Source organism: Podarcis muralis, chromosome Z, assembly GCF_964188315.1.
Source record: "Podarcis muralis chromosome Z, rPodMur119.hap1.1, whole genome shotgun sequence".
NCBI classification, from domain to species: Eukaryota; Metazoa; Chordata; class Lepidosauria; order Squamata; family Lacertidae; genus Podarcis; species Podarcis muralis.
In genome coordinates, this window is record NC_135673.1 from 28091664 (window position 1) to 28163752 (window position 72089).

At 41.8% G+C, this 72089-nt stretch overlaps 1 protein-coding gene across 3 annotated transcripts; it reads right to left on the minus strand.

Moving 5' to 3' along the window:
- Positions 1 to 243: 243 nt before the first annotated feature.
- On the minus strand, positions 244 to 54081 carry FNDC3A (fibronectin type III domain containing 3A). 3 transcript variants are annotated; one of them, XM_028714700.2, is made up of 27 exons: positions 53846 to 54081; positions 45883 to 45948; positions 38265 to 38389; positions 35041 to 35116; positions 33332 to 33408; positions 30396 to 30630; positions 29002 to 29280; positions 26736 to 26791; positions 23860 to 24011; positions 23302 to 23361; positions 21737 to 21875; positions 18834 to 18887; positions 17318 to 17439; positions 17054 to 17228; positions 16264 to 16350; positions 15207 to 15345; positions 14563 to 14631; positions 14010 to 14128; positions 13274 to 13379; positions 12222 to 12397; positions 10247 to 10360; positions 8882 to 9031; positions 7415 to 7695; positions 5876 to 6088; positions 4881 to 5047; positions 4195 to 4316; positions 244 to 3076 (listed from the first exon to the last, which is right to left on the minus strand). In XM_028714700.2, the coding sequence occupies exons 3-27, from the start codon at positions 38355 to 38357 to the stop codon at positions 2756 to 2758; spliced, it is 3582 nt and encodes a 1193-aa protein (XP_028570533.2). In that variant the 5' UTR covers positions 38358 to 38389; positions 45883 to 45948; positions 53846 to 54081; the 3' UTR covers positions 244 to 2755. The 3 variants fall into 3 exon arrangements, with proteins under 3 accessions (XP_028570533.2, XP_028570532.2, XP_028570534.2); XM_028714699.2 differs by having other exon boundaries at positions 38265 to 38405; XM_028714701.2 differs by lacking the exon at positions 45883 to 45948 and having other exon boundaries at positions 38265 to 38405.
- Positions 54082 to 72089: the final 18008 nt, after the last annotated feature.

Genomic DNA, 72089 nt, shown 5'->3' on the forward strand with positions numbered 1-72089 from the left:
ATGATACAAAACATCTCTTTGAAATTGGCCATAACATGAAAATAAAGTTAGAACCAAGAATGAGAAAGTCTGGCCAAAGTGTGCGTGGACATGGAATTTTACCTGTAGTGGTTAGTGCCTCAACAGTTCTTTTTATATGCTCCTTGAGGTCTGACTCTTGCAACTATATATAAACAAGGGTCTGTGGCCCCTCCCTTCTTCATGCATCACCATACACGACACATAATAATTCCACAAACCCAATGGGAAAAAAATTGTATCTTTATTGGCCATATTAAATATATTATCTATTTGATAGTTACAATTTAGTAATACGATGCCTGGCAGGTTTAACATAAGTATGAAATACAGCAAAAATAAAAATAAAAAAAAATACAAGAGAAAAGGGGATCTAATACATTAATGCCACTAGAGTACATCAGCCTGGAATGTATAGTCGTAAATATAAAATTCTACCATTATGTTCTCCAGTAAATCATCTGGACATATAAACATTTGGTGGCAAATACAAATACAAATTAAACTTTTAACTTTCCAGGAAGTCATAATTTTGGTTAGTATTTATTCAAAAAAACCTAATTTTTTTTTTTAAAAAATTGTATCTGACATACTATTGCCAATTAAATAAGACTCTGTATTCCCTCCCAATCATTTTTGTCAGAGAGTTCAGCAAAAACACACCCTTTGGCAACAGAAATCTGCTGACAATCTATTGTTTTATATAAAAAGTGAAGTATGAAAAAAAAATCAGGTTGTAAACGTTCCTGTGAACTAAAAGACACTAACGTTTGTATAAAACTCTTTCGAACATTGAAGAGAGGCTTCCATTACAATATATGATAAACTTAAAAGTTCTTCTACAAGTAGAACAATACATTCAAACATAGTTTCCAGAATTTTTTAAAAAAAATCAAAATAAATAGATCACAAAAAGGAGAGTACATTTTTTTTTGAAAAAGATTAATTTCAGATTGCACCATATATCTACTTTTAAGATAGTTAAGTGATATGTGTGTCTGTGTGTATGTGTCTGTGTGTGTGTGTGTGTGTTTCCACCCAGGTGTGAAATGCATACACAATGCCACAAATCTTAATTTACCATTATGAACTAACAGCCAGTTGAGAAACACTTTTATGATGTTCTGTTGTCTGAAGCAGAGGCATCTCAAGCTAAACTGACTTACACATTACATCCACTGTCCCACGTACAAGTGCAAATGCTCTGATGTTTCATAAAGTATAACTGTTAGGTTTCTCTTATTAGTTAAACGGAACAAACTTATTAGTTTGAACTTGGATTTATTTGTCCAAAATGAAATAGGCTGATTCCAGCTTTCGAAGGAGCGTGAACGTAAAGACAACATTTAATTACTTATACTTCACAGGTACCTGCTGCAGAGGCTTGACAAAGAACAGTCTTATGTAGTGCATGATATTCACCCCCCTGTCCCCCCAAAACAAAACAAAACAACAACACTATTCCACCCAAAGCCAGACCTGCCACTGAAGATTTCATCACATAACTGAAAAGACTTTGGAACCACAAAAACAATGGAATATGAAACTGCTACCAAGGAGACAGCAATTCCCTTTAAAAAATTTAAAACTTTTTTAAAAGCAAGGTTCATTTTCACATGTGACTTGATCAGTTGGATTACACTGGAGAGAATCCCAAGAACTTAAAAAAAGTGAAAAGAACCGACCACAGTTTGAATCTTTTTTTAAAAAATTTATGTTAAGAATAGTACAAAAAGCATTTGCTCAGTTTGAGCCAAATAGTGGAACATTTATCATAAATGCACTTTTTGTTCTCATTAAAGACAAAAAAAATTCTGTGCTTTTCCTCTGAAAAAACACACACGCCGCAGTGGTGTTCAATCAGAAAGCACAGGGCGTTACTGTTCTCTCAGAGAGTGAACTCTGATTGGGCCTACAAGTTGCTTACCAACGAGAGAGAAAGCATTTCATTCAGAAATGTTACAGTATAGAAGGGGGAGTATTTTGCCACGTTACATACCAATGCAAATCCTTCTGTACTTAGGTGAATCTTGGTGCCTTGAGGTGCTTTTGATAAAAAAAAAACCTCCTAAGAATGCAGACACCTTCTATGACCCTTGGCTCTTGAAGTGATAAATCTAACTACTAGAATCCCAAAGATAAAATGATCAGAAAAGTAGAAGTTGCTAAGATTTTGGTTTCGTTTCGGTCTACAGTATATATCTGTTGTGGTATGCTCTAGCAATGTTCTTTAATACAGTACTGTTCTAAGCCGAACCATCTTTGCTGCTGTATATCTCCCATGTGCAGAGCTTGGGCTGAAGAGGCTGAGCTCCCCCCCCCACACCAATCCTTTCTTGGCTTTGAATAAAAATCTTGCTATGAGGATTTTCCAGCTCTCTGAGAATCACAAGTGCATATTAAGGCAGCTTGCTTGCTTTATTTATTTATTTTGCTGTTTTCAACAGCTAACCCTGATTAGAAGATGCATAACTATGTGGTAATAGGGATTTTCTTCTGCTCTTCTTCTTACCCCTCCACCCCTGGGAAGGAAGAGTTTGCGGTGGAGGGGGTGGGAGGGGGAGAAGTTCTACCTACCCAGCCTCGCTGTTAAAAAAAGTCCAGCAGCAAAAATGGAAACGTGGGTCTTATACAATCATTCCCAGTTAGCATTTTAGTTGGAATTTACATAAATACCCAAGGCATAAAACTTCTGTATGAAAAATAACAAGCCGAGTATTGAAGTCGACCCGCAAGCTCACTCGCTTACGATCACAAAGTACTGAATGAGAACAGCAAATGAAATGGCAACTATTGCAAAGATGACGAGAAGCAGGAAGGCAAACTGTTCGTCGCTGAGCGCCTTCTTGCGTTTCGTGAGGTCGGGGCCGGCATCTGTGTTTGGTGCTGCTGACGCCTGTTTCTGAGATGAGAACACTGCGTAAGGACTATATGGTCCAAAGAGTTCCTGGGATCCAGTGCCGTCATTATGCTGGCGTCCAGCACACACCCTGAATCGGTATTCACAGTTATTCTGAATGTTGGTAACACGGAATGAAGTCTCTGGTCCCTTGTATACCTAAGGAAGGAACAAATACATACGTATCAAATTTTAATCACATTCAAGTACGTTCTAAGTGCTACTGAATAGGAACGTATGAGGCTGTCAAATATAGACTGTCATATCGCAAGCCCATCTAGGTCAGCAAGGATGGCCAGCAGCTCTCCAGTGTTTCAGACAGTGGTCTTTCTCAGTCCTACCTGGCTGTGCTGGAGATTAACATGGGACAAAGAGAAGGTTGTAGATCACTTGGCACTTCAGCCTAGAATAGCTGGGTCTGCCTGCTCCAACCTATTGCCTTTTATATGTTTTGGACTACAACTCCCATAAAAAAACCATCTGGAAGGCAACAGGTTGGGGCAGGCAGGCCCAGTTCATTTCTCAACTGTACTCATCCACAAAGTACAGTGTTTTGGAGTTTAAAATAATCACAATGAGCGGGGCTTGTTTGATAGGAACATGACAAATGTAGAATTTACAGTCACATTACTAGAGACATAAGTCTTTAGAAACAGGGGTGTCAACCTGTTTATCATCTCAGTGAGAACTAGGCCAGTGAATTGTGTCCAATAACGGACCTGGGTTAGTCATGTCCATTCAGTCTGGTGGGTGTACGCTGAGTAGAATTGAGCACTGGCTACAATCTAGAGTCTTGAAACAGTGGTATGGAACCTGTGGCCTTTCAAATATTGTTGGGACTCCTATCAGCCCTTGCCAATGTGGTCAAGTATCAGGTGTGACAGAGTTGCAGTCCTCAATAACTAGAGGGTCATTGGTCCCCTCTCCCCTGCTTGGCAGTTTCATTAATTCTGCTACCACAAATAACCACAATAATGTTATTTTCTTCATGAGTTGGATTCCCTGCTCAAGAGAATTGAGGACACGCATGAGAGTAATGGTCAGGACCACCACCTTCTGTTCTAATTCTTAAAATGAGACAACAAATGACAACAATATTTTTCAAAGGGAACATGCTTCTTCCCTGCTTCAGGAAATACCCTACACAACACCAGTCTTCTGAACACAGGGTATTTTGATCTAGCAGTTCAAACAAATACATATAATAAAAATGACCTTTTGCCACAAGTTTAAAAAATTACCTAAGAATCAAACAGAAGAGAGATAACTGAGATTACCTGATCAACTTCCCTCCCACAGGCAAGTTGTAAAATGTAAACAATGGCATCACGTTTCATTGGCTGTAAAGTCTCCCATGTGACCTCACAGACGTTATCTCCCACTTGTTGCACTTTGGGTGCTGAAAAGAGGAAATTCATAACTCAGATCTTAGAAATCCATTTAAAATGTTGTGCATGTTCTCAGCTTGCAATGTAAGACAGCATATGCATACCTGTGGTCATTTCCATTTAATTAAAGTTTTGCCCCAGGAAGAAGAAGGAGGAGGAGGAGGAGGTGGTGCAGGAGGCCCAAGGGTGGCTTCTTGGTTCTGAATTTTAAAACCCTTGCAATGCCGGCAACCCAAAGTAGAACAAAACTGGTGTGTGCAAATAACTTGTCCACATTTCCAAAGTGTAAGCAAAACACAGTAAATGTGACACTTTAAGGCAGCCTAAGCTAAGGTCCATCTCACCAAGATGTTTCTCCCAGCGATAAGCAAGGTACATGTAGAAGATTCTGGTTTCATCCCCAGTGACTACAAATCATAGGTACACTACCTTTCTACATGGAGGCTTATTACATTCTGTGCCAGCACTGTGTTACCACTCTTTGAACAGAGGTATTGCCCTGCATTGCCTCTAACATTGGAACCCCTACTTCCGAGTTTCCCTTGCTTAAATAACACATGATAAAATGTCCTCACCTTTCAGAGCAGGTGGTGTAGATTTGGTTGTGGTGAACGCGTAAACTTTAGAAAATTCTCCATTACCAGCATCGTTGCATGCTTGAATTCTAAAGTAATATTTAGTGGATTCGCTAAGCCGCTGCACTTTGAACGTGTGACAAGGTCCACTGTAGATAGTAACGAATCTGCAGGGTTGGGGAAAAGATATGTATGTTATAGACTCCGAAGCACAACTAATCATGCCTGTTTGCTTCTTTTCAAGATACACATTCTTTTCAAGATGCACATTCTGATAAGTTGGTCTCTTCCGCTCTTTATTTCCTTGATTCCTGTAGCTATGTTAATCTCCAGAAGAGGAGAAACACTGTCAAGTGGCAACTACTGAGTAACATTTGAGGGCATTTTTTAAAAAAGGCTTATCTATGCTTCTACATGATCCAAGTGGCATGATGTTTTGGAGTGCTCCATCTACCAACAACTACTGGTCCAATAAAATTAAAAGTCAGGAAGGAGGCTTCTTTTTCATTCAGATCAGTTCTCTTTATGTGGTAGACAGACTATGTCTTCCATCCTCATCCACTCAGTACATATGCTCTTCTGCAGACGCTACTGGATAGCTATGTGCAACTGTAATGATCTATTACTGTTAATTTATATGCCAATACAGGCTTCGGGGCAGTTTACAAGTATAAAAAGCAATCTAAAAGCTGTACTGCCCAGCTTGTGAGATGGATTCTTAGGTTCTACCTAGAATAGTGTTGGCATGATGCGAGACCTACACACAAATGTTTTTGAATGTTAAGCCTATGAATACCCCCCCCCCCCAGTGGCAGACACCACCAAGAGGGGTGGGGAGGTGATCTCTCATTCTCCACTATGGGTAAGTAGGAGAGTGATCTGGGTATGCATGTCGTCCAATCTGGCATCTTCTGAAACCTTGAAGAGCTCCTGAATATTAAAAACAAAACAAAAACTCACTTGATCATGAGAACCAAGACACAGGCAGCTCTCACCTGCCAGCTTTAACTTCCATCTCGAGGTTGAAATGTGTTGTACTGGTGGCTACAGCTCTGCCAGGGCCGTCACCCCATTTTAGCTTAAGGCTCTGGTAACTAAAGACTGCACATTCCATTTGTGGGGGCTGCGGAGGTAAAGGCTTTGTTTTTGCTTTAATGTGGTGGCTGAAGGGACCAGTTCCGAGACTGTTAAAGGCTTGGATTCGGATTCTAAGAGAGAATGAAGGGAAGAAAACTTGTCATTAAGATAAAATTATTGCTTAGTTGTTTTTTTTAACCACAACTCATTGCAGAAGTGGGTTTTTAAAAACATTTTCAAAGCCACAGGACTACAATGATAAACAGAAAATGGTTTCCTGCCAACATCCACTTTGTAGCATCCATCTACTAGGGATGCTAGAAAGACAGAAGGACAGAAGAAAAAAAGAGAGAAGTTTTAACAGGTACATTTACCCCAATCACAACTGTGCACTGTGGAGTCATCTCTTCTACACGTCACGCTCAGTGATGTGCTTCAGATGTCACATTAAATCATAGTTAAAAATAACTGGTTTAATGCATGGGTGGGAAACCTCTACCCTCTGGAGCTAACTAGGCCCACCAGGCCTCCCCATTTGGTTTGGGAGAAGCCAAGGTGGCAAAGCCAGGCTCTGCTGCCCTACACTGGACATCACACACAATGGGGGTAGGTAAGAATCTGGCTCAGCCCTATATTGTGCAAGGCAGTGTTTTGAAAAGGGCTTCTGAAGACCACTGTGGGCAAAAAGGGTCACCGGATGTCATTGTGACATCAGGTGACTGACCCACCTGTCAAATGCATCCCCATGAGGGATGGGGGAAGAAGATAATCTGGTTCACCACTCTTCTAGTGTCGGTCAGTAAAGTAAAGTATATTATGCACAGCGCGATGTTATGCTTTGCATTTTGATTACTTCGTGTTACAAGGGAGGGGGCGCTCAAACATGGAGCTGCCCCTTTCAGCACCTGCCAGTCATCTTGCTTAATTTCTACCTGAAAGTGAAACTGAGGCAAGCGAAACAGCCACAGGGTGCCTCCTGTATTTCAGCCCCTGTAACTGCACCTGATAAATGCATATTAGATTTTCAGCATTAAGGGAGCTTGAAACCTCCTTTTAAGGAGAAAGGTTAGGCCCAAGTGAAACAGGACATAGAAATCTGGATATCTGTGAGCAATGAAAAACTTGACAGGTAGCTACAGGGACTTCAAATATAATCTAAGGAAGCCCTTTTGTCCTCTCGGGTTGCTTTCCCAACCAAAATATTGCTCCCTTCCACCTCAGCAGCTTTCCCAGCCGCAGGAGAGCAAGGAAGTGGACAGAAAAGCAACCAGGAATTCTTATTGGGAAGATGGGCTGTTGAAAAAGTATTAAGCGGCACCACTGCATTGTTTAAACCCACAGCCCCTGCGTCATAACGAGGCTGTCTGTGTGCTCCCTGAATCTAATTTAGCTTGACTGTTGCATTAAGTGTGCGCCTGATGAAGCTATGTTAATCTGAAACTGAACTGTCTAATCACCTGTATAAAGTGTCAGGTTGCAGGTTCTCCAGAACATGGCTTGTAACTTTGTTGACAGTTGAGACTTGTCTTTCCCCATACTCTATATTGTAGCCAAGGATCTCTGCCCCATGGCAATTGGGCTCCTCCCACTGAAGAGCAAGGCACTTTGAGAGAGGAAGGCGGGCTTCCATCTGGTCTTCTTTGAGCAAGTGCAATACTGTCACTGCAGCTGGCACGGAAGCCGGGGTTGTGACCATGCTAGTCTCCCCAAACAATCCAGCACCAGCTATATTCGCGGCCTGAAGGAAGATGAAGGAAAGGTTGTTAAAATAAGAGCAATAGCTAATTCAACAATTCAGTAGTTGACACAGAATTCTGCTCTGAAGTTGGAAATGTTATTATACAAAAGAAGAAGAAGAAATGACCACTTGTGTTGGAGAGAGCTTCCTTATTTAGAAGAACTCTAGATCTTGCAAACAAGGGCTTGGTTACAAAGGTTGAAGCTTTTTTTAGCTTGGGAAAAAAGGTATGTGTTGGGAACATGGCAGAGACCGGGGAGGGGGGGGGGATTGAATGGTGCAGACAAAGTGGACTATTTTACTTCCCCTATTACTGGGGCCGCCAACCTTTCTGGACCAGATGGCACTTTTTGAATTTTGAGAGTGTGCTCTGGGTGCCAATCACAAAACAGCTGCTAGGGGAGGAGGAGGGGCATAAGAAAAATGGGAGCATGGCCTAACACAAAATTAGAGAGGCAGTCGCTTCTGAAAACCTCATGCTTTATTGAAAGTTCAAAAAGTACATAATCATATGTGCACTAAACATGATGTGACATAAATAAAAGAGAGAAAAAGAAAAAGAGAATCAGCACCCATGTAGAAGGGAAAATAAAGGGGGGAGGGGAAAACCCCTCAAAACTGTATACTTTACTAAGTTGTTATTGTACTTCACCAGATCTTAACCTATTACTATTGTGAGAATGGATTCCAAATATAATTGAATTTGTCCATGGCAAGTCTGTGTTTATATGCAAGTTGTTCATTTGTTGCGAGTTGGATAGAACTCACAGTTTATTTTTAAGTTTGATTTATACATCCTCTCATTCTGTAATTTTAGCTTCTTCTTCTTCTTTTGTAAATACTCTCAACCATTTTTACCTGACCTTTATATTGTTTCCAATTTTCCAAATGCAGTTGTATTTTTGCTGCATTTTTTGCATCCGGACTAGTGGAAGAATCGAATTGTGCCTCATGATGCAATATGACAGAATCACCTACTTCTAGCAGAGAGGGGTGGATAAAGTGATAGCCATGGGCCACTGAGGATGCTCTGGGGTCAGAAGAGACTTGAATAGTTTTTTTTGTTTTTTTTTTAATCTTTCATGCAACACAGCTCTGGAATTACTGAGCTAACTTCCTGTTTAAGATCTCATTAGAACAAATAGCTCTTGAGCAATAAAAGGTGGATGCACCCAGATTTACTTACCTGAACTCTGCAATAATATGTAGTTGCAGGTGAAAGCCCTCTCACTTCATAGGTCAGAAGAGGGCCACTGTATATTATCTGCATGAATCCTTCTACTTGGCCCCATTCTAATTTGTATTCAGTAACATCTGCACCATTGCCTGCTGGAATCTGAAGGAAATAAAACCAAAAAGTGAAAATTCAAAATTTCTCATAGTTTGCAAACATATTCCACATATATTCCTGTAGCACAGGAGAAACTTATTGAAAATAAGACTGCTGGTTTCTAACCTAATCCTTCCATTAGGACACTCCGTTATTTAAATATGTATACGCCACCTTTCTGCCTGATGACTGGACGATAGGGAAGGAACAGCTGACGACAGGGAAGGAACATTAAAACACAACACTGTTTTTTTATAAAGGCATCAGCTGATGAACACATTGACTACATAATGATGGCTTCCATCTAGTTCTTGGTGCTGCTCTTAATCTCTGCCTTTTAATCAAAATCATGGCCTACATGCAGTTGCATGGAGCCTCCCCTCAGCTTTTGGAGCTGCATTTAGAATGAGAAGCAATCAAAGGTGCAAAAGAATCCCCAGGGTTCTCTGTGCTATGCTCAGCCCCTGCTACAACAGTAGGAAGCCAAAGCTGATTGAGTTAGTTCAACCAACCAGTGGTAATGCAATTCTGCAAAGTCCCTTTGAAGGTGGCTACACCTGCTTTTCTCTAGACTAGAGTTCATGGACTGCTACAAAGAAAAGCACTCACAAGCAACTCACAAGTGCATCAGGCAGTCCAGATACGATACAGGAATGGGTTTGGCTAGTGCCAAATTAGAGGGGGGGAAATCAGCTATAGTGCTCTATGGATGGTATTCAATGAAGTTTTACACAGAGCACACCTGCTGAAATTAATGGACCTAACTTAGACATGTTTATTTCAATGAGTCTCCTCTAAGGAAAAAATAGTTTACAAATCTATTTGGTTTACAAAAATGGCAAAGCAATATATAGTGGAACGCCAACTAGATAAAGAATTAACAAAAGAAACAATTCCTACACATTTCTTCTCTCTACCATCTTCTGCCTTCCGAGATGAAAATGCAAGCATGTAAACAAGTAAGGGCTGTTTTAGTTAGTAAAAGAGAGTTGGCTACTGAACAGAATTATTCACAAAATCATGCATTTATGTGAAATGCGCAAGAATCTGAAGTGCCATACTGAAACAGTTAGTGTGCCCTATTGGATTCATTGATTATGCACACAAAGGCTTTTTATTATTAACAATTGTAAATTGAGAGTTTTGCAATTCACATTTATTTCAATGGGGCTTGAATAACAACCATGGAGTAGATGAATTATATGTAAATAAACAACATACCTCCCATGTGGCTACTACGCAAGTAGCTGTCTTACAAGTTAGCACAGGGGCGTGGCATGGTTCTGGGGGCCCTGGAGCTGTAGAAAGCTCTGCCTTTTCTGAGGAAGGACCAAGCTGTAGGGAGAGAGGACCCCAAGATTAAAAAAGAGCAAAGAGATAGACCAATTCAATATTCTTACAGACTGCCAATGTTGTACAACTGACAAACTGGGAATGTTCTTTCTCTGGCTACTGAACTGTTGAGTCTATTTCAGTAGCATTCCTTACAAAACTGGTCTTCTGACTATTAGCCCTCCAAACTTTGGATCTGAAGCAGAACCCTTAGTAGTTTACTTTTGACATGCTGGCTTTTATGTGATTTTATTTATTCTAACTTAAGACATTTCTAGACCACTTAATTGTAGAGTTGGAATTGGAATGGACCCTGAGGACCATCTAGTTCAACTTCCTGCAAAGCAGGAATATACAGCTGTCCCACACAGGGATCGAACCTGCAGCCTTAGGTATTATTAGCACTACAGTCTAACCAGCTGAGCTATCCTGTTCTATTCTCATTTATAAGAGGTGGTTGACATATTAGCAATGTAGCACGGCTGCATCTTATGCTGATCTTCTAAGTTTGCATGAAGGTACATGTACATCTTCTAGTACGATTCCATCAGGCATATAATCTGAATACAGTCGTACCTTGGTTGTCGAATGCCTTGGTACTCATCACGTTCTTTGGAACGTGAACGTCAAACACGACTTCCGATTGGTTACAGGAGCTTCCAACTGGAAGCCGCGCCTTGGTTTCTGAACATTTTGGAAGTCAAACGGACTTCTGGAAGGGATTCCATTCGACTTCTGAAGAGGCAGCCATTATAGAGCAGCGACACCTGAAAACCTACTGGTTTTTTTATGTTCTGCCCTTCAGGTTTACTCAGGGAAAGGGATTCAGGATTCCTGCAGTAGTTACTGCCTGAGAGACTATAGCTCCCCTTAGGCCAATTTGGCTCTTGGGAACCTCTAATCTGCTAGGGCAGGGGGGTGGGGTGGGGGGAAGCCTGAAAGGCGAGTGAAAGACTGGAGAGGCAAGCCTCTAGAATCTTCCCTTCTCACAAGCTACTTTCCATCTAGTTCTCCATTTATTTCTCCTTCACCTTAAAAGGGAAAACCAAGAGAGTTCTCAGGTGCATTCAAGAATGGGAAAAGAGGCTTTAATATATTCAGGCCGAAATTATTTTAAAATCAGAGAATAAATAAAAGTTTAGTAACTGACACAGACTGTTCTTCTAGATTGAAATAATTCTCTGCAGAAAACAAACAAACAAACAAACAAACAAAAAAACAAACAAACAAACAAACAAACAAACAGAAAAGGGCACCAGTCCTTCAACCAGTGGCAACTGTTTCTGCTTTGAGATCAGAATGGTATATAGTCATTTGCCTGGATTAAAAATCACCACCAGAAGACCAGGCAGGTAAGAACATTTACAAACTTCATTCCCCAGGCATATTTTAGGCAGATGCAGATGTGTGGGGGCAACAAGACAAGCAAGGCTTGCCAAGGCTGTTTGGGATCTCTCAGATTCCATTTCAAATTCAAAATGACCCAACTAGTGGCGGCAGCTGAAGTAAATTGGAAATGGAGGTCAGAACAAATAGAGGCATTGCCAGGGTGCATCAGATAAAAGGGCAAGCTAAGCTCTTTATTAAGCCTGAAATATGGTGTGGGAGGATGACAGTAACATGTGCTGCCTAAATAGTTGTGGCCAGGTCATCATGCTTGCATGGGGAAAATATTTAAACACTGGCCAAAATTCAACCTTTCCAGACAAGTTTTCAAAACTATATGAAATTTAGATTTAAAGGCATGCAAAAATGATAACAATGCATACCCTGATCTGGATTTCCTGCTTCTACAACCTACCCACCCACAGATAAATTCTATAAGCAATTTGTTGTTATGAAAAAAAAGAATTGGATGAGATACCCCAGCTTTGTTGGCTGCTTGTGTCCAGAAACAGTATGTCCTCCCAGGAATGAGACCATTCACTGTGCATTCTGGCATCTCGCCCCGGTATATTTGCCTCCGTTGATCTCTGTCACCTTCTGCTATTTCCAGAATGTACTCTGTTATCTCTGAACCCCCATCCATGGCAGGGGGATCTGTAAAATAGGAATACATGTCACGTTTTGGGAGAAAATGTAACCTCAACTATGAGTGGTTGTTAGTTACTTTTATTGCCTTATGATTGCCGCTGTCACTACCTTTAACAATGCTTGTCAGGGAAAGTTGGTGAGGCTGCTGGAAAGAAGTCTTTTCCTAGGGCGAAGGTCCAGAGACCCCAGCACCACCCAGGCTGAGCTCAGCCCAGCCCACTTTGTATGGTTCTGTGCACAATATATTTATGGTGTGATGCTGATTTTTTAAAAATAAAAATATACATTTGATGGTTAGAATGCAATTTTTATTTTATTGGCTCCTTCCAGCCTTGTGAGCCCCTTGGGCAGGGCCAGTGCCAACTTCAGGGGGCCCTTGGCATGGTGCTGTTACCCCCCCCCCCCAAAATCCAAATTATGGCTGTAAAATATACTTTTCCTCTGTTATGACTGTGACAGCAACACTGCTCACTGCCCTCTCTGCAGGACCCCGAGGCAGCATTTTAGTGATGAGCAGGCAATGGTGGTGCAACTTTTAAATGGGAGCCTTCATCTACCCAAAGTACAATGCCTTGACCTATGATTTTAAATCTATTGAGTTTGTAGAGCTATAGGCTGGGTTATTGGATTTGGGGCATCAGGCTGGTGATGGGCTTCTGGCCATGTTTGAGCTGTTTGGCCTTTGGCCCTGCATTCTAAACAATTAATATTTAGAAAAACTAGTATATATCTCTCTGAGCCCCTGGGGTAGAGGAAGGTATCTAATAATAATAATAATAATAATAATAATAATAATAATAATAATAATAATAATATCTACGCCTTTTTTGCTGATCCAACTTGCAAGTGAATGCCCCCCCCCCATTTCCTGCCAGATCTTACCCCAAATAAGACTGAGTTCCTTGGCCTTGGGTCTTGCAGCCAGATATGGAGAATTACATGGCCCAGGAGGAACAGCTGGTGTCTGAACAATGAGTATATCAGAGGCCTAGAAATGAAGACACATATTGGCTTACAGGTGTCGAAATACAAAACATTCATTTCACACGCACTTCCAACATGTTCTTTCAAGCAGTGCTCTGTGTGTGTGTATGTGTGTTAACTCTGCCTTCAGAACATGACAAGTCTGCGCCAAGCTAAACCCAAGTTCTGTACCTTCACTAAACCTCCATTTTTGTTGTTATCGTGATGTATTCTGCATGTGGAAGGACAGTGAAATAGGGCGGGTCCTATACTCCAGTAGGTAGCAATCCTTCTTAACTGTGACGATTTCAACCATGGACCCAGAGGCACAGTCTTGAAGGCAGATGATGCAACAAAGCTGCTGACACCCAGCAGGTCTGACCCACGTGAACGTCACCTTGAGTTCCTTTGTGTGCAATAAGTAAGATAAGACACTGCTCATCTACTTTTAGAGTCCATATTTTGCAGCCCTGCGAGGCCATAAACCTGCTTTTTTATATTTAATTAAGATGACTAGATGAAAATGGATATTCTAAGGATATTGAATTCTATGGATAATAACCAATTTTGCAGCTTTCGGTGCACATGCTGTGTATAGTGAAATACACACATCCCCCTCCCCTCATGTGTTTTTTAAAGGGACTTTCTTGCTCACCTGGCTTTGGCCACCTCTACCAATGCAGAAGACCCTCAGTCTGTATGACGTTCCAGGGCTGAGCTGAGTGCATACATGTTCTCTCATGGAACCACTACATGCTACTTCCCATTTACTCCCTAAGAGAAAAATGAAATATCAATCGATAGTCAGGGGGTGGGGAGAAAGAGGGAAATGGACTTTTGCAACATTACAAATAGCAGTGTGGCAACTGGAACACCAAGAGGACCAAGGAGAGGACATGGATAGGGCTGCCCCTCAGTGAGTCCCTGGGAGCGGATTCTCATTCCAGGCAAAGGAAAGACCTTCCACAGATGACAAATATTTGCTGCTTTCAGGCTTGTGCTTGGCAGCACACAATGGTTATAAATGGTTAAGAAGTCACCCGAGGATCCAATCTTGGCTAAAAAGTGAGTGCAGATATATCAAAACAAAATTACTATCTCTTAAGTTTTAAGTTAGACAAATCCAGGAGTGATCCCTGTCACGTACAGAAGTGAAACACAGACATGATCGTAACTAAGCAAATCATTTAACATGTTCGGTCACTTACCAACTGATGCTTCTGAAATTTCTAGAACATACACGGAGATGTCTGACCCTCCATTATCCTTTGGTGGATCTATAGAAAAGGCAGAATTTAGAAATGAAAAGAAACCCATGGTTTAAAATAAACACAACTAGTTCCATCACAAACGGAATTTTGGTCAAAATAAAGACCTGTGCTCAGAAAAAGGAGTCAGAGCTGAAAAATGACCCACTGTTTGTTTGACCCCGAGCCCTCCACCAGGTAACTATAGAGCCTTTCCAAGTTAAAATATCTGTACTGTTTTGAAAATTTGGCATTGAGTGACACATGGCCATGCACCAGATGAGGTGCAGTGTATGCAGGACCTAGGTCCCCCCCCCCCTTCTTTCCATGTGGGAAGCAAAGAAAAAAGGAATTATGAGCAATACTGCACATCTATACATGCATGCTAAACAGGCAGCGATCCAGGCAATCGCAAAATGCATCAGCCCAGACTAATGAGCCTCTTGCTCATTACTTCTGTGCAGTTAATTACATGCTCATACAGAATCAGCAAAGGCAGAGAGCTGAAGTGTAGCCAGTGTCTTTTCTTTTTATGCAACAGTGCAGATGGAGTGGGTGGTAGGGGAAGAGAGAGACCTGACTGCATAAAGTTAAAGTTCACATACCCCAGGTAACTTTCACATTATGTGAATGGATCCTTCCCTTTACAGCTGGTTTACTTGGAGGTCCTGGTTTGTCGGGGATTGTGCTGAATTCTACTACCTCACTGGGGGCACTTTTACCTTCACTGTTGTGAGCAAACACCTGTCACATCACAAACAGAACAAACATCAGCTTAAAAACAAACAAGCTTGCATTCAAATGCCTCTATAAAAAGATCACCAAGAGAGCCCTGTTGGAGCAGAGCAGATGATCCATCTTGTCTAGCATCCTGCTTCTCAGAATGGGCTGCCACATGTCTCTGGGAAGCCTGCAAGCAGAAAATCACGGCAAAGGCTGCTGCTCCCCAGCACTTTCAGTCACCTAGAAGCCTACTCTCTTTTAAAAAGGAAGACAATAACATTACTATTTGAGGAAAGGGATTTGTGAATGGTCCTGGTAGTTACGTGGGTGGGCAGAAGGATGAGACACGAAGGATGACTTGGTAGGAAACTGAAGTGTTCAAAGGGAAGCCTGGCAAACAGGCCTGGGGGTTCTCACCATTTTCTGCCCCCACCCTCCCCAAAAAGCCAGGGGGTGTTATCCAGCGTAGCGCTGGGTTAAAATCACTTAGTGATATGCTTGTTGCGCTGTTGTTGCACAAGGGAAAACACTAATACAGCACCAAATAAGGTTGCACAACAAGTTTCTGCTGGCACTATGCTGTGTTGGGATTCCTTTGCTGCACAACCTTTAAACTCTGCCATCTGCTAGTGCTCTTGTGGGGCTCTTGCGCTAGCAAACAGAAAACATTAGATAGGCTGTTGGATCTCCTATGAAGTAAAGAATCTGCCAGCACAGAGGAAGGTATTTCAAGGTTTTAAGAGCATTTCAAGTTATCTTGGTATATTTTCTTATAACTAAATGAAGTCAGTTATCTGGACTACACTGAAGGGTTCCTTCCAAAAACTCCATTTTCTCATAGCGGATGTTTGGCTTTCCTGGTATCTGCATATAAATATGCATTTAAATATAACAAATATGATTAAGTACTACTTAATAATGCTTGAATTTGGTACATACTCTGAATTTATAAGAAGTGCTCCTTGTAAGGTCTTCTAAAGTGCAAGAAAGTTCATCTCCGTTGTACCCTGCTTGGAAACCATAATTCTGGGGTGGGGAGAAGATGAAGAAAGGGGACATTTGTATGTGCACATGCAGTAACTACATTTTTATTACACCAAGGAAGAGGATGTTAAACATTCCTGAAGTCAATAAAACTGTAACAGAGAATATCCAGTGAATGAATTATATTTGCATAAAGCCAACTATGACAATTTTAATGTCAGCAGGTCAAATCCTTGTACCCAGGGTATATAGATGCATTAGCCCCACAGATAGAGTTATATGCTATCATAACAGAACCTCCCCCCACAAGGTAAGTGATATCTAAGTAATCATCTCAAATAAAGAAGCAGATCAGGTTAGCCCCAGTTCATATCAGTCTATGTCCCACTCTGAGCCATTGACTATGCTTGCTTGCTGGCACCGATAGGAGTTGTAGCTCAGCAACTACAACCCACATAGGCTGCACAAGATTACAGTGACTACAAAGTCTATGACAGCCTTTAGGTGTGCTTCAGATGTTTACCTACTCATTGGACTTTGCCCCTACCTTCTATAGGTTGGACCCCTGAGCAACAACAACTCAGCATTAAATTAGTCCTGGAAGATTCAGGGATAGTCTACTACCAACTCCACTGGGATTTCTGAATGAGAGAGCATGTAATTATTTGCTAGGCAACATTCTAATCTGCACCAGAGGGAAGCTGCTCCTTTCTATTCTCTCTGCTTCCAAGCACCAGAAGCTTACCGAACCATCTTCTTCCATTTCTAAAACGTAGGTCAGAGAGTCATCTGTGGATACTCCAGCCGGAGGACTCCATTCAAGTGATAACCAAGTTACCCCTGCTTCTTTTAGCTTAGGAGGCAGAGGTGGTGGGGGGACAATTCCAAGTGTGTAACATACCAATGTTTCGCTGAACTCACTGCAGGGAGGAGTCAAAAGATTAGCAAGAACTTGCGTTGTTAAGAATGGAATGGAAACTCTGCAAAAAATTGAACAACCCGTTATTACCTTATCCCGATGTCATTTCTGGCTGCCAACCTGAATCTAAATTTTGTGGAGGGGGTCAGCTTGGTAATTTTGTGCTGCTTCAGGTGACCGTAGTAGCATTCCTTGTATGCGTTGTTCTTCCCCTTTTCAGAGAAACAAAAATGAAATCAGATAGCCTATTAAGGCAAGGCCTAACTAGCTCTGTGAGAACTCTTGGCTATACATGACAAAAAAAATTCTCCTTCATTTACAAAACAAAATCCTTTAACATAGAAAAGGTGCATCGAGGGAACAGATTGGCTAAAACTGCCCCAAGGGAATGGTTTGGAGCAAATGTGTTGTTGTTTTGTACAGGAACATTCCATCATGTTACATGAGTGCGTAAGGGCAGCCCTGCTAATGGCCCAGCGAATAAACGGTCCACCTGGTCCATTCTCCTGTTTCCCACAATAACTACCCCAATGGTTATAGGAAGCAAAAAAAAAAAAAAAGGCAGGTTATGGAAGCAATGGTTAGAATGGCTGCCTGTGACATACTGAAATTAATCCAATGATGCAGAAGGATTTGGATTATTTTTTTAAACCTGTTGCTATTATAGTGTTCTATATCAATATGGTTTCAAATAATACAAGCCACTGTGGGAAGATACTATGTTTAGAACAGCAGCTATTACATTTATTAACAGATAGCTTTTTGTTTGCTGTGGTTTCTCTGTGACTAGTATGCAGTGGCATGGCTGATGCCTACAAACCAAAATTGTGAAAATTGTTTAAACACCTAATTGAGCTCTTTGCTCTTGGCCTCTGGAAAGAAAAATGTTGAGATTCCTGACTAAAGGAACCAAGGTTCTATGATCCTATAACAACTGCTAATGTTTATAAATTTGCTTTGTAGGCATACTTGAATTCTGATTCTAATTTTCAGGGTTGGGTTTTTTTGGTGAAATTCAGAAAACCTGTTGCCTGGGCCATATTCACATGCACTTCAAAGTATCATGGGATTTACTTCCCTGGGGCAGTAACCACATGACAACAGGTAGAACTGCATGAGTAGGGATCAAATAAATCTTTTCTATCTAACTAGGGGGCCTGCTAGCCTTTGCCAGATTTCTGCAGGTTTACAATGATTCTGAAGTGCTTAGTTATTCTATTAATTCTTTACGTGGTACTTTCTAAGGCACCAAGGGCAACACAATCCTTAATTTCTTCATAAAAAAATCTGAAGCAGTTGATTCATGGGTATTAACACTCAAACAAAGGTGCTAACAAGTTTTTTCTCCCTCCAGTAGCCCTGGTTCAACATACCATAAAAATGGTTAAAACCACTTCCTTGACAAGATGGCAACCTTATAGGATTCTCACCCCTACTTGCAATATTTCCAATTATAGAGGATCTCTCAGTGCTATACTGAAGACTGTTATTAATCTTACACAAATGCAGAGCAATCCATTAGCCAGTACAAAAAAGAGAGGACTTGAGCAACATACACTTTCAGTTTGACAAGATTAGGATGTTGATTCTGAAATAAGGAACTCACCTCATCCCACTCTAAAAGGTAGTTAGTTATTTTGGAGCCATTGTCATTGGAGGTCTAAAAAGGGGAAAAGGGAAAGCTTTACTTTGCCTAGCTACTGAAAGAGGCAAATTTCTAGCTCTCTATCCTAATAAGTAATAGGCCTGCCAATCCTGAATCGATAACATAACATAAACCTATTGCATGCATGCATATGTACATTTATAACCAGTATATTGAAAACTAGTATTTTTTTCAAGCAGAAGAATGTATGCCCCCAGTTGCTATTGGATGCACTGCCCCACATCCCCAATAACGTAGTTTATGTAGCTCAATATTCTATCCTATGTTCAGTTTGTGGCTTGTTCTGCAATGGAGTGTTGGCCTCTGTTAGAAGGTAGGTTTGCTGCCTACAGTTCTGTCTACTAGATTCACTAGTAATTAAGTGTGTCTTGACCTACAGAGGCACCCAGTTTCAGATTTCTGGATGTAACAGAACCATTTTGGGATACACTTTCAGAGTCAACAGCAATGGTCTTAAGTGTTGTCTTGGAAAATGAACATTCAGAAACAAGCAGCAACTACTTATTCTGAAGAGGACTGTGTACTCTGAATGTGGCAAGCAAGAAATGTGAGTGATTTTCTTTAGCATACACACACAGACACACACACACACACACACACACACACACACAGAGCTTTTTTCTGGGGGGACGCAGGGGTACACATACCCCTAAACATTTTGTGAATCTAAGTTTGGCCTCATTGAGAGGCAGTATTTCAATATGAGTAGGTAAATGAGAGTACCCCTAAACATTCTTTAAGAAAAAAGGACCATACATACATACATACATGTGTATATAACACCTTACCCCCCCCCCCCAAAGGACTGCAAGATGATTCACAAGGAAACCTTTTTAGGTTATACTTTAAGCCCCGTGTTTTGAATGAGAAGTCTACAGTAATGCTGAACATCTGATTTTTCTAGGAACTGTTATGTCCTGATCTACCTGTGTATCAAGTTTCATTAGGATGTACAGTGGTGCCTCGCAAGACGAAATTAATTCATTCCGCAAGTCTCTTCGTCTTGCGAGTTTTTCGTCTTGCGATGCACGGTTTCCCATAGGAATGCATTGAAAATCAATTAATGCGTTCCTATGGAAACCGCCTTCAGACCAGGTCCGGGGACAGTCTGTCCCCCGACCTCTTCTGAAGGCTGGGGGGGGGGGGGGACAAGGGCTTTTCTTCCCACCCCCAGCATTTTAAAAAAACCCGGGACATCGGAGGACTTCTCCGCTGTCCGGGGTGATCTTAAAATGCTGGCGGGCGGCATTTTAAAATCGCCCCGGGACAGCGGAGGACTTCTCCGCTGTCCGGGGCGATTTAAAAGCCCCTGGGAAGGCAGGCAGGGGGGACAAAGACTTTTGCCCCCCGCCAGCCTTCAGAAGAGGTCCAAAGCCTTCCGGGACAGCGGAGAAGGTGTTCCCGCCCCGCCGCCCGGCTTCGGAGCATCCTTCCGAAGCTGGGCGGCGGTGGGAGGTGTTCCCGCCCTGCCGCCCGGCTTCGGAGGAGCCTTCCAAAGCTGGGCGGCGGGAGGAGGTGTTCCTGCCCTGCCGCCCGGCTTCGGAGGAGCCTTCCGAAGCCGAGCGGCGGCGGGAGGTGTTCCTGCCCCGCCGCCTGGCTTCAGAGGAGCCTTCCGAAGCTGGGCGGCGGCGGGAGGTGTTCCCGCCCCGCCGCCCGGCTTCGGAGGAGGTCCGAGGACAGTGGGGAAGACGCGCTGTGCTTCCCCGCTGTCCCGGAGATTTCCCTATGGGCTTTCGTCTTGCGAAGGAAGCCCATAGGGAAATTCGTTTTGCGAAGCGCCTCCAAAACGGAAAACCCTTTCGTCTAGCGGGTTTTCCGTCTTGCGAGGCGTTCGTCTTGCGGGGCACCACTGTACTAAAATTTTTCCATACTGTCAGTTAATCAGTGAGGCCTATGCATGCTTGCATGTACTTACGCTTTGCTCAGAGGGGAGGGGAGGAGGGTTCCAGTCCTTCTTCACACACTCCTTGTCATTCATCATTGAGGTTAACGCCTCAGGTAGAACAACACCTTATCCTACTGAACTTAACATGCAGTATGTTTGTTTGTTTAAACGAGATTCAGTTTAAATAAGTAGGACATGCAATGTTGCTGCGCATCCTTATCCGCTAATGTGAGTGTTCCCGCGCAGCGAGCCAGCTAGCCAGTCTCCTCCTGGATACTACAAACCGAGGTGAGCAAACTCAAACTCAGGAAGCTTCTTATCTGGCCCTCAGGACTTTTTTCAGGCCATGCCTCTCACTAGCCCTGCTCCAAGCCCTCCTCTAGTGACTTTGCCTGAACGCAATATGTCCTTGGACTAAGTTAATGCCTCTTACTTGCCTGGATGGAAGATAGAAGGGGGTGTGTGCATGTTTGCATGTAGAAGCTTTTGGCTTTTGCATGGCCGGAATGTAGCCTACAGTCCAAATGTAATAGTTGCAACTGCTGCTAAACCCACTTTTGCCTTTGGCTCACTTGCCCATCACTGAAAGGTTGCTCTCAGGGTGAAAGCTGTCCCTCACCCATGCTGTAAGCTGTAAGTAAGGGATTTGAAGCCGGTCACTTTACTTCCCCAGTATTTTCTTTTCCAATTGACACCTAGCATTATATGTTCCTGAGCATGCTCAATCCTCACTGCGCACACACACAAACTCACTCCCTTTTTTGTACTTCTGCATACCACAGGGTTCTCCTAAGCATGGCAATACCTCCCTCTCATTTGTCTTGTTTCAGCTCCATTTCTGTCTGCACTATATCACAGAATTCACAATTAGAGGAACAATGGATTTACTTAAGATAAGCTATAAATCTTGCTATTAAAAAATACCCTGGTTTAAAATCCATTTTGGCTTTTCAGTTACCTTCCACTGTAAATTCAGGCTGTTTTTGGTTCTGTTGATTACTTTCGGTGCAGCTGGAGGGTCTGGCTCACAACTATCTGTAGTAAAAGTCACCAGCTCTGAAACGGCTTCCTTTGTGGTACTACTTGAGGCTATAACTCTGTATGATTTAAAAAAAAAAGTTAAGGAAGTTTTCCTAATGGAATTGAGATCTGAAAGTTGAGACTGTGGTTGGTCATAATGATTTGAGTCACAGTCACTTGTAGGATTGCATTTGGCAAACATAACATTCCTACCATGTTACAGGTCTGACCCCTACCTAAGAACAGTTTCAAAGCCACACAGAACTCTCCCCCCTGCACTTTTCCTTCAGGAACCCATTGCCTGTGTCTCACCAGGCTTGAAATGTAGGAGAAAATAACAATCTTTTCCCTATTTCAATAAGGAATATGCCTTGGTTCTAGTCATCTGCGTGTGCATAAAGAATAGCCACCCTTGCATTGGAAGAAGGCATCTTCACGTCTTTAATGAATTTGGTTGGAACGCTTAACACACTTGCCTTCATTTTGGCCTTCCCTATCCTCAGAGCCTCACTACTATGTCATAGCTGGGAACAATCTAGCCACCAAGCAGCAATACTCTTCTGTGGTTACTTTTTATATTGGGTAACTCTGCCCCCAAATGCAAGTTTTGCAAGTACCCTAACACAACTTAGGGACGCGGGTGGCGCTGTGGGTAAAAGCCTCAGCGCCTAGGGCTTGCCGATTGTCAGGTCGGCGGTTCGAATCCCCACGGCGGGGTGCGCTCCCGTCGCTCGGTCCCAGCACCTGCCAACCTAGCAGTTCGAAAGCACCCCCGGGTGCAAGTAGATAAATAGGGACCGCTTACCAGCGGGAAGGTAAACGGCGTTCCGTGTGCTGCGCTGGCTCGCCAGGTGCAGCTTTGTCATGCTGGCCACGTGACCCGGAAGTGTCTCCGGACAGCGCTGGCCCCTGGCCTCTTGAGTGAGATGGGCGCACAACCCTAGAGTCTGCCAAGACTGGCCCGTATGGACAGGGGTACCTTTACCTTTTACCTTTAACACAACTTAGGGTGGTACTGAGGCTCAGCGGAAAATATTTTGCAGGGGGTAAGTACTATTTGATATCTATTTATGTACAACTTTCTAAACAACTCTTCACCCTGATGGATTCACAGGGAATGGTAGCTGTGTGGGCATATGCAATAATACATTATATTACAATACAAATCAATATAGATCGATCAACAAAAATGACAGGCACAAATTATAAAACAAAAAAGCAGTCAGAGGCTATAAAACCAGTTTAAAATGCCTGACCAAATAAAATCGCTTGCCCTGGTCTAGTATTTTGATGCAACTCCAGAAGCATTATTAAAAACAGTAAAGGAAAAGATCTATTGCACCATTTGTATGCCTACGCTTTTCAGTTTTATCACCTGCCTTCCCCCACCTTCTCCAAATCCTTATATCTTTAAGCAACTTCAAACAAGGGAGGTATCTACAGGGCAATTCAGCTACTTTTAACAACTGCTGTGTTCTCAAGTCTTTTGTTCTTGGTGCCCACCTGACATGGTAATCGGTTGCCGGTCTGAGATCATTAAGAGTAAAAGTCATCACTTCTTCCCTGCAAAAGGAAGAACCCATTATGATAGTGAGAATTAGATAGTTTCCACAACAACACCCTATGCAAACAACAACACCATTTTTCTTTCAAGCATATCCTACGTAGTTTCCCACAATGCTGGATTAGTATCTCAAAACTTCTATCTCCCGGGACATCACAATTTAGCATTTGTCTGCATGCAATTCCTCATTGCCCAGGTATATAAGGAATTGTAGGACCAGTATTCCATGAAGGTGAGTGAACTGGCTGGCAAAGGAGAGATTAGGTGCTCCATTCCTCATCTGCACCCTGCACAGGAATTATTTTTTGGTTGGGAGGGGGGCAGGCTAACTTATGTGAGTCTATTTACAAAGCTCCCTTAGATTCTGCCTCTAGGCTGTCCTTAGAAAAACAGCACTGGAAAAAATCCATCAACTCTGTCTAAAATATTTTCTATGGAAAGTGAGCAAGGTGTCAGCTGAGATAAGTTGCGTGGTAAAATAAAGAAACTGGACTTACACATAAAATGATTTAAATTTTCCATTTCTACCACCCTTTGTGATTGCCACTTCGTATCTGAACTTTGTAGAGGTGAGTTGTGTTTCGCCATTTTGCACCACAAAAGGAGGATCCCAAGCCACGACTGCTGACCTAGCTTGTATTTCAGAGACCTATAAAAAAAGGGAGGGGGATAATGTGACTTTCTAGAATATTCAAGAAGCATTTGGGGAAAATGCAGGTGGGTGCATTCTTCCCCTACACAAGTTGAAATGCTGGGTCTGGTTGCATTTTTTGCCCCACTTTTTATAATTCTTTAAGTCAATGCATTTTAAGTCAATGCAGTTCTTTAAGTCAATGCATGGTGGTGGTTTAACATACATTTGTGTCGAAGTACTCTGTCTAACGCGGGACGCGGGTGGCGCTGTGGGTTAAACCACAGAGCCTAGGACTTGCCGATCAGAAGGTCGGCAGTTCGAATCCCCGCGACGGGGTGAGCTCGGTCCCTGCTCCTGCCAACCTAGCAGTTCGAAAGCACGTCAAAGTGCAAGTAGATAAATAGGTACCGCTCCAGCAGAAAGGTAAATGGCGTTTCCGTGCGCTGCTCTGGTTCGCCAGAAGTGGCTTAGTCATGATGGCCACATCATGTACGCCGGCTCCCTCGGCCAATAAAGCCAGAGTCGGTCACAACTGGACTTAATGGTCAGGGGTCCCTTTACCTTTACTCTGTCTAAAATACTTCCAAGTCTGGTTCATGCATTAACAGTTTCATTTCACAATAGCAGACAAGACCCAATACTGTCCTTTATACAGCAGTCCCTTTAACTGTTCTATAATTGCGTAGCTAGGAAAAGTAAGTCATTCATTTTGGTGGAGAACTTATATATATATATTTAGTATTGGAATGGCCATGTTTTCAAATCTCACGAACCTTTGCCTGTGAAGAAAAAACACACCTGTACATCTATTTTGCCAGGGATGCTATTCTAAGCCAGGGCTGGCTAACCTTTTTTGAACAGAGAGCCAAATTCACTCCTGGCTGACACCTTACCACAAGCAGGTGTGGCCATCCCATATATACACATATATGTCCCCTCCTCAGCAGTTCAACAAGGAAGGAGTTTATCAGTTCCTCTCCCCTCATCAAATGATCAGTCTGATAAATGAGGAGGGAGAGACCTATAACTCTATCAGGGTGCTGGGTTTTGCCTATCCCAGTTTTGTGACAACTTATTTCCATAGGGGCTAGATCATGCAGAAAAACCCTTTGGCTTTATAACACACTCACACACAAGACAAAACAGAGATTCACATGTTCTCCACATATAACTACAACAATAACAACAACAATAATTTTATTATTTATACCCCGCCCATCTGGTTGGGTTTCCCCAGCCACATATGATGGTGCACACATTTTTCCTATAAAAATATTATCCATTGGTAGGAGAGCTATCATGTATAGAGAAGGGGTAGAAAATAGTTGGGCTTTTGGGTGTCGCTGGACTCTGAACTCCCATCAGTCCCAGCCAGCATGGTCAATGGTGAGGAACGATAGGAGATGCAGTCCAGCAACATCTAGAGGCCCACATGCCGCCTGACCTGTCTTAGACTATCTAAGATTCCTACAGCATTGTCATTATATACAAGAAAAAGTACATCCATTTTTATCTTAATCAAATCAATGTAAAACATTGTTTATTTTACATCATGTCAAAGACAACAATATTCAATAAAAGTCTTTAAAACAATACGATAGGTCGGTCATTATAAAATGAACAGGAAAGCAGAAATCCTATCTTTAAAAAATTTTAAGCAGATGGTGAATGACAGGAGGAATAAATGAGCCTTCCCAAGAACACTCCACAATTTAGGTAGGTGCTTTAATTGAAAATTCCAACCAGCCCCCCCTCAGCTACAGTCAGGATGTAGAGACTATCATCCATGTCAAATCTTAGGGAACAGGCAGGACACTGCAGAAGGAAGTGGTCGTTTATGCAAATGAGTTCCAAGGTTTAAAGCTGATCACAACTATAGTGAATTTTTTTTAATGCAGCCCGTTATTCTTGTATAGTCTATGTGTTGACAGTACTGATGGTTCAGAGAAGAAAGCCCACCATAGATCAGGATGGGGGGAACTTGTGCCCCTCTAGATGTTGCTGAACTACAACTCCCATCATCCCTGGCTATTGCTCAAGTTTACTGGAGCTGATGGGAGATCAACAAAGTTTGGAGGTTGAAAGGTTTCCCATCCCTGCTGTATATACTCTTAGATGCATCCAAATTCAAAACTACTGAATCAGTTTAAATACCATGGATTGGAAAAAGGAACAAAAAGAAAAAGAGAGAGATCGAGAGAGCCAGGCAGTCAAGTAAAACATTTGGTCACCTATTTTGGTCTGGTGATTGTCCTAGTTATGTAACCTTTCTCATTCTCCTCTTTCCCCAGCTGTGAAGTTGGTTCAAAATTCACACATAAAAAAAACCTAAGTTAAGCAGGCTTTGTGTCAAACACCATAATTGTCATAGCAAGGATTTCAAAATATTTTCAACTTGAATGTTGCCCAACTTCAAACCCCTTAAACTGGGTGTCTTATATTCAGAGAACAGCTATGGCTGACTTTTCCCTAAATGCCCCACTGCAATATCAAAGATCAGAAAACACCCATTTGCTTCTTCCACCTATTCACTAGAGTTTGCATAGCAAAGTCATACAGAATGTCATTTTCCACAGTTACTTATCAACTATGAAAACTCCATTTCCTTCTGAGGATCCTGACACATTCTCAAGTATTGTAAACAAATCTTGTTTGAGCCAGGTTTTGTAAACAGGTATGTCTATTTTGAAAAGATATGCCACATGCTTATTATAACGTCTAAAATATATCACTACTTACTGTAGGCTTACTGATGCTTAAGGGATCTTGGGATTTTCTAGATTCTGTATCAGATTCTAAAGAAAACAAAACAATAAACATACACCACATTGTGAGATGGAGAGGAAATGAAAACCCCCACCAAAACATTTCTTATTTAACTGCAAACTAAATCGGGACACTTATTAGAACAACAGTAAATGCTGTGCAAAGTTCATTGCCCTTATTTGTTTTGACCACTGAATCAGCTACATATTCAAAGTGTGCAGAAGTAACAGAGCTGCACAGACTTCCTTTGAGTTTGACTCACACCATCAAGAATCTGTGCATATCTTGCTTTTCCTTTGACTGATGGAATTTGAAAATTCTACTGTGCTAAAAGTCTTAACAGTAACCTTGTTCATCAGCTACGTTATTTTGGGAAGACAGTTTGAAGGAATGATACGATGAGATTTTATGCATTCAATAATTAAGACTAAAGTTTCAGCAAGGAACATTTAAACGATTGAAAGCAAAACCCATGCATATACATACTCATGTTTTCAGATAAATTTCATGTTAGTTTTTCTAGTTATCCTGCCAAGGCTCAAGATTCAGGATACTAATTCATGCAGAGGACTGAGTAAGTCAACAGGAGCAGGGAAGCCTCATAAGTACTGAGGTTCAGGTCTGAATGTAGATGAAGTACCTTTTTCTTTTAGCTTGCCAATGAGGTCTATCAATTTTTATTGTAAATACAGTACACAGTTTCCAAATAATTCCTGTTTGCACTTCATTTCTTCCTTCCATGATATGCCAAACTACAATTCTGGAAATGAGACTACACTGCAAGAATTACAGTGCATTTGCTCCTATGCTCTCAAGCAGCAGTAGTTTATTTTAATAGTAAGCCATTTCACCCTCTGAAATGCCCACATTGCCAATTCCGTGCAAAGTCAACCAAGCTGGCAGAGATGCACTGTACTGCTGAAAGTACTGCTGTTCAAGAGCGTAGGTGCAAATGTACGCTTCAGCTGGTCTGCAGCAACATCCAGAGAGGCACACATGCATTTATTACTCAGGTAACAGATTTACCGTATGTGCACATTCTGGCTTGGATCCAAATAACCCCTAATGCAAAGAGAATACAGTTTTTCTCACAGAAGGTGGACCCCACACCATACTGCATACTGTTAAAGGGCTCCCTGACCCCCCAGGAGCAGCTTTTCAGCAGGCACAAACAGCTACAGAAGGAAGAGGATGTGGGAAACCCCACTGCATGGGGAACTTGGCTCATGGTACTTTGGATGCGAACCTTTGCTCTTCACAGTACACAATACAGTATTGTTAAATAAGTCCCCTTTGTGAAGTCCACTGAAATCCAGAAGGTATAACTGAATTTTGAGATTGATTGTATGGGTAAATTCACCAAGAACTTAGGTCCAAATGGGCATACCTGTCATTAGCTGTGTATGAATGCACACAAACATCAGATTTCAGCAATAGCTAGTCCAGCAAATGTAGTTCTACATCAAGCTTCTAAGTTCTAATAATTAACTTCCTCATACAAGAAACACCTCTTCACCTAGGCTTTCTCCACTGTCCATCAAGGAGAAAAAAAATCACTTCTCATTGGCAAGAATCAAGGCAAAGAGGAAGATTAGGAGGTGGGATTGGGAGGGGAGGACTAAGAATGGAAAGGTGGTCTAAGGAAACCTGAATCTTTCCCCAAACAGTGGCTTAATTATTTCATATTGCATATTGTACAGAATTATGAAATGTGGTACTTTTATTTGCTTTTAGATTGCTATGTATACTTTATTTTTAGTATATGCATCCTGACTTCTTGTGCTCTCATGTTACACCAGGGATGGGGGAACCAGTGCTGTTCCTGTCGTCCCCCAGGTCCTGTTGCCCTGAAACGCCCACCATCCCTGGCCATTTGCCACAGAAACAGAAGGATTTTTCCAAAGGAAGACTGCAAATAGGAAGATGCCAACAACAGTAGAAGAAAACATTTCCAATAGCATGCTTTTCATTTGAGTGAAAACATTAGGATCCAGCTCCCCTCTCTTGCAAGTCAGTCACCTACGTTCATAATGAACACACTGCCACACACTGTACAGATGTGCTGCATCGTGTCTGACGTTCTCTACTGTCGACATTGCTGACATGTATACTAAAGGAACACAGATAGGTAGTTCCTCCTTTGTTTCATAAGAATGCTTTGCCCTTTGATTTTATTCGCAATGCAGAATACACATACTATACGCAATGCACATTATGTTCCTAAAAAGTTCCTACTTACCTCCCTTTCCTGAATTGGCTGCTTGGCTTTCCCTGGCTTTCCCTGCTTGCCTCTGCTTGCCTTGCCCTCCTGACCCTTGCTGTCCCTTTCCATGTCCATTCTGAACGCCGGCGCTGGACGAACTGTTAACTTTCTGAGGTGAGGAAGGAGGGCTGTTCGGTTTATTATTTGTGTTTCCACTAGTCTGTCGGTCTCTTATCCGTTTCTTCAAATGCTCCTGCATTTTGAGAGTTCTTTCATCTCGCGGAGGAAAATTAGCTCTGCCATGGGAACGGGTCTCTGTAGGGGCACCAGCAAAGAGAGCCCATTAGATGGGACACAGAAACGGCAAGACTTTCATTTTCAATGATCCGGTTTCCCCCTCCCACCAAATGTAAAAGCCTTCAAGGCCTAGCCAGATTAAACAGCCAATATATATAAAAAGAAACAAATACAGTTATTGTAGCTACTAATTATTCTTGGAAACTAATTTTATAACTGTAACATAGATAGCATATGTGCACATGTGTATAAGAGAAAGAATGGCTGCAGTTTTCTACCATAATACTGTGTACTGCACAGAGGCAAGTCCCATGATTTTTTTTTTTTTTTTTTTGGTAAGAAAGAAATACTGCAAGCTTCAACTTTCTAACTCTCACTAGTCCACTTGGTTGTGATTTGCAAGGACCAACTCCACCTGCCAGGGGAATGGGGCAAGATAAGAGCCAGCTATGGCAATTAAGTCTGAAATTCTAAGCCCACTTACTTCACAGGATTTGCTCAATTCAACAAGCATGGTAGGATTGAGGAGTAAACCAAGTAAAAAGCTCCCACCAACAATTGGAGCTTTATGCATAATTGTTATGGGGAGGTGGCAACTGTCCTTAGGATGGAGGTCCTTCCCCACCCTGCATAATTAGGCTTAGGAAATGAAAGCTAAGTTTTGACACAACTAGGAGCACTTTTTAGGAGCCTTATTTCCTGTGAACAGTTCGGAGGGAGCAAGGAAGACAGGCTGCAGGCTGGCTCCAAAAGCACAATAGGCCAGCAAACCCCTGCCCTACAAAAAATGAGATCAATAGTGATGGGGAAGCTGCTAAGAATGCGTCTCTGCATGTTCTTGCTGCTTGGCCTTTGTATATAGCAATGAAGAAAACACTTGTGATTCTTAAATGTTGTGAAGGAAGGTAAATTAGAAAGCCACATCTAGGCTATATAGGACCCAAACCATTTGGGAGTTTGTGCCTAAAAGTGAGTGGGAAGACACTGCACACAGAGCACTGTTTTTGTTGTGGATTTATCCCACTTGGAAACAGACTTGCTGCAATCTGCATCAGCTGCAAAGGCATATAAGCAACCCCAAAGAAAGCATCAGACCTAAATACAGGCAAGCTTATAACGGCACTACTTCTTACCCTGTTCTTGATAAAGATGCTGCGGTGGTGTATGCTGATGAACGAACTGTGGTGGCATTTCCCCTCCCGGGACTGGAGGATACACTGCATGAGGTGGATGGGGTATCATAGCAGGATGAGGGTGCATATAATGCGTCACATGTGGGGGAGGAGGAGGAGGAGGGTGAATGGGAGGGTGGTATTCAGTAGAATGTGGCAGAACTACAACCTTCCGGACTCCATTTTCTTCCACCATCTGTAATGCAAAACCAGTATGTTGTATGTATGTGTGTGTTTTAAAATACAAATACATTAATTTTTAAAGAAATCTAACCAATTCAAAAAAATGGGCATATCCATCTTGAATCACATTGCTAGTCAACTTCTCAGACTGGCTTGCAGATCTAACAAACAAGAGCCATACCACCACCACCCCACCACTCGCTCTACTACAGTGATGTTCAGGAAGATTTAAGGTAGTACCAGCTCTTCAGCTCAATTGCTGAATATCAGCAAAACCAGCCACAAGCTAAAATCCAGTAGCTAACATGCTGCACAGATACTAAATGTATACACCTCCAGGCATTTAAGTCAAACAAAAGTGACTGTCTCTTTGGCCTCTTTCTCTAAACCATGATAGTAATGGATTGATAGATTCTAATGCAGGCTTCCTCAAACTCGGCCCTCCAGATGTTTTTGGCCTACAACTCCCATGATCCCTAGCTAGCAGGACCAGTGGTCAGGGATGATGGGAATTGTAGTCTCAAAACATCTGGAGGGCCGAGTTTGAGGAAGCCTGTTCTAATGTGTATTGGTACTACAGCAAAGATCTTGAAATTCAAGGCCTTCTCAAAGATTCCCTTTCAGAGTCAAAAGGAAATGATAAGCATACTCCAGGAAGTGCCTGACTCAGCTCCATGAATCAAGAGCACTATAAGGGTTCTCTCCTAGGATGGGCTCAACACTCAGAGCAAAGTGCTCCTGAGTCATTTAAGCTAATGAGAATGGATGCCACAGTGTTAAGGAACCATATCTATTCCCTGTACATATATACCCTGCAAGATAGAGTCTTAGGTTCTTAATGGAATCTGAGAGTTTGTAGTGATCCCAATCCCCAATTCCAGACAATGGCAAGCACCAACTCGTCCATGAAATTCTTTTAAGTTACAGCAACCCCCTCTCCACAAACTCTTGCTTCTAGGTCACCTTGTTCTCTTGGAGAAATAACGAAGGACCTGTTCTAGAGGAACTATTCCCTCACCTGAAGTGGGAAGGATCGTGCTGTGTTTAAAGATGTTAACACTGCTCACAGTGTTTTTAAAATAAGTAACTGAATGTTACTTTTAAGCAACCTTGCTAAGATTTATACCCTGATAGGCAGAATATAAATTAATAATAATGAGAATGTCATCAGCATTTAAGACTTGTAGAGGGGGAATAACATGCTACTTGTGTTGCTATACTTTCAGTCTGGAACTATGGGTGAGATAAGGCTCAGTCAATAATTGTTCAATGTATTTTCTTGCCTGTTTCATTTGACTGGCTGCCAAGCAAAGTATGGAAACCAGACACACTGAAACCCTGGCCTAAACCAAGACCATAGAAGCTGCAACCGTCTCAAACACATGCAAGATGAATACTGGTTTTCATTAACTGTGTCTCCTGGTTCAGGTCCTGACCAAGTTCCTCTTCAAAGAACCTGCCTTGTAATGGACAGAGCAGAGAGCATCAACTGTTTAGACCACTAGGAAGACAACTATGTTTCAGGATGTTAGAGCCATGCTGGATCAGGTCAAAGGCCCATGTAGTCCAACATCCGGTTCTCAGTGGCCAATAAGATGCCTATGGGAAGCCCACAAGCAGCACATGAACCCAGCATCACTCTTCCCACCAGCATTCTCAAGCAACTAGTATTCAGATATCAGAGTTAGTAACCATGGATAACGTTATTCCTCCATAAATATGCCTAATCCCCTTTTACAGTTGTTCAAGTTGGCAGCCACCCTTACATCATGTCGTACAGAATTCCATAGTTTAACTATGTGCTTGGTGAAGCACTTCCTTCTGTCTTTCCTTATTTCCCGAAAATTCAGCTTCATTGCATGGCATAGGTTCTAGTTTCTACTCTCTACGCGCTTTCTCCATTTCATGCTCAAGTTTATACACTGTTGTCATGTCCCCCTTATTCATTTTTCTAAACTATTATGATACCCCACTTGGAATGTGCGTCTTTCGTAGCTGCTGCAGACTGGGTCAACATTTTCACTACGCTACCCAGCAATATCTGTTTCCTGGCCAGTCACCATCAGTTCAGACCCCATTAGAGTGTATGTAAAGCTAGGCTGTATTTTATCCTTTATTACATGAATCCCATTCACCATTTTAATGCCCATTCAACCCAGTCTGGAGAGATTCTTTTGGAGTTCCCTGGAATCTCTTTGTGTTTTATCCCTCAGAACAACTGGGTGTCATCAGTTTCCTAATCTCAATTCATGGCTGTGACATGGACTCCAGCACCCTCTCCTTTTAGCATTAACTGAAGTAAAGTGTTTCACCTGCACTTAAATAAATGCACCAGTAGTTTCAAAACCTGATTTCAAATTATGCTAAAAGCAAACCACAGACAGCATTAAGCACAGTGCAGATAACAACACTTTTGTTTAAAGAAAGAAGATAATTTACATGGTAAAGTGGGGAGGGTGAGAAAGAGGGCAGGTAACTTGCAAGGTGCACCTGATTTCCTAACCATGGTAAAAAGACTAGGAAACGATGCACCAGGTCCATAGCAAGGGCAGCAGTCTTAATGTGGCAAGGAAGCGAGAGGAGAGATAAGATCTGCTTCCATCACACTTTCCATTTAACACCTTTTTAAAGCATTGTTCAGTGGGAAATCATCTTCTTTTTTCTTGGGAAATCTCTCTCTTTTGCAAAACCATCAAAAGACTCTTACTGTTTACCTGAGATACATAACCAGGAGGCACATAGATTGGAGGCACAGAACCATTTGTTGACATCATAGGAACATGTGCTGGACCTAAAAGGAAACCAAGCAACAGAGTGTTCACGTCTGCATACTGTACTGAAGTGTGTGCAGTCATGGTTCATTTGACAATCTGATAACCTAAATGGTGATCATGCATATGCATACACATTTCATTCTTATGTAAAAGGTTTTCAAAGCAATTTTCAAGCCTCTTCAAAGCTTCAAAATGCCGCAGGGTTTTTGACCAAACCAGGTTGCGTAAGAAACTGTATAGCTAGAGTGGTTGATGGACATAAGAAGTGGAAACACAAAGGGATGTATCAGAGATGGCCTTCACAGAAATGGCAAACCTATGAGAATTTCTTAATCTGCTGGAAATCATCACAGAAAAGCATGAACCAGAGAGATATGTTTTGGAAAAACCATGACTGGTAGAGTCATATCTCAGAAAATTAACACATTAAATTACTGATGAAAAGACCTGAAGCAGATTTTCAAGGACACTAATGATACATCAATGCTATCAATGGATGAATGTATTACAACTCATGTAGATTTATATTGGTAGCATAGTTTATTAATACTTTTAAGTGGCAGTAAACCCTCCCCCCCAATGTACACCAACTTAATGGCCACCCCACCAATGATTTTCTTTTAAAAAAACTTACATGTAAATATGTTTAAATCAATGTGCTTAACCTTGGCTTTCCACCCTGCATGGACCAACTGTAATCAAGAATGCCTCCCCAGCACCCTGCTCTGTGCACCAGCAGGCCATACTATGGCTTGCTGGGTCATTTGAACCCAAATAGTTGGAAGTAAATTGGCAAAGCCCATGCTTGGAGGAATTAGTCCAATGGCTACTGCTAAGCCTGCATGTTCTACAATATGTCAAACAAAAAAATACAGTGATGATGTGGGTGCGTGATAATATATATGGGTGATCTAATGAATGGCCTGTTTTCCTTCCCACACGGTGAAGACTGTTCCAGAAACAAAATAATGCTTAATTAGTATTGCTTTCTACTACTAAAGGGAAATTAAACTAATGCAGTGAAAAGACAGCAAGTAGTTTATGCACTTTCAGATCTTTGTCACATCCCACAGGAATTAAGGAACATCTCTCCCTCCACCCCCAAACTTCTACTTCCTCCAAAGCACCAGAAACTGACACAGAGACAGATTGCTGGGTGCACGGAAATATGCCCAATGAAAATTCCCTTATGAAGTCAGACTGGATGAGTTCTGCTCACACTCAGGATCTGACTGTTTATCGTGCTTCGGCTGAGAAAGGTTTCCACCAGATCAAACTAGCAGCATGACCTTGGGTTACACCCACCATGAGACACTTAGCACTTGGCTTCTCTGCATTAGCCACTTCAATTTATTTGCTCCATTAGGAACCTTGTGTGTTCTCTGCTTGTGGACTGGATGATTTAATTATGGACAGGGTGTGTGGGTGTGAGGAATGCATGCTGGTAGAAGAGTGACCCTGACTTGTAGCAGGTAATCAACCAAGATGAAAGTTTGGTCCCTCTGAATAAAAACTCTATATCCAAATCATAAACATTGGATAGTATGTCCCAATCACAAGTATTTAATGTACTGACACAAGAAGGCATGCAAAATCAAATAAAAGCAGTTTCAGGTGACAAATGATATAAATGCGTATGAATTCATCACCTGGGATACATTGAATGTGTCCATCTTCAGTTCTAATTGTGAAAGTCTCTCCTGGATTTACCTGTACAAGAATAACCTAAGAACAAACAAAACAAACAATACTTTCAATCACATCTGGAAGCAACACCATTTCCCAGAACACACACACATGCGAAAATATTGGCAATACAATACTAGTTCTAAACTGTTTCTACAGTTAACTATTCTGTAACTAGGGATGTAAATATTAGTTGTAGCAGCCTTGTAAATAATCCTGCAATTATTTTGTAGTAGACTTTATCTACCTGCCTGCTCTGTACACCTATTAGTCATTTATTGTGGGGCGGCGGCGGGGGGGGGGGGAGGTAAATGCTTTTGAACAGCTTTCCTGGCCACATTGAAGCAATTATTTTGTGCCATACACCAATTTTCTATTGCTTTGTGCCTAAGTGACTTAAGACCATTTACACAAAAAACAAACATTTGTATCCCAATTTTAGCTGCTTTCAAAAATTTAGGACTGGGATTATATTTCGGCTGCTCAACCTGTTGAAAGGCAAGAGTATGGCCACAGGCAACATATGAAATCTGCAATGGTCAGTCTGCAGTGGATGCCTATTTGCTCCTGAGATAGTTCAAGGTGTACACTGTTATCTTCAAAGCCCTCAATGACCCTGTGCTCAGAGTATCTGTGGGAGTATTTCCTCCAATATACTCAAGGAGATGTACCACATTTGCTTTAACTTTAAATCATTTATATCTGCAGACTTTTTCTGGTACACTGAACAATTTAATCACTTTGGGACAGCTGTCAATCACCTGAAGCTACAATGACATCAGGTGAGCTGTTTTCCTTTGCCCATACAAACCGAAAAGGCTTAGAAAGCATGGGGTTTTGTAGGCACCACCAATCAGCTGATCAGCAATGAGTCACATCTTATCTGTCATATATGATATCAGCTTGTGTGGCAGGTGGGTATGACTTTGCTGAAACAGAGTTGCTGATCCAACAGAAATGTCTGGTGGTCCTAATTAGGTCCATGGGCTAGAAGTTAGGGAGTGAAGTAGCAGGTGATATGGATCAGGCAGCAGCTGAGGCCCATAAGAGCTTCTGCCAGTCAGAATAGATAATGTTGCACTAAATGGGCAAATAGTCTCCCTCAGTATAAGGCAGCTTCCCATATAGGTTAAAATATTTTAGAGAAAGCAGCACCCTGAACTTAACAGTATCCATTCTGCAAAACTGTGTGAATCAATCATTTTTTAAAATCAGTTGACAGTAAACTAACTAAGCCTTTCTTCTACACACACTTACATTGTGACCAGAGAAGTATAGTGGCAAATTGCATTGTTTCTCAAGAATGTTGCCTCAAGCCAGCTGAAAGTCTAGTACCCAAGAATGATGCCCTGTACTTGTTTGATGTGCCCAGAAAATGTGAAAACACATGCTGGAATTAGCCAAGGATAGAACTGTAGAAGGTGATTTATTGCAATATGCAGAAGTGGGAAGGGTTGTAAAGCATATTTTGCATCCGAAAGGTCCCAGGTTTAATCCTTGGCATCTTCCGTTAAGGCTGGAGAAAACTTCTGCATGAGAGTCTGGAGGGCTCTTAGTGTACTCAACTAGATGGATCAATGTTCTGATTTGACAAGACCAATTCCTATGTGCCTATGATTTTCAAAACATCAGCCACAGTTGTCTTCCTTTTCTACAAGCGTTTGTAGCCTGCAGATTTCTGAATAGCTAATTAAATACTTTTCAAGCTCTGAATCAAGCATTTTGCCATTATTTTTGGAAAACAACATTCTTAAGGTTTGCTTCTCCCCACAGTGATTCTACAAAGTATGCTTTGTACCATGTTTATAGAACTAAAAGTCAAAATGAGCAGCTTCTCATAGAATTTAGAAATAGTTTTGCTAGCTTGTGCTTTGATTTTAAGCTTAATTTCTCTAAATATGGAAATGCTCTTTTTTCACCGTGTTTTGTCTAGAAATGTTACAACCAAAGACAGAAAATGTACACTCAGAAAAGAGCCAAGTCCACACATATGTTGATCATATAATATGGACAGGAAAGGTCAATGATGACCTAACACCACCAGAAAAATAATTACTGTCAAAATATGTTGTTCATACTGAACAAGCTTTTTTCCCACAAGAACTAAAAGACCAGAAGCCTTTGGATTATATCCAAATTAATAGTCACATTGAGAGCCTTTCTGATTACAGAGCAGGGTAAAAATATTTTAAATAATATAAACTTTCTCCTGCATGAACTTCATTGAATCAAATGCACAGACATTCCGAGGACACCAGACTCTAAGACTATACAAAGGATACAATAAATAAAACATTTAATTTATTAAAACGTTCAACTTTGGAGTCTTCCCAGGGCTCCCAAAGCTACTTATAATGTGTTATAGGTGGCTGCTTTGGAGAAACTTAAGTCCAACCCCCAGTACTAGCTCTCCACCCTCTGTTGCATGGAACTGGCTGCACAGAGAGGAAAGGCATCTTCAAGGTAGTGAAGAGAACCATGGCAGAAAACAATGTTGATGGATTTCTGTTCCATGAACCCAAGAGCCAACATTCCATGACTGTGTGTCACCATCTTAAAGATTATCCCATATACAGATCGAGACAGATCCAGATTTTAAATCTGCACCTGCAGTTACATGTTCACACAAGCCCTGAAGAATAAACTTAAGTTAAGGATAATTAACTTAAGACAGGCCATAATGTAATCCACTCACCTCTTGCAATACAGGCACAGAATTAAACTCTCAATGCATAAGTAAAGCCAAGCTGAAGCCAAGCCAAGAGCATGCATTTTATGGCATTTGCTGAATTTACAAAACATATGTGTATACATTTCAAATCCATTCTTGAAAATTAGCATGGACTTATTTTACTACATTGAAGATCCTTATCCTCATTCAGTATTATTTATTCAGTATTATTATTCAGTATTATTTATGGCAGTCTCGTTATCTTTATTTTCATGTTGGGTAACTCTGCCATCCAGTGAAGTTTTCAAAGACAACCAGCCACACAAATGAGTACTGGCACGATTAAGGTAGCCATACAAACTGACATTGCTACAGGAGCTGTGTTATACTATTCCCTTGGTATATCTGTCATTACAGAGGGCATGCTCTGAAGACAATAAATCTAAGCGTTTACAGAGTAGAATGTCACCTCTACCAAACATTTTGGCCATTTTCATATCATGCTGGTCCACTTGCCTGTTGTGTGTTGTCCCCATTGACCATATGAGGTAGAAGTGGCACTTCATTCAAAGCGGGTGTGGCTTCTAATGGAGGAGGCTGCTCTGCCATTACAGCGAGAAATGATCATTCGTTGACAGTTCCTTTAAAAAAAATCACCTGGTGAAACAAAACAAACAAACAAAAAACCAGTTCCAACATCAGCAAGTTTTGATATTTTGGTTCTGAAACACAGTCCCCTGATCAGAAAAGCTCAAGCACAACAATTCAAAATGTCTGTGCAAGTGGAGATAAGGGGACACATCTTACCAAAAGTGCCCACCTTAGAACTATAATCAGCAGTTTTAAAAAGATGCATGCAAGTGCGACTCGGAGTAACGGAACTAATTTTAGTGTTTGGATTACATTATGTCTGCTTCTGTTCTCTATTAACACATCTCAACACAGAAAAACACTGCAAGAAAGGAAGAGCCCTCTGGGACAGAGTAGCATTGCTCAACAAGTATTCAAATTATTAGTTTAAAAATATAACTGGTTGTGAAAAACATGCTTAAAACATATTTAGTTGCAGGTGGCAACTTGGGGGAGAACAGAAGACATGGGTAGCATATTAGGCCTCTTTGCCCAATTCTGGTTTCTAGCACAATGCGAGATTAACATTGTATTCCAGTATTATGAATGACTTGTGAACTTCAGAAATAAATTTCTTAGCCCATCCCAAAGGCTCTGTCTGGGCAAGTAAGAATCCACAAACAGCACATTCCCACTTAAACATTTAAAAATTCAATCAGATTAAAATACCTTTTAAAAAGTCGCCCACAGCCTGCCAATTTAACCTTCATCCCTGACAGATAGCCCAGTTGGATACAGTCTTCCAAGCTTCTAAAAAACCATCACATTTGGCCCTTTGAGCATAAGTGGATGGCCTCCCATGGATGCTAACTTTCCGAGTGTAGGGAATTTCTTTTACACAGGAGGCATGTAAATATATGATCCCCTATTTGCAATCTAAAGTGACACAGTTTTGGGAATGTATTGTGTGTTTTCCTGTCACATTTCAACCAACCTTCAAGTTGAAGCTGAAGAACTGCCTTCAAAAAGTGTCATTTAATAGCTAATGTCAAAAGTCTATTTGGATACAGTTAATATTGAATAGGGCTGCAAGACTAACATTATAAGACACTGAGATACTGAGGTGTACAATTTAAATATTTGGAAAGATTATGACCTAGTGACTTACAAACCTACAGGGCAAAATCTGCTCTGCATAAGGATTCCACCCCTTCCCATCCCTGTCTGTACCCACTAAATCCACTATGAAAGCTGGTGTAGCATAATGACTAACAGCTTCAAAAGAAAAACAGAAAAATAGGAACCTCCTCTTATTCTGAGAGAAACCCTGCTCCATCTACTTCTACAAGATTTCAGAAAGATCTTTCATTTTCATTTCTTCATAACATTTACATTTGTTTTTCTGCCTTTCCGCATTGCTGAACACAAGATGATTTAAAGACGTAGAAATAACAAAATATACAACAAAGATTACATATCCTATGACAATCCAGAGCAAATGAAGTCATAATAAAAATATGACTTTAAAAATAAATAACTTATACAAAATTTCATAATCCATTTAGAATATATTACACAATAAAATTTACTCTAAAAATAGCAGCTCGTGATAATTAAACAGAAATTCACTCTCAACAATTGCAATAAACCATTACTAGACTATAATCAATAAAAACTAACAGCAAAGTCACAATACATTAAAAGCCACATAAAAAGATTGAACTGAGCAACAAAGTCACGTAACTTTTTATTTGGAGGTATCCAGGGTGAGATCGAACCTAGAACTTCTTCATGTAAAGAATGCATGCAAAGAGACCAGCGAGCAACAGTCTCTAGTGCAAATCTTACCCCAACCACAAATTTACTAGCTGGTTTTAGCGCCCAACACAGGGATAATAATACCATTAGAGTTGTTGCAAAGGTTATAATGATTACCTGTGTGAAGCACTTTGAACGTTAGTAATAAGCTAAATCATGGTACAGTGGTACCTCGGGTTAAGAACTTAATTCGTTCTGGAGGTCTGTTCTTAACCTGAAACTTTTCTTAACCTGAAGCACCACTTTAGCTAATGGGGCCTCCCGCTGCTGCCGTGGCGCCGCTGCACGATTTCTGTTCTCATCCTGAAGCAAAGTTCTAAACCCAAGGTAATATTTCTGGGTGAGCGGAGTCTGTAACCTGAAGCATCTGTAACTCGAGGTACCACTGTATTGCCCTTTACACCCAGAACACAAATACTGGCCTGATTCACAAAAAACAATCTCAATCAACTGGTTTATTGGACTGGGAATAAATGTTCCTTCTCCCTCTTCTATCCTCCATCCTCCTGTGTACCATAATCCAAAATTTCCAGGGTTTGTTAAGTCACAGCTTCCTGTAATGCCCCAAACAGGAAACTGTAGCTTAATTACTGATTGGAAAGCATGATATGAAACCAGGAACACATCTAGGGGGAAAGAGAAAGCTAGAGGCAGCTGGAGTGGGTGGGGAGAAGGCAAAAGTTTGAGACCAGGTTCCTGTGCAGACATTCCCCTACTTGCTTCACACATGTGCTTCACACATAGCCAGGTCTGGGAAACTCCCAGGACCTAGAATGTAAGACAGCTAGGACAACAGCTGGCTTTTATTTCTTATATTAACTGAAGAAGCAGGTCCACTTCTTCCTCCATGTGATCTAATACCTTAGTATGTACTTCAAAGCTTAAATAGAGTATTAGTTGTATGTTATTATGCCATTTACTGGGGCTATTGTTTTCTTGTGTTTGCTATGTCTGTTGACAGCTCTTGATCTGACATGATTTAAAACATGTGATTTGCATTGAGAGATTGGCTTTTTTGAGTAAACATCAGAAATCCATAATTAAAAGGCTGAATTTTTAAGAGGCACATGTTACAATGTTAATATACAACACGAAGCTGTCCACTGCCTCTTAAGCTGGCGTGACCACTACAGTTCACATAAAACCAAAGACCTGCCAGCTTTACTTAATAGAAAAGTCTCCAATAGCCACAATTGCAAAGCCTACTCAGAAGTACCAAACACCCTTAGTGCAGAGCTTTTCAAATTGTGTATCATGACACGTTTGTGTGTCGGCTGCAGTGTGAAGGTGTGTCATGTGAATGCTTCTGGCACTCCTCCTGCGGCTAGAAAGGGGTTAATTTAACCCCCAGTTTAAACTGTATTGCAAATTGATGTATGTCTAAAAATGTGTGTCACCAACATGAAAAGTTGGGAAAGTTCTGCTCTAGTGAGTATTATTATAGATCATCTGGGCAATCGCCATTCAGAGTAGCCCTGATGAGTTTTTAAGAAGTAGTCTTTTAAAAAGCCATAGTGTGTTTTCCAGATTTTCACATCAGAAATGTAAAAGTATATATTCTACTGTCAGAGGCACAGCCCTTGTGCATACCAATTGCTGAGACCGCTGTTACACTCAGGTCCTGCGTGCAGATTTTCCATGGGCAGAAGGTTGGCCCTTCTGAAAACTGGATAGGAACTGGATAGGAAGTAGGAAAATGGCATAGGGGATTCAAAATTCATCGAATTTTGAACCTTTGGTTTGATCCAGCAAGCCTCTTATGATTTTCCACACATTTTCCACACTGAAATCAAGGTTCTTAACTTTAGCTGGATGCTCCCCAAATGTTTCAAAAAATAATGGGCACCAGAAGCTCATAATTCAGAACTACTGATTGTTCCTACAGGTGTTCTAATCTATAGATAGGCAGCACACATATAGAAAAGATCTCAATCACTGTGTCACGGAGGTGCTCAGACACCTACCCACTCTTCTCTAAACAAGACCCTGCTTGCTTCCCTCCAGCTCTAATATTGGAGCCAAGCACTGGGGTGACCAGGAATCACTGTTCTCCCTACATCTCACCTTTGACATGGGAAGAGGGGGAATGGGAAAGGGGGGCTGTGCTGAGACATAGAGTGGGGTCAAGTAGAAGGGGAGCAGCAAGACTCCGGTAAACTTAAGTTTTGGCATGGCTACCAGTGCTGGCCAAAATATGTGAATCCCAATGGAGGCTATTTGGTCTTTCCTGGAAAAGGGCATATAACTTAAGTGTAATGGTCTTAATGCTTTCTTGTATCTTGTGGCTCACAGTTATCAAAGCTAATATCACATTCAGATCTGGCTGTTCTGAGAACAAAGGAGGTTTACAAACAACAACATTAAATGAACTGTAGTCCAGTCTGGCAATCTCAGAGGAGGAACACTTCAGGGAACAGAAATGTCCTGTTCCTGTCCCCCCCCCCCTTCATGAAGCTTGACTATGCCTTGAAATATGGATTTTTAAATACCCCATACTTCTTTTAAGAATGTGTTTTCAGGTTGCTGAAAGATCCAGCTAGTACTGCATTTACAGCTACGACCAAGTCCAGCATAATCTTTAATTAAAAAACACACTGTTAAAAAGGTACCAAACTTTAAGAAAGGTTTGCATGTGAAGTAAGATGCCTAGAGTTGGATCATACCTGCAAGAAAAAAACCTTAGTAGTTTCTTTTGGGCTTCTGACTCATTGACCCCAATACTGAACTTTGAGAAACATACAATTCAGTATAACTCATGTTTGTTTGGCCCTGCAAATGCAAAGACGAAAATCCCCACAGGCAGGCATTTTTGAATAACCTATAATATGAAAGCAGTCATAGAAATAAGTCCCCATGACTGAAGACAAAGCCCTCTACAAACCTGAAACTTCTAGACCGCCTCTCCTTTGCTATTTCCCCCAGTTAAACACATCTGTAACACCTTGTTAGATTACTTTTGAAAGGGCTTCTCTCCACTACAGCAGGACCACACACGAACATTTCAGGCAAATTGGTTTCCATATTGCAAAATTCAAGGGAGGTTGGAAAAAAACAGAAACCCCGTTATAACTTAATTTCGGGAAGGAGGGGGTGGCATGGACCATCACCTCTCCATAATAGCAATCTGTTCATAAACTAAATATATGTTTTTATTAAATCTTTAGAAATAATGTTAAATGTTTCCCAAGGGAGATTATGTGCACCCCTCTTTTGCGTATAATATTTGGCTTCCATCCAGCTAAGTACCACAGGTTATGTTGAGACACTGGACATGTTTCTTAGGTATTGCTCAACAAGTACACATAGTCAAACATTTTCTGTGTTCACAGATGGAAAATAGCCACATAATTAATATGTGAAACAGCTTTGGCTGTGGCAGGGATAAACCACTGCAGGGTTTTTGAAGAAACAAAACAAAACATACAATTCCTGAAACACTCTGAAGTACAAGAGACTTCCTTGTAGATTTCCTTATGAACTATGCTATCGCTCCATATATATATATATAGTCATTTACAAAGACAGAAGTCTGCAGAAGTGTCTGATGCAAAATTATTAGCTCCGTATTAGCATTAGGAGATTCATTTACCACATTATTATGAAGATCTGTATAGGCTTAAACTTGCCGCAAGCAAACTTAACTTTCCAATGCAATCATCTAGGATGAGTCCACTTTGCAGTTGAGAATCCTGGACTTCGTTTCCTCTATGCCCCATAAGCTAAGAGGAACGGAGTGTAATGGAGCCATGGATGAATAAGACTGGCTGTCATTTATCCAGATCCCACCAAGAGTTCTCTTTCATATACCCCACAATCACATTGAAGGGGGAGAGAAAAAGTGGACCATTTGCTTTGCGGGAAGCTCAATAGGTTTACTAGAACGGGAGATGCACCATGTCAGCCACACCCCATGATATTGCTTGGCTACAGTTGTAACTGCAAGTAGTAACAGTGAAACAAATAAACAGCTAGTTTCATTTGAAAGCAAAAAATCAAGAACCATTCAGGACAGGACTTCTACAATGGCTCTAGCATTGTGGGTATCATCTCATAGTACCATGACCCAATATTCCAGGTGTGGGGAACCTTCAGCTCTCCATATATTGCTAATCTACAAATCCCATCATCACTAGCCACTGACTATCTTTGCTAGGGCTGATGGGAGTTGTATTTCAGCAACACTTGGAGGGCCAAAAGTTTCCCACCCCTGAAATATTCTCACAAATCATTGGGTAGGCTTTTAATAATGCAAGAGGAGGGAAGAGAGCAAGCTACCTCAAGATCTTGAAGAGCTGCTGCCAGTCAATTGGCAATACTAGGGCAGGTACACTAATGATCTGACAGTGAAAGACATAGCACTGCATTCAATGATATTTCTATTCAGAGCAGACCCACTGAAATTTTTGAACATGACTAACTTGGATCCATTTATTTCAATATGTTGGGGATTTATTGGGTTGTTTTTGTTTTTATTTTGATTATGTATTTTGTGGTTTTATATTCTGATTTTATCCTGTGAACCGCCCTGAGACCTGCAGTTATAGGGTGGTATACAAATTTTAATAATAATAATAATAATAATAATAATAATAATAATAATAGTTCTACTCTAAGTAGAAATGAGTTAACTACAACCAATAGCTCATTATTCCCTAGCAAAAATATTATTATTCAAAACAAAATGCACCAATTTACATAGTCCAGCACAAAATTATTTGATGAATAATTTTGACTTCCTGAAAAATGGTACTTCAATTTTACAAGTAATATACAAATCCCTTAGTTCAGGGAAGTGATGGTCAGGATGATAATCCAATATGGAAGATTTGTTCATCTCACTTTTCCCAAGAGTGAAAGAATATATGTACTCTGCCTCATTTTTTTAAATATCTGGATTCAATTTTAAAGGGCATTTTAATGCATCAAGAAGTCTCATGCTTATCTTTCAAAAATTATCTGACTCAGCAGGAGATCCATACTTTAGCAGAACTGAGTTAAGCTTAAGAGTATGGGACACTTCTTCACCCTATTTATATATAGAGTACTGTACTTATGGAGACCCTCACAGCAGCAACTTGTCTCTCTTTCTCTTCATTTTACAACTTCTGTGCCAGAACTGTTAGTGACTCATGGCCACATCCTGTAGTGCCTAACAAATTCTCCCCCAGATAATCCTCTGTGAATTCTTCAGAGAGCAAGGGACCTGAGGCTTAGGGGAACCCTACATGCTGAACACAGACACTACCAAAGTTTAAAATAATAAGACCGGGTTATTAATTTTCCCAGCTTGTAATTTCCACATACAGTCCAAGGAAAACTCACTTGACTTTAAATACTTTTTCTGCTTATAATTGACACTGATGTTATGATTTTGGTCTAACTGCTCAAATATAGCAGCAGCCACTGCTACATAGATTATTATTCTCAGTAAAACTGTAGCTTTAAAATGAAATTTAAAAAAAATAATGAAAATCTAGTTATAGGGCAATACCAACACTCCATCTCAATCAATTGGATTGGGAGTTTCCAAGCAGAGAGGCTCAAGAGCATGCAGCATCCAATATACAGCCAAACTCTGGTGAAATGTGGTTGGTTGGCTGCAAGGGACAGCCAACTGAATCCTGATCTAAATGAACAACAACCCAATATTGGGTCATACCATTTGAGGGGAGGGGAAAGAAGAAAGATGAACTCTCTAAGTCTTCTGTGAGAATGATTCCTGGGTGGTTGTTCCATGGCTGCTTACCTGCTCCCTTTGCCTGGGTGGAGTAGAGCTTCACTGTTTGGTGCTTTGGTGCTGAATGATCCTTGCCTACAGTTGTGACATAAGAACAAAATAACATAAGAAAATGGCCCATCTTTTCCAGCAACCTGTTCTTACAGTGGCCAACCAGATGCCCCAGGACACCTCTATCTTTCTTTCCCCACAAAGTATCGTTTCCCCAAGGTATCAGGTAGAATGGATCAGAAGTAGACAGGCAGGCATTCGTGCATCCAACTGCAAAAGCCAAAGATGTAGGAAGGGAAAGCAACCTATTTTCCCCACTCTCAAACTTTCTAGCTCAGAATATAAGGTGGGGGAGAAATGGAGGAAAGGGAAAGAGGAAAAATAATGGGCATTATGTTAAAAATATTGTTTTGTATATACAAAGCAATGTATTTAGGGGGGAAAGTGGGTACTTTTCTTAAATAGAAAACTGGAGAAAATCCTGAGCTATTAAAATGACTCTGGCATCCAGGACTTCTAAATACTCTCCCTTTTCCTTGTTTTATTTTGTCATCTGGGGCTGTGTGGGGAGTGCCAACCAACATTATCTCTGCGTATAACCAAGTGCCAAAGAGAAGTGTTGATAAAAACTCAAGTTATCAAATAAAACACTCTTCCTAAGCTGCAATTCTCATTACCAAAGCAAAGGCTCATTTACAAACACTGGCCTGCCAGCTGTAAGCTAGACTCCCCCATCCCAACTTCTAAGGCAAATGAACTTTGCTTATCGGAGAAAAAGTACATTAAAGCCAAATGCATGTTACATTTGAATGAGATCATTTATAAGAACAATACTTTTTCTACATCTAACACACCCACATCCATGCAGTGTGTACTAAAGTAAAATACTGTGCAAAATGGTTCGAAGACCCCACTTAGATAATATGTTTCTTAGGACATTTGCTAGTCTTTAGTCCTCTTTGTGCTTTATTGCAGTGAACTAAGACAGCTACCCTTCCAGAAATCAACATTCAGCATTTTAACAGCTGTAGCATCCATGGGAGTGTGATGAAACCGTGTTTAATTATAATTTCATTTTAAAATATAGTTCACATTATTTAGGCAAAAGAGAAATGGATTTTAATGGGGCTTTTATTTTATTTTTTAAAAAGCAATAGTAAATAAAAGTGAATTGACCTTCGTTTCAAACTCAACAAAGCACCCAAAGTGAATTATAACATTATATTAAAGCAGTCATGCAAAATCTGTAATTGAAACAGAACAGGCACTAAATGTGAAATGAGTCAACAGAGCACTGGCAAAAAAAGTCAACACAACCTAGCTAAATGCCAGCAAGTTCATTTTAAAACAAAACTAAATTTAAAAAAGAAAGAAAATTAAGTTGTGGTAGCTGGTAGGCATTATATAGAGAAGGAGCCAATCAAATCTTCCACAGAAGCCATCCAATCAAGTAGGTGCTGAATCGAAGTAAGCTGGTGAGTTCACCAATTCCAAAGTTAAATTATGGAACAAATTAAAGCAGCAATTCCCAAAATGTGTGTCACAAGAAATGCTTAATTAAATATGCACTGAAAAATCAACACCATAATTTGAGATACAACCAGTGTCTGTAACTTGAATGGGGAGGACTTATACAGAACTGGCACCACTTCTCTGTTAATATGGTACTAAAGCAATCCAGAGGACAGAAGGATTCAGCAGAAGATATACCAGCATCAGATGACAAAGCCCACACTGTAGCTGACAGACACAGATTAATCCCTCATACATCATTACTGGCAAACAGCAGGATCCCAAACCTGAAGCCAGCCCACCTGTGGAAAGTGGGGTGATAGAAACTGGGAGGCAATATTAATGTGACTTTCCTTCAGTTGCAAGGTGGATACTTGACCACTGTTCTTGTAGCTAACCCTATTAATCTAACTAGTACTCAGTCAATAAAGGGAATATGTATCTTTTTAGGGGCAGAACAGTTAGCCTCTAATGTTAACCCCCCAAATTAATGTGCCATCAGAAGTTGGGAAACATTGCTTTAAAGGGATCATAGGGGGGGGGGAGAGATTTGACTAGTCATCCTTATGCTCATCCATGCCCATCTATTTCAGATTTCTCAAGCAATTATTTCAAAGAGAACAAACATTACTATACATTTTGTCATATATACTTTTGAATACTGCCAAATATATATAAATAGATAGACTGCCCTACGCATTTTCACCCAGAAATACAAAATACTATGTCAAATGAATATAAGAACTATGAATCTCAAGTTTCTACTAGCTATTTCTAAACTGCTAATGGAATAACTAGACTCCCAAATTCTTAGGAATAAGCATCAGATTTCTAGACTGTAGGCAAACAGTGGTGTTTTATTTGAGGCTTGCTTGTAATTTATTTGCAAAATAATGAGAAATTCATTGAAAAATGTGGAGTGAAATATTTAAACATATAGTAAGTAAGTCACATGTACACAGCTGTTCTTTACACTGAAATGGGACCAGAGATTAACTGAGCTTACAAAGAATGGAAAGTTTGATTGGCAATAGGAACATTCAGTAAGGTTACACTGTTAACTAGACTGAATGATTCTTTCAATAAAATAAAATAAATATTTGATCTGGCATTGAACTTCAGAGTTCAACCCATTCACATTGCAACATTCAGCATATGGCTGCCAAAATAGATCTTCTTTACCAGCATCAACTTCAAAGTACATCAATTAGAGTCCAATACAGCTTGGGAAAAGATTAAGGATGGGGTTTTCAAATACCAAGGAAACTAGTATGGCAGGACCCAATTCAGAAAGCCAGGACATTTTTATTTGCAATTGGCTGCAGCTATCAGACATGATAGCTAAATGGAACCTGGGGATCAGAGGTAGCATTTCCTCAAATATCAGCTGAAGGGGCAGGGGCAGGAAAAGTACAGGGAATATTGTTGTGTTCATGCCCTGCTCTGGGCTTCCCATTCCCACAGGATGTTAGAATATACTATTGTGACTAATTTATCCAGTATGCATAGTGCTTTTCAGAGTACAAAATGACAGGTCCCTCGCCAAGGAGCTTAAAATTCAACATAGGGGATAAAGTGTGTGCAGTGGGTTGGGGGTGGAGGCAGCAGTTCACAAGGAAATAATTTGTTTTTGCTGTAGGCCCTTGTACAAGGAAACATGAGAATTAGGGGTGAGTGCCAAAGGATTCATGGAAAGAAGATGCACCCTTTGTTTGTTCAAGAAGGGCTGTTTTACCATCCAGGCTACTTACAGAAAGGGTTGCCTGTAAGACCACACGTTTCTAGATCTTCTGGTCACTTCAGGGGCACCAATGGAAGGGGAGACAACATTTTGCAAGTCTCTGCCACCCTCAAGCAAGTGTGCTTACCAAGCAGTGCATCCCTAACCCCTCCCTCACTATTCTGTCTTCCCACCTCTCAGTTCAACCTTCCGACCTGTCCATCCATTTGCCAAAGTAAATGTTTGTGCTGATGCAGTGGAAGGACCCTGATCTGCGTGAGATCATTTGTGTGCAACATCTGTGCAAATCTGAGGATCCTGGGAGCTCCCATGGTGCAGCCTTTTCGAGCAATCAGATTGCAGAATCACTAAGAAATGGTGTGTCCACACTGATCAATTTACACAGAAAGGCTTGTGTTAACACGAGTGAGGGAATAAATTATGGCTGCCTCCACAATAAGCTCTTCCAGAATGTAATAAAGAGTTCAGTGTGTGTTCCTCACCAAGGAATCCCAACCTTTTCATTTAAAGTCTGGTTTGCAGAAGAGATAACAGCTGAAAACTAACCATCTTGACCTTGGCAGACTTAATCACAACATGTCTTTTGAAGCATTCTCCAAAGCAGGTGAAGGGAGGAGAGTAAAAAAGCTTGTTTCAGGGGGAAGTCTATGTGCAATGATAAATTCCTTTGATAAATCGCTAAGGTCATTTTAATTAGGATACACAGCAGGCTTTTAAATAAATAAAAAAATGTATTTCTAAAGGCCACCTGAAACCAATATTGGGGTGTGTGTAGAATGGTTCCTAACACTTCGCACCAAATGATCAATTATGCATAAGAAAGTTCAGAATGCATACTGGTTATAATCAAGTCTTGGGCTGCAATATCATACAGCTTGGAACCAGAGCCACATTTACACCATACAGAGTTAGGAACTCAGATATATAAGCTAGGTGCCAGCTGGCTCATTAAACCAAGGTTGCAGTCACCAAAATGGAATGTCCATTTGCCATTTTGGGGTAAGACAGCTCTAAAGTCTTATTTTTCAAATGATGGACTGACCATGACTGATTCTCAGTTAAGCATCTGGCTTGTTCAGATGATAACCTTGAGCTCGCTTAAGAACCTTGAGACCTCAAAGAAGAAATGTCACTTGATCCAAGGACAGTGCACATGTATACTGGCCTATCCCGAACTCTTTCTTAATGGTGACTGCTCCTGCTCAGACTTAACAGAAAAAGCAGTTTGGTTCCAGAAATTCATTCTGATCGTGCAGATAAAATATAACTGTTAAATTTTTACAGGGTGGGATATTAGTGTGTGAAACTAGTCCAGGTCCAATGATCCTCAAATGGTGGAGATGTCAGGCGTCATCCTGGCACCCAGGCATTTTCACTTGGTCACAAGTGATTGAAAGTCAAGTGTAAAATGTGCCTGGCACCTGGCTAATTTTGAACACTGATATAAGCATTATTATATCATTTTAAACACTCGTGGTTTCTACCAAATAATTATGGGAGCTGTTGTTTGTTAAAAGGTGCTGAGAGTTGTTAAGAGGCCGTTATTCCCCTCACAGTGCTGCAATTCCAAAAGTAATTTTAGTATCCAAAAGTATTCCAAAAGTAATTTTAGTATCTTAAGTGTCCTGTTCAGAGTGAGAGTGTGTGTACATGTGTGCACAAAGTAATAGATGAACCACCTCTTCCAAAGACTTGCTGGCATGTACCACCCAAGGAGGGACTTAACTCTTATTGCATGGCATCTTATTCTCTCTCTTCCTCCCCATCCCCATGAGTTCTACATGGGGGTGGGGAGTGAGAGAGGGAGAGAATTGAAAAATGAGACCCCACTAATTGATTCTTACTATTCTTTTATATTGTAAAGTTTAAATGTTATTGTTTTAAGTTTGTTTTGCTTTATTACATATCATTGCTATTTTAACTTTTTGTAAGTTGCCCTGGCAACATCAGTGGTCTTTGACAAATTACTAACCTTCAGAATAACCAGCCTCACAGTGCTGTTACAAAGCTTAAGGGGTTACTCAGAGCTTTACAGAAGTGAGAAATAATAACATTTATATTTTTTTAGGTCTTTTCTTACATTAGAGGGAGTCACAAACATCATCTCAATAATTGCCACAACACTTCCCAGCTTGTAGCTACACCAACCTCTTAATAATCAACTCTAGTTGGGGGGAGGGGTGGGGCTAACACACAACTGAAGCTATCAATTTACATACCCAGATTAAAATTAAGTTGGTTTCTTCAAATGACAAGCTTGATAAATCTTGGAACAATCAGGCAATATAACAGAATCAAAGATTATACTATGCTGTTCTTTGGCGATCACAACATATCCAGTGTAAATCTTTATGGCTCAAAGAGATCCAACTATACTTGAACGCTTATTATTATTTAAACAGCTTGAAATCACAAGAGTCATGAGCCTATTGAAAAATCACTTGGATTTCAAGTTAGCGTTATGGCATATGTAGGCAGGTATTTACTTTTTTAGTTTAAATTACAGTTTGCCATCCTAAGCATACATATGTATTTACCAGCATAAATGTGTGAATACTGAACAAAGCATGCATTCTTAAAAATTCAATAATAAAAAGCAAGTATGTTTTATACAGCAGTATGAAAGAAATAGCATAAAGGCAAAAATATAAACATATCTTCATTACATTTGAACACAGTAAAAGCTGGAAATGCACATGCATGCAAACAGGAAACACACACAAACAGTATGAGTTAAGTACACCTGCCAGCTTTTGCATCATCCACAGCCAACTGGCATGATTACAGGACAACACACCACTTGCCATATGTTGAGAAAGGGGTTCTGCAAGATTGGGGGTTTCCATCAACTGAATCACAAGCCCTACGAATTTAATAACAGAGAAAAAGAGGGCTGATGACTGCAGTTCTGTATAGCTACCTATTGAATAATCACAACACTTTCTGCCTTGACTACTGAACCTCTGCTACTTCAAAAGCCAGGAACAAGCATGGGGTAAAAATACTCATCTATCCAAATCTGCTGGCTACAGTAACTACCTTTTACACAAGAGAGAAGTTCAGGAAGGTACTATACAGTATATCTAAAAGCTGTGCACTCACTCTAGTCAAAGGGGAATAGCCAGAAGGCTACGTGGCATTCAGACACAGCAGCACCAGGGGGAGGGGGAGGGGAAGAGAAAGCAGAAGAGAAGAAAGGAAAGACATCACCTTTCCGTGCCCCCGGACTAATAATTTGCAGCAGGTAATAAAAGCAAAAGGAAATATCTGATTGCAGTGCTAGAACGAACCCTTCCGAAAGGAGCAATGATCAATAGAAAGGTCAGCTTTCTAACTGGGATACACCGGAGTATGCTGAGGGGGTGGGTGGAGAGAAGAGGGCACTAAAGGAGACTTCCTGCAACACAGCAGAGATTCAAGTTGACATGGCAGGTGTGCAAAGTTTAGGTCTGACTGCTGAACTCCACTACCGCAAGAGAACAATAATATGAGCTCTTTTACATTCACCTACTTCTCAGGCACTTCATTGCACCAATAAGCACAAACCCCTTCCAAAGACTAGCCTCTTTCAACTACCTGCCATTTGAAACACAAATCCGCACACCTGAAGCACAAACAGCCCCGGCATCCTGCATATGGCTCCGTGCACAAATCCAACGACTGAACATACAATACATCAGTTTTGATACCAGCATCTGAATCAAAATCAGTTTGCCGGAGCCTAGTTTCTGCACAAACCCACTCAGCAATTCTTGCAGGCCCAATATTCTCACAACTTCCAATCTTCCTTCAATTTCACCACCTAAAGCTCCACTGTATTCACACACACACACACACACACACACCGCCCCCCCCAAATCTCCTATATCCTTATCCAAGACTCCTACATCCAAGTCACAACACACCTGTGTCGTGTGGCCCTTTAAACATCCAATACTCCAAAGACCATCAGAATCGCCAACCACCAACTTCAGTCTCCCGATTTCCTCAGAATCCATTCTTTCTCCGCCCACCCCGCAAACCCCTTCGCAGCAAACTCCCCGTTTCCGCACACCGGTGACAGTCCCACCCACCACACTTCCACCTGGGAGAACCTGGGAAGGTGAAAGTGGCTTTGGGGGTTGTTGGCAAAGTGGTTTAAGATGACTGGAGTGGGCATGGGTGCGTGACCATTTTCCTTTTTTAAAGGTAGTGGTGGTCCTCTTAGAACGGGGTGGGTTGCAAACTGAAAGCTGGACTAAGGATTGCAAGAGATGACCTGCAGGGACTGGAGTGTGTGTGTGTGTGCAATGCAAAGGTGTGTGATGCAAAGGTTTGCAACGGGATTAAAAACTTGGGAGGCTGCAAAGCGGAGATGACCTTCCGAGGAGAAAAGCAGCCTCTTTGGAGCAAGGAGGGCGGGAGAATGCATATATATATATTTTACTTGTTTCTGTTACATCGGCAGTCACGGAAGACTAAGGATCTGTGCCGGGGAGATCAGCTGGGAATGAGGCGCTGGCAGTGTCGGTGGTGCTGGGGTTGAGGGGATGAGGACTTCCTCGCGTGTGAAGCGGAGAGTGTGCCCCCCGACCCACACCAACCCCTTACTCGCCTCCCAGCAGCCCCTCAAACTCAAGGGGCACCCCGGCTTCCAACCCTCCCGACCCCTCCGCAAGCCCCACCCTGGCGGCCCGGCAGACCCTTGGAGCCCCGTCCAAGAGGAGCGGGGAAGACCCGGCCACTTACCGGCGCAGGCAGGAGCCGCTGGCAGGGAGGCGGGCGGCGGGCACCGGGGAAGCCTCAGCCGCCTCCTCAGGCTCGGCGCTGCGGGGCGTCGCAGCAGCAGCAGCAACAGACTCAGTCAGACGGCTGCGCCATGATGGAATGCAGACTCCCGCACATGCGCACTGCCGCCGCCGCCGCCGCTGCCGAGGAACCGAAGAGGGGACACGCGCGTCGAACCAGAGTGGGAATCGGTGCGATCGGGCTCACCAACCACACTGCGGTCTCGAGTGCCCTCGTCTCCGAGGTTAAGAAGCAGCCTCGGGCGGGGGAAGGGGGGGGGCCAGGGAGGGCGTGCTCTCCGGATCCACGTGACGGGTGTTTTGGTTCTGTTTATCTTTTGTTTGCCTTGTACACGTTATCGTCGCATTACGTTTTCCGGATCCTTGTGCATTGCTCTCGAGACACCGGGAATGTAAACCCATGCTTGTGAAGTACGCAAGGTCAGAGCGGTGGGGAGCCGCTCACCCCCCCACTCCCCTTCCTTAACCCCCTGCGGGCAGCATTCTCTTAGGACTGCATGCCAGTGGTAAACGAGGCCAGAAGTAAAACTCGCCGGAGCAGCAAATGCAAATGTTAGCCTCGTGCAGCATTTAATGCTTTGCTGCAATTAAATGCCACTTTTCCCGTGGTTCTCCTTTCTTCTTCAATACCCCCACAACAACCCTGTGAGGTGGGCAGGGCCAGCCCCAAGACATTACGGCATCCGAGTTGGACCCCAAAATGGACCTCCCTCCTTGCTAGGGAATAAGGGGATCAGGGAAGGTCTACATCAGAAACAAGGGTGGGGGGGGTGACACCAGGCTCTGCCGTCCCTGTGGACCCTGCCGCCTGAGGCAGTCTCCTCACCTCATGGGCTCGAGGTGGGTTAGGCAGAGAGGCAAATGACTGGCCAAGGGTCACCCAGTGATCTTAACAGCTGAGTGTGGAATCAAACCCATGTCTCCCAGATCCTAGTTCCACACTCTAACCACTAAGAAACACTGCTACACCAGTAGGATTAGTATCTCCCCTCGCTATCCCCACCAACGCAAGGACATATTGCAGAGAGGCAAAGACATTCAGGGTGCAAAGCAGAGTTAATCAGAGGTGTTGCCTGGGAAGGACTCAGAAGGTGGTATGGAGATGCCTCCAGCTTCTTGGCCTGTGGCTCCCCACATGAGAAGGAAGTCAAATCACATTCAGACTAGTACTGATACTAGAATTGAACATATTGCATTTCAGAGGTAGGAGGAAGGGAAAAGGACTTTACTGAGGCAAAGTGAGTATAAAGCACCAGGTTTAAAGCTGACTCTACAATTTTCATATATTCAAGGAAGCAGGTGGTAATGTATTTTACAGAAGATTTGTGTTAACATAAAATAAAATCCCACCAGACTGCCTGAAATTTACCAGATTTTACACATTCATTAATAACTAGATTTCCATGTTAGTTTCTCTAGTATTGCTGAATCCCATACATCTTGTAACTAGGGGGCTAGTGTGACAGCGGTCAACGTCTTCCAATGCTGTGTAATTATGCAACAATTTACAAGAATTTAATGAAACATTGGGAAGAACTTTCTGACAGTAAGAACTGTTAGTCAGTGCAATGGACTGCCTCAGAAGGTGGTGGACTCACCTTCATTGGAGAGTTTTAAGCAGAGGTTGGATGGACAGCTTTCAGAGATTCTTTAATTGTGATGCTTGCACAGCAGGGGGTTGGACTGCGGGGTCTCTGCCAACTATGATTCTTTTAATGAGTTCCTTGGATTTTAGTTTGATGTTATCACCCTCAAACAGAGAAAGCAGTGCAAGTTGCGAGGCAATCTGCATAGATTCTTTAATGATGGTGGATAGTATTCTTATTCTTATTTATACCCCGCCTATCTGGCTGGGTTGCCCCAGCCATTCTCTTTCTGATGCCTCTTTCACTATATCAGACCAAAATCTTTGGACTGGTTGGCACTCCCAGCACAGATGGAAATCAGTATCAATAAACCCACATCTCCTCCAGCACATCAGAGTCACTTTGAATGTAATGAGGAAAATTTGCATGGGAGTTTGGTACCATCTGTGATTCAGCTTTAGGGTCATTTTCTGTATCTTCACTGATAAACTTTGAGTTGGTTTGTTCATGGTCTATCATTGATTTCTGCATTGAACATCATTTCCCTATTTAATGCTCATGAGGTTCCCAAACTATTCAGCAAGACCCTGTTTAATGCAACCACAAGGCCATTTCCTGTTGGTCACTAACAAGTCTTAACACTTTCCATATGGATGAGGCCCCAGGTATATTGGGTTTGAATATAAGGGAATTTCAGAAGATGGACAATTTGGATGAGATTAAGCCATCAGCCCTGTATTTTTCCAAAACAGAAGAGTGTTTGATTTACTATAACAATTAATTTTAGAGTAGAACTAAATAAAGGAATTAGCATGTGCTACTTGGACTGTAAAGGTAAAAAGGGAAAGGACTCCTGGATGGTTATGTTCATTCAAAGGCAACTGTGGGGTTGCGGTGCTCATCTTTGCTTTCAGGCCAAGGGAGCTGGCATTTGTCCACTGACAGCTTTCTGGATCATGTGGCCAGCATGACTAAACCGCTTCTGGTGCAGTGGAACACCGTTACAGAAGCCAGAGTGCACAGAAATGCCGTTTACTTTCCTGCCACAGTGGTACCTATTTATCTACTTGCACTGGCGTGCTTTTAAACTGCTAGGTTGGCAAGAGCTGGGACAGAGCAACAGGAGCTTACTCTGTTGCGGGGCGGGGATTAAACTGCCAATCTTTCAATCAGCAAGCCCAAGAGGCTCAGTGGTTTAGATCACAGTGCCACCCGCGTCCCTCTTGGACTGTAATAAACCTGCGAGGGGATCATTGAATTCATGAAGGGTACCTTTGAGCTTATTCTGAGAGACCAATGCATTCTCATTGGTAATCAGGAATGAGATGGGACAACAAATATGTCTTGTTATAATTCTGAATAAAAAACAAAAACAAATCCTAACCAAGGTGTTTCATTTTTGCATCATGGGTTTTGTAGTTTTAAAAGTGCATAAAAGCTTTGTTTCTTATTAAATATGCATATGGTCAACCTGTGTTGCATGGCTGCCATCTTACAAACCCTTTCTTGAGCATAAGCCTAGTTTGTTCTCAAGGCAGCTAATGGGGAAAGCTAAGAAGCTTTAGAGTCTGATGCTGGATACAAATGGGTCTGAGTGTGGTATAGAGATTAAGAGCCTAAACTACAAATAAGAACCTCTGCAGTTAAAAATTTGTGACTGCTGTGAACTTTAGGCAAACCACACTCTCTCACTGTCAGTTCTATACTTCATCTGCAATATGGAGAATACGAACACTGCCCAACTTTTCTTTTGTTTAGGAGACGCCTTTCACATACGTTTTACAGTGGTACCTCAGGTTAAGTACTTAATTCGTTCCGGAGGTCTGTTCTTAACCTGAAACTGTTCTTAACCTTTAGCTAATGAGGCCTCCTGCTGCTGCTGCGCCGCCGGAGCACAATTTCTGTTCTCATCCTGAAGCAAAGTTCTTAACCCGAGGTAATATTTCTGGGTTAGCGGAGTCTGTAACCTGAAGCGTATGCAACCCGAGGTACCACGGTAATTTGATTTACAACCCCACAATAAAAACAGGTAAAAATAGGTTTTTAAAATTTATTTTTAAAACAACAACTCAAGGTAAATTTAATAGCGATACAAATAAACGTCTAGGGCAGAGACCTAAGATACTTTTTTATTTCCCTCAGCTGAATGAGACCCTTACAAGATAAATCAAAATAAAAAAATTCCTTCCAGTAGCTCCTTAGAGACCAACTAAGTTAGTTATTGGTATGAGCTTTCGTGTGCATGCACACTTCTTCAGATACATTTCAGAAGTGTGCGTGCACACGAAAGCTCATACCAATAACTAACGTAGTTGGTCTCTAAGGTGCTACTGGAAGGATTTTTTTTAATTTTGTTTCGACTATGGCAGACCAACACGGCTACCTACCTGCAACCTTACAAGATAGTTGTAAGAACTGCAACTGGATAATGCACATAGAATGCTCTGAACATTTGAAACCACCATACAAATATTAAGTTTTAATGTGTGCATGTAATGAAGTAAAATGTGATTTATTTATTTTTAAATGAACTCAAAAGGACTTATTTTGCATGGGTGATTGGGTTGCAGGTATGCCTCAATGCCCACAATTTACAGCAAAAAAGTACCAGTAGGAGAGATGTGGGGAACCTCTGGCCCTCCAGATGTTGAGGAACTACAACTCCTATCACCTCTGGCCATTGGCCATGCTTGCTGGGGCTGATGGGAGTTGCAGTTCAGCAACATCTGGAGGCACAAAGGTTCCCTGCACTTGCAGTACAAAAAGATACATCATGACACTTCATTAGACCTCCCTTGTTTCATTCTGGCTTCAGACAAGCAAGTCCACACCCAGTTCATCCAGTAGACAGGGGCAAATTCAGTGTACCATGTGATCACAGATGGCTCTACTCTACAGGCAAACTCTTCAGCACTACAACTCAAGAAACAGTCATTATGCAAGAAGCGGCAGACAGTCCCAAGACTGAGTGAGTGCTCCACAATTTCCTGCATTGTCACTAAGGGGTCAGTCAATCCTGGACTACCTCCGCTTACTCCATATAGTCCAAGAAGAAGAATGGCACTGGAGTTAGGAAGCTATGTGCCCTACTTTATTCCTCTATTTGAAGTGCTATCCGATGATAGTCCTCTGTTTGAAAGCATTCTCTTGGTCAGCCTTTGCCCACCTAGTGTAAGGTTACCAGATTTTTTTCAATGAATCCGGGGACACTTTTCAACTTCAATAGGAATTTATCAGAGGACTGATTTGTAAATCCGGGGACGTCTGGTAACCTTAACTGAGTGCCCTCCAGATATATTGGACCACAGTCAAAATCCTGTTTAAAGATAAAGAATTCTCCGAAAGGAGACCTTGAAACTGACCACTAACAATGAGCACCAAGATAGCAGACTGAGCAGGCAAGGAGGATTCCTGGTTATTGTCTGCCCCACTGAGGTGCATTGTTTTCATATTGAAAGCATAGTAATTATTCCTATACATGCATTGATACACAAGCAATTTTCATGCAAATCTATGCCAACTTTTGCTCTCCTTTTTGGCGAAGTGTTTCCTCTTTTTTGGCAATATTCTGAGTGGGCGCTGTGCCTTGGACTTCTGCCCCCCCCAAGTCTTTTCCTGGCGTCAACACTGCCCCATTTCCACAAATAGTCCAGACTCCAGGCAATTGGAAATATACATTTCAGATTGAGCATTTCCCAACCGAAATGAACCCCAAATTGATATTACCCCCACGGTGGAAAAATAAATCAAGACACCTTACAAGTACATGTATTTTCCCACCACCACGAGGTTAATGACTGTTGAGAAATACAGTGGTACCTCGGGTTAAGTACTTAATTCGTTCCGGAGGTCCATACTTAACCTGAAACTGTTCTTAACCTGAAGCACCACTTTAGCTAATGGGGCCTCCTGCTGCTGCGCCGCCAGAGCACAATTTCTGTTCTCATCCTGAAGCAAAGTTCTTAATCTGAAGCACTGTTTCTGGGTTAGCAGAGTCTGTAACCTGAAGTGTATGTAATATGTAACCTGAAGCGTATGTAACCTGAGATACCACTGTGTTGGTTTTGGAAAATAGTGCAGTGAGGAAGGCTTAAATCCCAGCACTACTGCAGGTGAAGGACTTCTGCAGATGACCTGTTTATTTGGCACTAGCAACCCTATACCTGATGTTCAGGATTCTAAGAAAGCTTCAATCCATCTTTATTCGAAAGGAAATCAGGTTGAGTGGGGTTATCTTGAGTTTTCTGGAGTATGTTGTCAGCAACATGCAATGACACACAGCTCTACTCCTTTACATCTGCAGGTGAGAGCTAATAAACTGAAGCCTAATCCAGATAAAACTGGAGGCACTGTTAATGTGTGGCTCCCTAGACAGGATGGAAGGAAGTTTGCATGCTCATGATAGGGTTACACTCCTGAAAGAGTGGGTACACAACTGAGGGATCCATGGCTGTCGCTTGAGGCTCAGGTGGACTTGGTGGCCTTGAGTGCCTTCCATCAGCTTTGGCTGGTGGACAAGCTGTGCTGCTTTCTGGACAAGGATAGCCTAATTTCTGTCATCTATGCTCTGGTAACTTCTAGGTTAGGTTACGGCATCCTGTTATACATGGGACTGCCTCTGAAGAAGGTTCAGAAACTTCAGCTGGTGCCAGATTCAGCAGCCAGGTTGCACACCAAGACATAATGGTTTGAGAATATGATGCCAATCTTAGCCCAGAGTGCTAGTTTTGACCCGTAAAGCCTTAAATGGCTCAGGATTGCAATACTTCAAACCCCGCCTCTCCCAGTATGAACTGACCTGGAACCTACAACAATCATCTGAGGCCCATTCTTCATGTGCCCCCCTCCATGAGAGGACCAAAGAGTGGCAGCACAAGAAGGAGCCTTTTCTGCTGTGGCTCCCCACTTATGGAATGCTCTCCCCAGGGAGACTTGCCTGGTGCCTTAGGCAACTGACAAAAACAGTGCTCTTCTCCCAGGCCTTTGACTAATTAAAAAATCTATGGCCTTTTAAATGGGGGTGGGTGAATATTGTTTTTGTTATTATGCTATGCATTTTTGTGTGTTTGTATTGTAACCCGTCCTCAGATGAAGAGCAGTATAGAAATTAAATAGCTAAATAAATAACAAAAAATACTTTCCAAAATATAGTAGATTCACCCTGAGTTGCTTACACAAAGCATACATGGAAGTTACTCTTTCTTGGGTCTTTATCAAGCATTTGCTCTGATTTTATTTGCAGGGAAACTCTACAGCAATAAGCAGCAATCCTGCATTCACCTTGATTTGCTTTTGTGGTGGTTATATGTCTTTCTGTTAATCATACGTTCATCCCACACTTTTCAGTACATTTCCCTATCCCTTTCCAAATTGCAAAAGGGTCGTTTTTGTTGTATATATGTATATATGTATATATGTTGCATGAGGGCAACAGAGTGCTTTTAATCCATTTTAATTGCACATATGCTTGAATCTCACCTGAAAAATATTGACAGTCTGGAAGCAACTCAAGATTGGACCACAAATCTCTTAAAGGTAAGAGGTAATGGCCAGGTGATCCAGTCATGCATGCCACATATGCATTTTTTGTAATTTTAAAAAATTGAAATTGTTGTTAATGTCAAGTTTTAAATTGTTGTAACCCTCACTGAAATCTTAGAGTGTAGGGCAGATAAACAACAACAGCAGCAGCAGCAGCAGCAGCAGCAGCAGCAGCAGCAGCAGCAGCAACATATTTTAGCCCAAAGTGTTTGAGCTTTTATCTTTGCCTTCTTTAGGTGATGTTGGATTTACTTCAACACAAACTGGCTTTTACAAAATAACTGCTTTGTTTATTTGTGACTGGATATTTTTAGGACCTGTGGATGAAATGGACTTGGATGAATTGTTGCTTTATATATCCTCCTAAGACTAGAGCATGCAATTGCTTCCTTACTGCATGGAATTATCTGAGTTATAAATAAAAAATGACTTTATGTTACTTTCAGGTAAGCGGAAGACATGGAGGAAGGCTATGTGTACTGCTTCTAGCTCTCTTAGCTGCAGCAAATCGTTTACTACCATATAAAATTTAATTTATGCAATTTTTATCCGACCCTTCCTCCAAGATACTAAGATATCTTGAGAATACAACTTGTTCAGAAGGAGGATGGGGAATCCCCAACATAGAAGCATATTACAATGCCAACCAAATACGCCATATAATCCCATATATACTAGAAGATGAGACAAAACAATGGGTACACCTAGAGAGGGACACAATTGAAAACACCTGCACCACAACATACCCACTCCTCCCAAACAAACTAAAGAAAATTCCCACAACACTTAACAGGTACACACAGACCATGCTCAAAGCATGGAAAACACAAATAGGCAAACTATCCCCAACCCCATCCCCACTAATCCTCCTGGCGTACCACCCATTATTCCACCATGCAACACAAAACCTCCAGATAAAAACCTGGCGAAATAAAGGCTTATATCTCCTAATAGACTTTTATAAAAATAACAAACCCTTGTCAACACAAGAAATACAAGACAAACTAGAAGACACCCAAATGCCCTGGTTAACACACCAACTACATGTCCTCTTAAACAACCCAACAGTAAAATCAGCAGCAACTAGGCCCCTGACAACCTTCGAAAACCTCCTCCTAACAACAAAGGGAAACGGTAAAGGGACGGTATCCGCAATATACAAAATACTACTCCAAAATCCCGCAAATCCCCTAGACGCAATCAAAAAACAATGGGAGAATGACATAGGCTATGAGATTAACCCCACTCAATGGACCAGAATGTGGTCTAAACCCCCCTTTAAATCCATATCAACGAAAAGAAAAGAACTCACACTGAAACTCACCTACAGGTGGTACCTAACACCAAGGAAACTAGCGCTAATACACCCAGGAACCTCACCAAAATGCTGGAGAGGGTGCACCTCCACAGGCACATACCTCCACATGTGGTGGGAGTGTCCCAAAATCCAACTATTCTGGACAACAGCCATACAAGAAATATGTAAAATAACTAAGCAAGTAATAGACATCACCCCAGAATTGGCCCTACTAAACATCTTCCAAGACAACAATGCCCATTTACACCACAAAGAACTCATAACCCAACTGCTCTCAGCAGCCAGAAACACCATAACCAGACACTGGAGAGATCTGTCAGGAGTAAGCATGGACCAATGGTACCAAATAGTATGGGAAACAGCCCTACTAGAAAAGTTAACTAATAAACTGAAACTGACACGGGGACAAACAGAAGAAGACGCCTTCACCCCGGTATGGCTCCCCTTTATCACATACACAGCCCAACAGGACAATGACAATAATCCACCAACAGCATACAAATCAATATGGCTAACCTGATCCAAAACACCCACCCACCTTACTCACATACGAAAACAAAGATCACCACAGCCAATCACAAGCAAAAAATCACACCCTAGGCCAACCCCAACCTCTCTCACCACCAAAGGAACACAAGTGAACAACACAAGCAACGCTGACACCAAACTCTACATACATTAAACATAATAGAAACACCGCCACCCGACCCCACCCCATCCATCTTCCCTCTCTCCACCCCCCTTTCTTTTTTATTTTTTATTTTCTTCTCCCCCTAATGCCTCAACAAATGAAACGGATTTGTCAAAATGTTACATGGGAAAAAAAATATACGAGGCACTACACTTCTGTAAAACAAGAAAATCCTTAATAAAATATTAAAAAAACAAAATAAAAAAAACTTGTTCAGATATTTTCGCTAGGTGCTTAGAAGACAGGCCCTGTGGAATGATTTTGCATAAAATTTGCACACGCTAGTATATATGTAGTAAGTGCAATTTTTAGGCCTCTAAGCAAATTAAAATGGTGTGTGGCCAGGATCTCACCAGCACTGTGCTTTGTGACATGCCCAACTACCCTGTAGGAAAGGCACTATCTATGTTCCTTGAAAACTGATTGACAGATGTTTAACACACACTTAAAGCACATGGTTTCCCCCAGAGAATCCTGGGAAATGTAGTTTGTTAGTGGTGCTGAGAATTGTAGTTCTGTGTGTAGCTTACCCTGCAGAGAGCTGTGTTCTGCCTCTGCAGTTGGTGGTAGCAATGCTTCTGAATACCAGTTGCTGGAAACCACAGGAAGGGAGAGTGTTCTTGCTCTTAGGTTTCCCAAATGCATCTGGTTGGCCACTGTGAAAACAGGATGCTGAACTAGATGAACCATTGGCCTGACCCAGGATACTGTTCTTATTTTCCTAAGCTCCCAGAATTATTTGAAGAAAGCCATGTGCTTTAAATGTATGGTGTGAATGTGACCAATGTCTACTTAAAACTATTTTATTTCAGCAAGCCTACCCAAACGGATAACTTAGTTACCTATATGCATTTTAACTTTTACTGACCCTATATCTATCTATCTATCTATCTATCTATCTATCTATCTATCTATCTATCTATCTATCATTTATCTATCAGCTATCTATCATCTGTTTTCTAATAGTTTTGCAGGTTTTAGTTGTGTTTTACCTATAATTTTATTGCACAAAGACCTTGATTTCAGGGCTCTTAACACCCCTGCTCAGTCCACCTGCTTTTATTCTTTCTTTATAATTGGAGGGTTATATTGAGTGTCAGTGTCTTAAATATTTTAAAGAGAGGCCAGAAAGGAGAAAGTTCACATCACCTAATGAAGACATACTTCGCATACAGAATGTGTTTGTTGACCAGGAACAAAAAGCTGCTTAATCATTTCACCTCAGAGAGAATTCCTGGAATCTTCAGTATTCTGTATCAGAAACCTCATAACTCCTAATGTGTTGGGGATGCGGATCTGTCTTAAAAAAACAAAAGCTCACTTTCTGGGGAATAAAATGTTTGGATTACAGTCCTTTATTTCACTGAGAAAGTATTCTTTGTGCCATAGGAGTTACTAGGGAACACTGAATTCTTTTTTCTGATGTTCAGTGTATTTGAACATAGGAAGCGGCCTTCTCTTTCATCGTACCATTGGTCCATTTAGCTTAATATTAGCTGCACTGATTGGCAGTGGCTCTCCAGGGTTTCAGGCAGGTCTATTTCCCCAATCCTACCTAGAGCCAGGATTTGACCTTGGGAGCTTCTGCATGTAAACAGCTTTCTCGCACTAAGCAATGGCTCCTCCTCTTCTTCTTCTTCTTCTTCTTCTTATTATTATTATTATTATTATTAAAATAGAAAAGTTCAGTTAAAACTGCCAACAGCAATAAATAAACACTATCATGCAAAATACCCCCACCCAAAAAACCCAGCTACCTTGTGGAAATGCTAATTGAACTACCTATGTTGCAGCATCCCACATTAAAAGGGGAAAAAAGCATAATATCTGCCAAAAGCTTTCTAGAAGAGTCTGATTTTGTCCTGGTGCTTAAAGTGGTATTATAAAAACGATGCTGTATTCCTCATTGGTCCAGTCTACACCTTACACTGAGCCAAGCCATGGCTTAGTGCAAACACAAGAGCTTGTGAGCTCCTGGAAAGGATATTGTGGCCACTTCTTTCTTCCTCATTCATTTTGCTGGTTCAGAAGGGCATGTCACCCTAACCAAGGCTTGCAGTTTAGCTCTCTCCAGACCAGCCATAAGTTATATCCAAGATTCCCTCCCCTGTCTTCATAGTGGAGTTGTCCCAGCCCCATCATCATTTTGTAGCCCTTTTCTGAATCCTTTTCCAGCTCTACAATTTCCATTTGAGGTGTGGACACCAGAACTGTGCATGGTATTCACATTGTATTACAAATGGAATACACTAGCAGTTTCATTCTCAGTCCCTGACCTAATGATCCATAACATGGAATTCACATATTTCACAGCTGCTGCACATTGGGTTGACATCTCCATCGATCTGTCCGCCATGACCCCAGGTTCTCTTTCCTTGTCAATCACATGAGTTCAGACCCCTTGAGAGGTTTTGCCCCAATGTGCACCACTTTAAAGTTGTTTGCATTGAATTGCATTTGCTGTTTCAAAGTGCATCCATCCAGCTTGGAGAGATCCTTTTAGAGCTTTGGGTAATTTTTTGTTTGTTTGTTTGTTTTTTACCACTGCAAATAATTGGTGTCATTGGCAAACATGGCCACATTACTGCTCACTTCTACACCAGATCATGTATGAACAGTTTTAAAAGCTCCCGATCCTGATCCAGTTCCTTTGTGGAACCCACATCTTGCTTGCCTCCATTGGGAGAACTGTCCGTTTATTCCTACTTCCTCTTCTTTAACAAGTTACTGAACAATGAGACGACCTCACCTCTTATCCCATGATTGCTAATCTTACTCAGGAAACTTTGGTGAAGTAGTTTATCAAACACTTTTTGAAAGTTTTTGATGCAATGTCTACTGAGTCACCCCTATCCACATGCTTATTATTAACCCCCCAAACCTCTAAAAGGTTAATTAGCTAGGATGTACCCTTGCAGAAGCCATAGGAGTTGTTCTGCAGCAAGACTTGCTCTTCCATATGCTTTGTCATTTTATCTTCGGGCATGCTTTCTACCAGTTTCCCCAGAACAGATGTTAAGCTAACCAGTTTGCCATTTCAAGGATACCCACTCCCTTTTTAAAAAAATGATGTTGCATTGGACACTTTCCAGCCCTCAAAAGCAGGGACTGACCTTAGGGACAAGTTACATATCTTTGTTCAAAGATCAACTATTTCACACTTGAGTTCCTTAAGAACTCTCAATGAATGCCATCTGGACTTGGAGGTCTGTTAGTTTTTAATTTGTCAATAAGGCCCAGAACTTCAACTTTTGTCATCACTGTTTGTCTCTCTTCCTAAAAGGTTTCAAAATCATTGAAAAGTGGGTGGAGCAATCAATGCAAATTTTACCTTTGTTCTGTAGGCTAGTTTGCACACATGCACACAAACACACACCCCAATTTAGGCAGCTGAGAGGCATTAATAGTTCAAGCCTCACTGCAGTCAGGCAAAAGCACTTAATGGTGCAAAGCAGGACTCTTCAAGGGGGCTGGCAGGAGGAGGGCTATGACCTGGGGAAAGTGTCAAGACCTGAGGATCCATACCTCTTATTTAACCCACCATCACTTTACATTAAGAAAGCATGCTGACTGAAGGTTCACCTTCTCAATGCTGCTGGAGTTGTCAACTACCAAAGAACTCCCCTCACCATGTGCTCTCTTGTGGCTTTTACATAATCTGCCATGGCTGTACAAGATCCCCATGTGAGCAGTGCCTAATAAAGCTTTCAAGGAAATGTTAGAGAAGCATTAAAGCTAAGCAGCATATAAATGACATGAACTCATAAATTTATGGGTATTATAATTGAACAGTGTGGGATTCAGCATCTGGAAGATGGGGAAATAAATCATGCAATTTGTTTTATTGCTCCTGAATACGGTATATCTTGGTACCATTGAACAGTCTTTTGGTGTATGAACCGCAAATCTCTCTTCAGCTATGCAAGTACAAAACAAAATGGTTTATCTTAGAACCTAGAGTTCAAATAGTTTTCATTTTGAAAAGATTGTGACTGGTGGTGCAGCCAGAGAGATTACTTCAAGATGAAAGGGATCTGAGGGCAGCAGCCCAGTAGCGGTTTTAGGGGATGAGTTTGGGTGTTTGGTGCTACATCTCTGACGCAATTTCTCTTCATTATCACCCACTCCAGTAGATGTTAATGAAGCTGACCCTGAAACATGCTATCTGAAACACTCAGGGCCCCTTCAACACTAGAGTTATGTGGAGGAAGTTCTGCTTGTGGCAACTGCACCGTACAAGGCTGCACCATAGGGCTGTGACTTGAAACTGGGCATTTTTTGCTGTCACCATTTGAATGCCCTTCTTTCTGTCATATTTGAAGCATCATCTATTAGTTACTTCAAACTTACATTTTTGCCCAGACTTTCCCTGATCTATAAGATTGGACTCTGTTTTATGCCCTTGAATCCTTTGAATCTTTGCTTATTTGCTTTTAAACGCTTTTATACGTTTTACACTGTTGTTTTAGTGGTTTGAAATTGCATTCTTGTTTTAATTACATCTATCCATCAATAAAGCTTTGATATTTATAAAATATTGGGTGGTTTATAAATGCTTTAAAATACTATAAGGTTTTTCTGAACAGACAAGTGGTGTAAAATCACTATGAAATGTAAAAAAAAGCAAAATAAATATTTTTCTGTCAAAGGCTTCCATTCCTAGCCATGCCTTTGCTGAAGCCTAAGGAAACCAGATGGTGAAATGCATTGCAGGTTGTTTTGAAAAAAATCCATTTCACAAAAAAAGGCAACCCTCCGAAAGGCTAATTCTAAGGCTTAGCTTTCTCATGTGATGACGTGTTTATGGAACCCTGGGCTCTTCCTGTGAGCAAGAAAAGGCTCCCCCTGGTCATTTTTGCACCCTGTTCACAGCCCATAAAAGGTGGATAATACACAGGGCAACAATTTTTTACTTTTTGAATGTTGTCTAGATTTCTACAACTGATTTAGGGTATTTTTGCACTGCTGAATGAGGAAATGGCATCCATTTCTCTCCATCAGGTCAGGTTTACTGTAAACTGAATGGTGGGCATTGATAAAGGCAAGTACACGTAAATTGCATGTTGCTTCACCATTTTTCGAACTTCAGGGCTTGAACTTCCGTTTCTTGGAACTCCTGGAATGCTCAGCGACAGGGAGGTCTCTCTTCAGAGTCCAACAGTAGTCAGCCATCATGACTGCGTCCCAGCGACCCTGATACCTGGTCTCCATCTCTTTCATGTCCTGATGGAATCTCTCCCCCTGCTCGTCACTCATTGAACCCAGGTTCTCAGGAAACCGGTCCATATGTGAAAATAGGTAGTGCATCTTGACGCTCATGTTGCAGCCCAGGTTTCTGAAAGCAGTCAGCATGTTGTTGACAAGTTCTGCGTAGTTTCTGGCCTTATTGTTGCCAAGAAAGTTCTTCACTACCAGAACAAATGCCTTCCACGCTTCTAGTTCCACTTCGTTCATTGAGTTTACGAACTGTGGATCTCTGATGAGCTGACGGATCTGAGGACCGTCAAAGATGCCAGCTTTCAACTTCTCCATGGTCAATCCTGGAAAAGCCTGGCACAAGTAAGTGAAGCAGTCACCATCTTTGTCCAGAGCCTTGGTGAACTGCTTGATTAAGCCGAGCTTGATGTGCAGCGGTGGGAAGAGTATTCTGTCTCTGTCCACCAGAGGGTCGTTTATGATGTTCCTTTTTTTGCAAGGCACCAATTCCTCCCACACAGGCCAGTCCTTCTTTGTGTAATGCTGAGCACGGTCCCTACTATCCCACATGCACAGAAAACATGGGTACTTGGTGAAGCCAGACTGTTGTCCCAACAAAAAGTTCACCATCTTCAGGTCAACACAAATAAACCACTTATGCTGATCATAACCAATTTTCTCCAGCACATACTTCACCGCTTCATAGTTCTCCTTCAGTGTACTTGAGTGAGCCAGGGGTATAGAGGCAAACTGGTTGCCGTTGTGTAGCAGAACACATTTCAATGATCGCTTGCTGCTGTCAATGAACAGTCTCCAATCTTTGGGTTCGTACTGTGGCACTCCAAGCTTGAGCAGAAGCTGTGCAATATCTGCACAGTACACCAAGTCCTTCTCTTCTGAGAAAAAATGGAGGTACTCTTGATGCCTGTTGCGGAAGAAGCTGATGCAAGCACTGTCAGAGAGGAGGTTTTTTTCCTTCACTCTGGATGCCAACAGTTCGGCAGAGTCCTTTGACAAGCTGAGGTCGCAAACTAGATCATTCAACTCCTTTTGGGAAAATGGATGTGGAGCATCATGTTCAAGAACCACTTCTTCTTCTTCATGTCCTTCAACACTGGAGGCATCTTCGTCACTAATGTCAGGAAGTTCTCCGAAGATACGCACTGGAATTTCATCACAATGAGCTACAGGACGACGTGCTGATTGAAGATCAGGATACTTCGTGGGGCAGCTACCCCATTAACTTAGTTTTAATCCCCCAACTTTATGCTTTGCCGCACCAATTTATGGAAGATTTCGAGGTTTTATGACTTCAAACTGATCCCTTTTCGACATAATCACCCAGAACTATCGGACCTGAATACTTCTTGTCATTAAAATAATCATTTCCAATCAAAACAATTATTTGACATGGCATTTTACCCCCACCAACTTCTTCTAAAATGCTCCACACAAGCGTACATGTGAACAAAAACGTAAAAAACCGACATGTGGCCATAGCTCAAAAACTTGACCTGATTGAGCAAAACCAATGTGATTTTTTGATTCAGCGCATCGGATTCGTCCTAAATCAACTGAAAAAATGCAGACAACAAATTTGTTGTTGACCAGTTAATTGTAGGATTATGTACTGTTCCAACTTAAAGTTTTCGAATCTCTTTCAAGAAAGCCTGGCAGTCTACTGGATCCTGTATGAACGTAAGAATAGCTTCGTTGGGTCAGAGAAAGTGTCCATCCAGGCCAGTGTTCAACAGCAATAGTGTTAAACCAGATGCTCAATCTGTCATCAGAAGCAAGGTGGACCGAGTTGTTTTGACCCCTGAGGCAAAATGCCCCATTGCCTCCCCTGATCCAGCCCCTGGGTGCATGATGTGCAGGGGCCATGAGCCACTGCAAGGGCTTCTCCTCAAGGAAAGGCCCTTGCAAAGCCCTGCCAACTTGCCTCCTAATTCCTCACAACAGTCAGGAATGCTTACATTCTGGTACTGGCCAGAGTCTCAATGCGCCTGTGTCATCCCACCGCCTCTTCCCATAACCCACTCCATCATAGCACTGACATCCTCATGTCTCAGGAAGGCCACTGTAGTGATGTTGCACCTGAGCACAATGGCTGTGCGGTTACAGAGGTGGCAGCAGAACAAGCCTCCAAGGAGAACACCACTGCTGTCATTACCACTGTGGCGGTGATGGTCAGAGGCAGTGTGTTCCTTGGAGGCCTGATCTGCCACCTCTGTGGATCATGCTGCCCAAAGTGGGTTCCCTCACCCTGATTCATGGGTGGGCCAGCCCTCATTTAAGGTTAGCATTGTCAGGCACCTTTCAAGGCCTGTGCCACAGTAGGGGCTCTCACTGATCACCATGGAACTGTGTCCCTGCATGTCTTTTTTCTTGCCGCTGCTATGGGCTCCTTCAGAGAACTTCCTGAATAGGCATTCATCTGTGGTGTGCAGTGAACTTTCTCATAGGGAAACAGTTATGGCCAGAGGCAAGGGTGATTGAGGGGCATGTGTGATATCACATGCACAAGCATCACGCCTCTCCCCCTAAGCCAGGCAGAAGCTTCCAAGACTTTGGGAAGGAGATTCCAGGGCTCTGACAGGATGCCTTCTTCTCAAAGCTGGGCAGCCTTTGGGAAGGTGGTGAGAGGGCCTCTCTCCCTAAGCCAGGGAGAGGCTTCTGGGCTTGGGGAAGGAGATGCCAAGGGAACATTTAGGGGACTAGCCTAGTCCTCCTAGTCCATTGACCGTGCACTACTGGCATTCATCCTGATTTGCTTGTGGGTAATTCCATGAAAATTCCATTGTTAACATAGAATCATAGAATCATAGAATCATAGAATCATAGAGTTGGAAGAGACCACAAGGGCCATCGAGTCCAACCCCCTGCCAAGCAGGAAACACCATCAGAGCACTCCTGACATATGGTTGTCAAGCCTCTGCTTAAAGACCTCCAAAGAAGGAGACTCCACCACACTCCTTGGCAGCAAATTCCACTGTCGAACAGCTCTTACTGTCAGGAAGTTCTTCCTAATGTTTAGGTGGAATCTTCTTTCTTGTAGTTTGGATCCATTGCTCAGTGTCCGCTTCTCTGGAGCAGCAGAAAACAGCCTTTCTCCCTCCTCTATGTGACATCCTTTTATATATTTGAACATGGCTATCATATCACCCCTTAACCTCCTCTTCTCCAGGCTAAACATGCCCAGCTCCCTTAGCCGTTCCTCATAAGGCATCATTTCCAGGCCTTTGACCATTTTGGTTGCCCTCCTCTGGACACGTTCCAGTTTGTCAGTGTCCTTCTTGAACTGTGGTGCCCAGAACTGGACACAGTACTCCAGGTGAGGTCTGACCAGAGCAGAATACAGTGGCACTATTACTTCCCTTGATCTAGATGCTATACTCCTATTGATGAGGCCCAGAATTGCATTGGCTTTTTTAGCTGCCGCGTCACACTGTTGGCTCATGTCAAGTTTGTGGTCAACCAAGACTCCTAGATCCTTTTCACATGTACTGCTCTCAAGCCAGGTGTCACCCATCTTGTATTTGTGCCTCTCATTTTTTTTGCCCAAGTGCAATACTTTACATTTCTCCCTGTTAAAATTCATCTTGTTTGTTTTGGCCCAGTTCTCTAATCTGTCAAGGTCGTTTTGAAGTGTGATCCTGTCCTCTGGGGTGTTAGCCACCCCTCCCAGTTTGGTGTCATCTGCAAATTTGATCAGGATGCCCTTGAGTCCATCATCCAAGTCGTTGATAAAGATGTTGAATAAGACCGGGCCCAAGACAGAACCCTGTGGCACCCCACTAGTCACTCTTCTCCAGGATGAAGAGGAACCATTGATGAGCACCCTTTGGGTTCG

Excerpts from the sequence above, each read along its gene's own strand:
- FNDC3A (XM_028714701.2), bottom strand. The coding sequence starts at position 38,357 with ATGGCAGAGCAGCCTCCTCCATTAGAAGCCACACCCGCTTTGAATGAA. Across the intron at positions 21,876-23,301 it reads GCAACCGATTACCATGTCAG|AGTTATAGCCTCAAGTAGTA; the intron begins GTGGGCACCAAG and ends TAAATCATACAG. Across the intron at positions 14,632-15,206 it reads TAATGTGAAAGTTACCTGGG|ATCCACCAAAGGATAATGGA; the intron begins GTATGTGAACTT and ends CCTTTTCTATAG.